The sequence below is a fragment of the Rhinoderma darwinii genome, chromosome 1 (genome assembly GCF_050947455.1).
Source record: "Rhinoderma darwinii isolate aRhiDar2 chromosome 1, aRhiDar2.hap1, whole genome shotgun sequence".
Taxonomy (NCBI): Eukaryota; Metazoa; Chordata; class Amphibia; order Anura; family Rhinodermatidae; genus Rhinoderma; species Rhinoderma darwinii.
In genome coordinates, this window is record NC_134687.1 from 147,381,315 (window position 1) to 147,453,403 (window position 72,089).

Genomic DNA, 72,089 nt, shown 5'->3' on the forward strand with positions numbered 1-72,089 from the left:
TGCCAGATTTGCAGGAAGTCCCCATATGCAGAGTCAGCCGCGGGTACCAGAGATGAAGTCGACACTGGGAGAGGGACTCTAGGATGTTGACTGTATACAATGTGAAATGGAGTGGAAGTGGTGGACTCACTTGTGTAGTTGTTGTATGAGAACTCGGCCCATGGAAGAAGCTGTACCCAGTTATCGTGCTGTGAAGAGATGAAGTGGCGGAGATAATTCTCCATGATCTGGTTGATCCTCTCAACTTGCCCATTGGACTGAGGGTGATAGGCTGAGGAAAAGTCCAAACTCACATCCAGGAGTTTACAGAGGGCTCTCCAGAACTTTGAAGTAAACTGAACCCCCCGGTCGGACACAATGTGTAGAGGCAAGCCATGCAAACGAAAGATGTGTAGAATGAAGAGATTCGCCAGTCAAGGAGCAGAAGGTAGGCCGGTCAGCGGGATAAAATGTGCCATCTTAGAGAACCGGTCCACCACCACCCAGACGGTGTTGCATCCTGCTGAGGGGGGAAGGTCTGTGACAAAGTTCATCTCAATGTGCTGCCAGGGAGCATTGGGTACAGGCAGAGGTTGAAGCAGGCCGACAGGCTTGGAGTGAGTAACTTTGTTAGAAGCACACACCGTGCAAGAAGAGACAAAGTCCAGAACATCATTAGGTAGCGTTGGCCACCAGAAGTGATGAGCAATCAGGTCTCGGGTTTTACGGACACCAGCGTGCCCAGCCAGTTTAGAACTGTGTCCCCAGCGGAGAATTCTTCTCCTGTCTGCCAGCCGAACAAAAGTCCTCCCAGGAGGGATGTCTCTAACCTGCAGAGGATTAGCAGAGACAATGCAGGACAGGTCTATGATAGTCCGAAGGGACTCCACCGTGTCTTCCGTCTCAAACGATCTGGACAGGGCATCAGCCCTCACATTCTTGTCCGCGGGACGGTAGTGGAGCGCAAACTGAAAACGAGTGAAGAACAGCGACCACCTGGCTTGATGGGGATTCAGTCGTTGTGCAGACTGAAGGTAGGTAAGGTTTTTGTGTTTGGTGAAGATCAGGATGGGGAGAGCAGCGCCTCCCAGAAGATGTCTCCACTCCTCCAGAGCAAATTTGATGGCTAGCAGCTCTCGATCTCCAATAGAGTAATTGCGCTCAGCAGAAGAAAAAAGTCTTGAGTAGTAGCCACATACCACTGCCTTTCCTTTGGAGATCCTCTGGAACAGAAGTGCACCTGCACCAACAGAGGAGGCGTCCACCTCCATTGACAACTGCCGAGATACATCAGGATGATGGAGGATCGAAGCTGAAGTGAAGGCATTCTTGAGGCTAATAAATGCGGACTCTGCGTCTGGAGTCCAAACCTTGGCGTTCACACCCTTCTTGGTAAGGGGAGAGATGGGAGCCGTCAGAGAAGAGAAGTTAGGAATACACTGTCGGTAAAAATTGACGAATCCCATGAACCGCTGTATGGCCCTTAAGCCTTAAGGACGTGGCCACTCCAGGACAGCCTACAGTTTCTCAGGATCCATCTTGAGGCCTTGATCCGACATTATGTAGCCCAGGAAGGGCAGAGAACTCCTCTCAAAGATGCACTTCTCCAGCTTGGAGTATAAATGATTCTCCCTTAATCGTAGTAGAACATGACGGACATGCCTCCGATGAGTCGTCGGATCTGGGGAGAAAATCAAAATATCATCGAGATAAACAACAACACAGACATAGAGGAGATCTCGGAAGATATCATTAACGAACTCCTGAAACACTGCGGGAGTGTTACACAGTCCGAAGGGCATCACTAGGTATTCGTAGTGCCCGTCACGGGTGTTAAAAGCAGTCTTCTATTCATCACTCCGGCGAATCTGGACTAGATTGTAAGCCCCCCGCAGGTCTAGCTTAGAAAAAGTTTTGGCTCCTCGTATGCGATCAAACAGCTCGGATATAAGTGGCAACGGGTATTTGTTCTTCACCGTGATCTGGTTGAGACCACGGTAGTCAATGCATTGTCGATGGGATCCGTCCTTCTTTTTAACGAAGAAGAATCCAGCCCCGGCCGGGGAGGAAGACTTTCGTATGAAACCCCTTTCTAGATTCTCCTTGATATAGGCCGACATGGATAGAGGCTCAGGCAAGGAGAGAGGATATACTCGACCACGGGGAAGAGAGGCATTAGGAACCAGTTCAATGAGTCAGTCATAAGTCCGATGTGGAGGCAGCGTCTCAGCCTCCCTTTTGCTGAAAACATCTGCATACTGAGCAAACTGGGGGGGGGGGGCAGTCCCGCCAATAACTGAGGCAGAGGAGGCTTGACAGGATGGATCTGCAACAGACAACGACCATGGCGCTCGGAGCCCCATTGGAGAACCTCTCCAAAATTCCAGTCCAGGACTGGGGCATGTAGTCGAAGCCAAGGCAGGCCCAGTAGAACAGGATTGATGGCCTTGGGCAAAACAAGGAAATAAATTAGTTCAGAATGAAGGACTCCAACCTGGAGCTTTAACGGCTTGGTTTTAGAAATGATGGGATCAGGCAATGGCAGTCCATTCACCAAGGCAACAGCCAAAGATGTCTCTAGGGGGACTGTGGGCAACTGAAGATGATCCACAAGCTCTTTCTGGATGAAGTTTGCAGCAGAACCAGAATCAAGGTAGGCAGAAACTTGATGCATCCTCTCGCCGGATACTAGGGTCACAGGAATAGTAAGCTTGGAACTGAATGCTTTATTAAGTACTGTTCCATCTAGGGTTGTCTCTCCAATCAGTCCTAGGCAATGGGGTCTTTCTGGCCTCTGGGGACACAGACACACAATATGGCCTCTGATGCCGCAATACAGACAAAGTCCAGAAGTGCATCTGCGTTGTTTCTCCTGGGTAGACAATTTGACAAAGTTATTCTGCATTGGATCCTCTGGTGGGACGACTGAGGAAGATTGCTGAAAAGTAGAATCCAGCTTAGGAAGTTCTCTCTCCCAGAGAACCTCTTGGGAACGCTCCCGAATCCTCATGTCAACCCAGGAGGCGAGTAGGATAAGATCGTCCAGGGTAGATGGCAGATCGCGAGCAGCCAGTTCGTCCTTGATCCCTGAAGACAGTCCCTGCCAGAATGTGGCTACCAAAGCCTCGTTGTTCCAGGTCAATTCAGCAGCCAGGATAAGGAACTGAATGGCATACTCGCCCACGGAGAGGTCTCCCTGATGTAGGGTCAGCCAGGATGCTGCAGCTGAATAAATTCTCCCAGGTCCCTCAAAGATTGAGCGGAAGGTCTGTAAGAAGCACTGCAAGTCCCGGGTCTCTGGTCCCTGATGTTCCCACAGAGGATTAGCCCATGCCAGGGCTTTGCCAGTAAGGAGAGAGATGATGAAGGCAATCCTGACGTCATCCGAAGAGAAGGACCTGGCATGTAGTCTGAAATGGATCAGGCACTGATTCAAAAATCCCCTGTAGGACCTCGGATCTCCGTCATAGCATGGAGGTAGCGGCAAGAAACACAGGGGATTGGTACCGGTACAGGCAAGAAGTGTAGCAGGAGGAACCGCAGGAATGGGTGCGGTGACGACTATGGCGGGAGCAAGCAGCCGATGGGCTATGGCGTTCACCGACAGGAGGAGCTGGTCTTGTCATGACTGGAGATCCTCCATCTCGGCCAGCATGGCTTGTGTCGTCAAAGTCTCAGGTTGACCAGCGGGGTCCATGGCCTGAGCGTACTGTCACGAAGCAGGTTAGTGGACCCACTAGGCCATACTGCCGTAGCGGGGAGGCAGCTGGCCAAACAACAGGAAACCCCAGAATTACAATCTCCCGCACAAGGGTACCTGGATAGTCCAGACGGTGGCCGCAGCTCCGGCACTGATGGAGTTGATTGCAGCAGATAACGCCAAATGTGGCGGATGACACAGGTGCCGCAGGTTGCGCCAGACGTGGCGGATTCCTCCGGATGTGGCAGATGACACAGGACGTGGCGGATACCTCAGGACGGTGCAGATGACACAGGACGTGGTGGACTCCTCCGGACGTGGCAGATGACACAGGACGTGGCAGATTGCTACGAACGTGGCACGACTTGATACTAAAGGCACAGCACGGGAAACAGGAACAGGTAACCTGGCACGGGTAACAACTAGAACGGGAAACACTAAGGGACCATTTGCAAGACAGACTGGGAAAACTAACAATGCTCAGGCAAGGATCAGAAGGCCTTGGGCCTTCTTGTAGACCAGGAAATCATGGCAGCTGATGATGATGACGATTTCCTACGGGACACAACAGAACGGAGCGGAAGTGAGCGCTGGCGTCTCCTAGGAAGGAGATGGGGACCAGCTCTCACGGATCCATGGCTGCGGGCGTCGTGAGGTGAGTAAACCTGACAGCCCGCGGCCATGGATTCACTAGAGAATCTCTGAATATTACGAAGAGGGGGACAGAAATAACTGACTAAGCTCTTTGAGAACTCTTGGGTGTAACTCATCTGGTCCCGGGGCCTTGTTAACATTTATTTTATTTAACATAGCTTGGACCATATCTACATTCAGCCAATTCAGTATATTAATTGATGTATTAACAGCACTGTCACTGACTACATTAGCTGTTCTTTCTTCTGTTTTATATACAGAGATAAAAAAAACATTTAGTAACTCTACCTTCTCTTGCTCCCCTGTGACTAAGTCCCCATTACCACTATTTTGGGGTCCTACATGTTCAGACCTTAGCTTTTTTGCATTTACATATTGAATATTTTTTGGGGATTTGTTTTACTATCCTTGGCCACATGCCTTTCATTTTGTATTTTTGCTGATTTTATTACTTTTTGCAGATTTTATTAAGCTCTTTATAATTTACAAAGGCTACAGCTGTACCCTCAGATTTGTATTTTGCAAATGCCCTTTTTTTTCTCATATATTGCCCTTTTTACAGAAGGTGTAAGCCATGTGGGGTTTAATTTTAGTCGTTTATAATTGTTACCTACAGGAATACATTTTGCACTACAATTATACAAAGTCGATTTTAAGTTCTCCCATTTATCATTTGTACCATTATTTGACATTAGTTCTTCCCAGTCTATATCCTGAAATGCAACCCTCATCCTGGGGAAATTGGCCTTCTTAAAATTAAGTGTTTTTGCCCTCTCAGCCTGTGTTTGTTTTTTACAGTATAGGTAAAATGTAACTATATTGTGATCACTGTTACCGTGGTTATCACGAACATTGACATTCCCAACAAGCTCTGCATTATTAGATATGACCCGATGCAACAGAGCTTCACCTCTAGTCGGGTCTTCCACAAACTGTCCCATAAAATTTTCCTGCAACAGGTTGAGAAAATGTCTCCCCTTCGCAGTTGAAGCTGAACCATGACACCAATTAATATCCCCGTAATTAAAATCTCCCATTATCACTACTGTGCAGCCCGCTCCATCTGTTTATATAGCTGACCTTCCATCACCTCAGTTATATTGGGGTGGTCTATAGATTACACTAAAAGTAATTTTTTCAGTGTTTACCTCCCTTTGTAATTCCACAAATAAGGTTTTAACCTCCTCACACTCTTCACCCACTATTGTCTCTTTCACACTCACCTTCATATCACTTTTTACATACAGACATACACCAACACCTTTCCTATTTGTCCTGTCTTTTAGAAATAGTGTAAAACCCTGTAGATTTACAGCCCAGTCATGTGAATAGTCTAGCCATGTTTCAGCAACACCTACTACATGTGTATATGCTCCTCCAGTACCAAGGCCTCTAGCTCCCCCATTTTCTTGCTAGACTTCTGGCATTTGTGAACATACGCTTTAATTTGCATTTCAAATTGCCAAGTTTGGTATAAAAAGTTTGAATATTAGACATTATTTGGTATTTTTATTTTCATTGCTGTTTTATAACAAAATGATCTCCTTATCCTGTTGTCTAGTCCTCTCCTCACAGTCTATTTCTCCACCCACCAATATAGTCTGACCCCTCTCTAACCTAACTACCCCTTTATTTTCTACATTGACCTCCCTCCGCAGCCCTAGTTTAAATAGTTTCCCTTAGCACAGGGGACCCCCTTCCATTTAGGTGCAAATCATCTGCAGAATACAGTTTGATCCCCAATTAAATTTTAGCCCAGTGCTCTAGGAAACCAAAGCCTTCTCCTCTACACCAAGACTTAAGCCATGCATTTAAATCCCTGAGCTCCCGCTGTCTTTCCTGTGATGTGCATGGCACAGGCAGTATTCCTGAGAATACAACCTTGGACGACCTTCCATTCAGCTTGCAGCCTAGTTCTTTAAAATTATTCTTAAGGCTTCTCCACCTACCATGTATTCTGTTGTTTGTACCCACATGGACCACGACAGCTGGATCATCACCAGCCCCTCCCAGTAATTTATCCACCCGTTCCACCACATGTCAAACCCTGGCACCAGGGAGACAGCAAACCATTTGGTTTAGGCGGTCTTGGCGACAAATTATTCTATCCATCTTCCTGATTATAGAATCCCCTACAACTACTACTTGTCTTGCTTTACTTGCATTACCATCCCGCCGACCACTAGCTGGACTGTTCTCCCGGCTGTTAGGGAGATCAGTATCCACTAGGTCTGCTATTTCTGAGACTGACACCCTCGCATCATCACCCAACTTGGCAATTTTGCTTGGAATAACAGAAACTGGATTGGCCTTCCTCTTCTTTGACCCCTTTTTACTGCCCTTACTACATTAACCCAGCTACTTGCCTGGTCCTGCTGACCCATGTCTTCACCCTCCAGGGCTACCCCACTAACTGCTTGCTCAGTGAGCAGCATGATCCACTCCAGAATGTCTATCTTCCTCAGTGTTGCATTTTGCTCCTCCAGATATCTAATGCGAGCTTCCAGGTGGACAACATGCTCACATCTGCCACAGAGGTATTTACCCTGGAACTCCTGCTCCAGTCGTGCATACATATGGCAAGCTGGGCACTGAAGAAAACCTCTAAGCTTGCTATCCATTATCCCAGTTACAAAAAAACAGTGAGCAATTGAAGACGTAAAAGTAAAGAAGTGTACTTACTGGGATTTTAACTCCTCTTTTCAACTCCGGTTTAATGACTTCCCTCTTAATCCAAGCCCTCTTAATCCAGCAAGCCTTAGGGCGGGTTCACACGTGGCGGAATTTCACTTAAATTCCGCTGCGGACACTCCGCAGCGTTCATCCGCAGCGGTGCCGTTTGTCCATTGACTTACACTTTAATTTAGCAGTGTTCGTTTAGACGAGGCGTAAAATTCCGCTGCGGAGCATAGGCTGCGGAGCGGAATTTGGTGTCCGCAGCATGCTCTGTCTGTTGCGGAGCAGTGGCGGACTCATGGCGGAATTTCTCCATTGACTTCAATGGAGAGTCAAAATTCCGCAATGAAGTCCGCAGATCTTATGTGTGCTGCGGAGCGTATTGTTTTTACTACCATGACATTTCTTCATTCTGGCTGGACCTATGTATTTCTAGGTCTACAGCCAGACTGAGGAAGTCAATGGGGCTCCCGTAATTACGGGAGCGTTGCTAGGAGACGTCTGTAAATAGTCACTGTCCAGGGTGCTGAAAGAGTTAAGCGATCGGCAGTAACTGTTTCTGCACCCGGGACAGTGACTACCGATCTCAATATACATGTATCTGTAAAAAAACATATAAGTTCATACTTACCGAGAACTCCCTGCGTCTGTCTCCAGTCCGGCCTCCCAGGATGACGTTTCAGTGTAAGTGACGGCTGCAGCCAATCACAGGCCAAGCACAGGCTGCAGCGGTCACATGGACTGGCGCGTCATCCAGGGAGGTCGGGCTGGATGCCGAAAGAGGGACGCGTCACCAAGACAACGGCCGGTAAGTATGAAAATCGTTTACTTGCACTAGGGAAAGTGCTGTCCCTTCTCTCTATCCTGCACTGATAGGGAGAAGGGAAGCACTTTTCCCGCAGTCCGCAGCAGCTAGTCCGCATCAATGTACTGCACATTTTGTGCAGATCCGCAGCAGAATCTGCAACGCAGATTCTGTGCGGCATTGATGCGGACAGTTGCGGACGAAATCCGCCACGTGTGGTCATGCCCTAAAAGAGAGCAAAGTTGCTCTTGGTTTCAACGATAGAAATTATGTGAGCGTTTTTTGTTGTTGTAATTTTACATATATTTATATATTTTATACCACTTATATTATGTATATTTGTTTGTTATTTGGATACAATGGTGAGAATCTTCGGCACACAAAAAAATATCGTGCCTACGCCATGAAGTTGCCAGGCCAGATGAAGCCTGCTTCACGCAAAATGGCCGTCGCCTTGTGTGCAGTCCTACATTCTCACCCTGTGATACCCACGGGGATTGCAATAAAGTATTACTTTTTTCAACCGACTGATTGGGTGACTACCACCTTTTTTACTCTGCAAATGAATAACCGAAAAATGGCTGCAGCAGGAATGGGTTAATCACTAGATTTGTCAAATGCTTTATTACAAACACCTCTTCCTAAAGTGTGTTTATTTCACATTGGTATCACATTGGAATTGTTTCTAAATTGAATAGCATCTGTTTCACGTTTAATTCATATGTTCAGATGTTCATCTATATTTTCTTATTGCATTGTTTAGCTCTAATTCATTTATTATTTATTGTATACATCTGTTAAAAAAAAATGTCCTGAGCAAATTGAAGATAAAGTCTTTGAAGACATAATAAGTTTTTTATTGAAAGAAAAGTTTATTACAAAAATGTATATGAAAGAATGAAGTTGACATACAGATGTAGTCATCCATATCTTGACTTATAACGCATCAAATACACAGTGACAAGATCCTTTATCTTGACTTTTTTCAATGACTTTCAATGGCTTTTGTTGTGTGATATCATGCTGCAGCAAGTTATCAGAGTCAAGATACAGATGGCTACATCCGTACTTTCTTTCAATGTATATCTGTAGACCATATAAATGGAAATAAATATGGTTTTCTTTGGTCTATATCCTTATTTTGTTTTGTTTTTTGTAAATCAGAATTATTCAGATAGAGTCAGCAGAAGTGCAAGATAAGTAATGAGAATGCTGAATCTCTCAATTCAGTTTTTCTTAATAATTACACTTGCTTTTCATTAATGTACTGTATTGATGATTTTCACTCTACTTTCCATGGCATTATTAGACTATGTTATGTTAATTACTTTGAGGTAACTCAAATATATATTCTAATTCTAATTCTAGTCCGGCTAGGAGACTTGAACATTCCATCATTTGATTGCTAGTACAATACACAGCAACACTTTTGTATTGCGGTGTATGGTACTTTAAGGCTACATGCACACATTGCGTATTTTGCAGCGGAAAATACTCACCAAAACCACAGCAATACGCAGGAAATTCGCAGTTGAAAACCGCACCTAATCGTGCATTTTTCTATACATTTCTCGGTGCGGTTTTTATATTTTGTTGCGTTTTTTGGCACATTTTCCTGCTGTGGATTTTGGTGCGATTTTCCACAGCACTAGGCAGATACAATTCTCAAGCGGAAACGCAAGATAAATTGACATGGTGCAGATTCTAAAAAACGCACCGCAGGTCAATTTCCATCCCGAAAAATACTGCAGCGTGTACATGAGATTTCCTGGAATCTCATTGACTATACTGGTACTGTATTACGCTGCACATTTGCCGCATGCAAATCCGTGCGTCAAAACCGCATGTAACACGCATCGTGTGCATTGAGCCTTAATATAAACCGCAATACAAAAAATGATGCCAGTAGGCAGCGGGTAAAGATATATTATAGTATCAACAGATTACCAAGAGTCATAACTTTTATTGACATACTTTAAAACCTAAAAGGCAGCAATAGTTCTGTGATAGTACTTATAAAGCTAAAAAAAAATACTTACACACAATAAGTATTATTAAATTTTGTATGGCAAATTTTAGCACCAAATAAAGAGTACTGCTGTTGGCATAGTTTTTGCACCAACTTATGCTAATTTGTTTTTGGGGTGGGGGGAGGATATTTATGTTTTTTCTAAAGATGTATTATTTTTCAACAGCCACATTTTATTTTGGGGAAGATCTATTAATGATGTCCTCATCCTATGGGAGAGGGACAAGTTTACATTTGAGGATTTTGTTACTATTCTAAATACTAATTCTTTAAAAATGAAGATCATCTATGAAATTAATGAAAAATAAATTAATTTTATTGACTTAAAGATCACTTTGACTTGTATACTATCCTACATCTATATACCACAAAACAACTACTACATGGTTTTCTACTCTGGGAAAGTTGGCATCCACCTGCCCTTAAAAGAGGGATCCCAGTAGGCCAGTATTTGAGAGGCAAGAGAAATTGTTTGGACAATTCCAGCTTTGAAAAAGAATGCAATACTCTATACTGTAGATTTCTGTCTAGAGGATACCCTAAAAAAAGCTCTACACAAGGCGTATGTCAGGGCCAGGGCGACTGACTGCATAAGTCTTCTAATGCCAAAACCCAAACAAGGTTCATCCAAGGTGATTAGATACATTAGTTCCTATGACAATCATATGTCAGTGTTAACAGCATTTTGCGTAGATATTGGCCAATTTTACAAGCTAATCTGTATTTAAACCCTTCCCGTTGTGGCCACTTTTGACCTTCCTGACAGAGCCTCATTTTTCAAATCTGACATGTTTCACTTTATGTGGTAATAATTTCAGAATGCTTTTACCTATCCCAGCGATTCTAAGATTGTTTTCTCGGGACACATTGAACTTTATGTTACTGGCAAAATTTGCTCGATACATTCAGTATTTAATTGGAAAAAAACACAAAATGTAGCGAAAAATTTCAAAAATTATCATTTTTAGAAATGTAAATGTGCTTGTAAGACAGGCAGTTATACCACACAAAACTATTGCTAATTAACATTCCCCATATGTTTACTTCAGATTGGCATCGTTTTTGAACATCCTTTTATTTTTCTAGGATGTTACAAGGCTTAGAACTTTAGCAGCAATTTTTCACATTTTCAAGAAAATGTTAAAAGCCTGTTTTTACAGGGGCCAGTTCAGTTGTGAAGTGGCTTTGAGGGCCTTATATATTAGAAATCCCGCATAAATCACCCCATTTAAAAAAAGTCACCCCTCAAAGTATTCAAAACAGCATTTAAAACGTTTCTTCACCCTTTAGCCGTTTCACAGGTATTAAAGCAAAGTAGATGTGAAATGTACAAATTAGATTTTTTTTTTGCAGAAATTAATTTTTAATAATAAGGGCTTGTCCACACACAACGGAATTGCTGCAGAAAATGTCTGCAGCAATTCTGTTGAAAGTAGCAGACTTTCCGCTGCGGCAAAAGCGCAGCATTTCCTGCGGTTTTTACTGCAGAAAATAATAAGTATTTTGGTGCGTTTTTCATAATGCAAGGAGATGGTGACATCTCCTCTGAAAAATGCAGTACTTCAGTCCTCTTTCCACAGCAGGAATTGACATGCTGCGTACCAAAAATAACGCACCAAAAGTAAACTTCGGCTTATGCAGCGTGTGGCTGAGATTTGTTAAATCTCATCCACTATGCTGCTACTGTATTCTGCTGTGTTTTTTCCGTCTGCAATTCCGGACTTAAAAAATGCAGTAATTCCGCAGTCCAGATTCTGCAGTTTTAAGAAATATGCCACATGTGGCCCTAGCATGCTAATGGGCTGAAGAAACAGCTTCAGGAACAAAGGAGCACCTAGAGGACTTTGGGGCTTCCTTTTTATTAGAATATATTTCAGGCACCATGCCTGGTTTGAAGAGCTATTTTGTTGCCAAAACAGTGGAAATCCCCCAAAGGTGACCCCATTTGGGAAACTACACCCCTCAAGGAATTTATCTAGGGGTATAGTGTGCATTTTGGCACCACAGGGTTTTTGCAGAAATAATTGGAATTAGGATGTGATAATGAAAATCTAAATTTTTTCAAAGAACATGTGGGAGCATTCAGAAGAAAAGGAGTGGTATTTGACTTTTGGAGCGTAGATTTTGCTGGAATCGTTTACGGACGCCATGTCGCATTCGCAAAACCCCTAATGTACCAAAAAAAGTGACCCCATTTTAGAATCTACACCCCAAAAGGCATTTATCAAGGGGTGTCGTGAGAATTTAAACCCCCTAGGTGTTTTTCTGAAATTAATACGCAGTGGATGATGCAAAGTGAAAATTGTAATTTTTCCACTGATATGCCATTTCACCGCTCAATGTGTTCTGCCCAGCTTGTGCCACTGGAGAATCTTACCCCATAAAATGTTAAGCGGGTTCTCTCGGGTATGGTAATGCCTTACATGTGGAAGTAAACTGCTGTTTGGGCACACTGTAGGGCTAAGAAGGGAAGGAGCACCCTTTGGAGCATGTATTTAGCTTAGTAGTATTTTTGTTTGAGTATTACTGGTATTTCAGTTTATAATGTGGGGGCATATGTCATCTGTGCGGAGTACATCAGGGCATCATAAGAGGGTATAATAATGGGGTAAATAATACAATTGTCCATAGATGTGTGTTACGCTGTGAAGCAGTTCATTATGCACAGGTTAGTGTCGCACTTATAAATGCTCCAGCGGGTCCTCATCGGCTTCCGCACAAGGCAGACACGGAGGCAATTATTTGGCCTCTGGTTGTTATATCAACCCAGGGATTGCGTCACTGCGGTGTCGGTCAGCTAAAAAAAACCCAGATGCTGCGCTCTCTATTGAGCGCAGCATCTGAAGGGTTAATTGGTCTGGTTTTGGCCGTTAGCAGAGTGTGTCGGCTGTAATATACAGCTGATACCCGGCGGTGATGGTGCGGGCTCCGCTTCTGAGCTCACACTATCACCGCAACGTAATGGTACTGCGGTTTGCGGGAACCTCTTCCAGACAGTGCCGTATGTATGGCAGATGTCGGGAAGGGGTTAAAACAGGTGTTAACTGAATTTCCATCTATCACTTATCTTATCTTAAGCTTCCTTTTGAAATATTTACAAAAGTCTTCCTACCTTTTGCTGGTCTGCCTTAGGCCGGGTTCCCACATAGCGCAAACACTGCGGAATTTCCACAACGGAATTCTGTGCAGTATCTACAGTGGCAGCAAAGTGGATGAGATTTAGAAAAACTCATGTCCACACTGTGGAAAATAAACGCAGCATAAACGCTAATAAATTGACCTGCGCTGCGGAATTTTTAATCAGCAGCATGTCAATTTATGCTGCGTTTTCGTTGTCTTTCCGTTGTGAGTTTTCCCCATTGAATTCAATGGAGATGCAAAACCTGCAACAATCGCAACTCAGGAAAAAAAAATTCATACTTACCCAGAACTCCCTGCTTCTTCCTTCGGTCCGGCCTCCTTGGATGATGTTCAGAATGTGGTGCGGTTTTGCGCACAGAATCTGCTGTGGGTTCCAGGTCGGATACGCTGCGTAGTTTTTACGCAGCGTATCCGACCTGTGGGAACCCGGTCTTAAAGAGACTCATTATGTGAGACTGTTATTTTCTGGCCTACAGTAATGCAATTTATATGAATAGACACCTTATCATTGGAGAATATATATCCTCATGTATTGAGGAAGTAATTGGGTTAATGATGATTAACATTGCTCTAGCTATTATTTCTTTGTAGAAATAAATATATATATTTTTGGGCATCTGGGGAATCTTAAAAATTGTTTAATTTTAACCTTAAATTGGAAATTTAAATCCTACTACGACAATGAAAAAAATACATAGCAGACGACATTGTATAATCTGTAAACGTTATACCTTTTGTCATCCTTTACTTTATATATTTAACTTCATAAAGATAAACAGCCAAAATATTGCAGTGATTGGCATGTTAAATAGTTACACGGACAACTTTACTGTTACCAAGATAAACACATCTACTCAAGACATTGTCAAAAGCAGTATATTTTAACTAAATATATCATTGCATAAATGTCACACAGCATTCTCCTATTTTTCAAAACACCTTTCTTTCTATTCAAGCATTTTGCTGTGGTTTAAAAGCATTTTTTTTAATATCTAAAACTCATACATCTTTAAAGGCCTTCTGTTCTGTACATCTGTTGGAAAAGAGAGCATATGTTTTAGTTTCTATATTTTTGTAGATTTAAAAAAAATTAAAAAAAAGATAGCATAAGGCATAAGAAGAATGTAGCTTTAGGTTCTTAATAATATTCATAGTTGATTTCTTATTTGCAGATTTCATTCCTTCTTTTACCTGAAGGCTTTTAAAAGAGCAACAAATAAAGAAAAGGCCATTTTTAATATCAACTGTGCAAACACATTGTTTTTTTTCAGTTTACATAAAAATCTTCAAATGCATAAAATATTTCCCAAATGGGTCCTAAGATAAAATTTGTAAGGAATTATAGTCCCTGCCTGTTATAAAAGTAATCAATTTGCATAATCTACTAAACTTGGCAAAACATCTCTGACAAAAAGTATTTTATTTTTACAAATACAGATAAGCTAATGCATAAGGCTGATTTATATATTCTGTAACTGAAATGTTTTTTAATTCAAAACAAAACAAATTCATTGACAGTTAAAAATTAATCAAACAACCAAGCCAATAGGCTAGGTTCACACATCGCGGTCAAAATGCAAACCGCGGCAAAACTTTGCCATTTTGCTGCAATTATATGTAATTTGCTGCAACATTTCAGCTGCAAGGAATGCATTTTGACTGCAACGTGAGCACCCAGCCTTAGTAGCTCCAAAGTTCTAATATTGTATATAAGATCAGTTAGTGTCTGCTAAAAATGGATTATCCCGGTCCAAAAAATTGGTAGTGCGGGGAACCAGTATGATTGCCGTCCTGTGACTCTTACGTTACATACTTTCAAAGTATTTGAGCAGTTGGTGTTGTCTTATTTGGCTACAGCAGTGGGTCAGTATCTCGACCCTCTGAAATTTCCATATCGCCCACATGTGGGGGTTGAGGATGCAGTCACCTATCTGTCGCAGAGGGTATATTCGCATTTGGAGTGGCAGGGAGATGCTGTTAGGATCACATTCTTCTACTTCTCCAGTGCATTTAATACCATTCAACCAGGTTTGTTGACAAGTTGATGACTTGAGGGGTTAATTACCGGATGGTGAAGTGTGTGGTTGATTATTTGTCTTTCAGTGTGTTTGACTAGGGTCATTTATGTCAGGGTCGCTGCTGAGTAATGTAGGTGCTCCTCAAGGTACGGTCTTGGCACTGTTCCTTTTTGCGATATGCACCACTGACTTTAAGTACAACTCTACTACTTGTCACTTGCAAAGTACTCGGATAAATCCATGGTGGTTGGGTGTATTGTTAATGGTGATGATCTTGAGTATAGGGAGCTGGTGGAAAAGTTTTGTACCTGGTCTAAGGAGAATTGTTTAGTACTAACAGTTGCTAAAACTTGCGAGATGGTAATTGACTACAGTAAGAGGAGGCAGGAAATTAATCGGGTGACTAATGGGCAGGAGGTTTCAATAGTGGACAACTATAAATACTTGAGAGTATATCTTGACAATAATCTGGATTGGAAGTTGAATAGTGATATGTTGTATGAAAAGTGTTCAAGTCGTCTTTACTTTTTGCACCAAGGTCATTTTGTTTTTTCAAACTGTTTTTATTGTTTTTCAAAAAAGGTGATATAAACAGTATAAATACTTTTCAAAGTCACAAAAATGCATAAAGTACATTTACCATAATGACAATCAAATGGTAGGTTTAGTTGCATTCAGTGTAAACAAAATTCTAGGGATCTCCAGAAGATAAACATCCAATGTAAACATTTTGCTATACACAAACAAATGTGAATTTGAGATCGTCTATTTATTTCAAAGTATATTACAATTACGCTGGTCTCCAGAGATTTGGAATCTTATGAAAAAGAAATGTCAAAACTTTTATGCTACTCTTAAGACCCGATGGTGAACATAGAAAGATAAACTATGTAGAGGGAGGGGATAGGATAAGGATGGAAAACTGATGGATAGGGGGAGGGAGGGAGGGGAGGAGCACATACCCAAAAACAAGAATGGAATGTAAGAAATGTCCAGACACATATTACAAGTATATTTATCAAGTAAGAGAGAATCCTCTATAAATTCCCCAGTCTTTCCAGATGGCCTTAAATTTGATTTGTCATTTAGTATCCCAGTATGCTAGTTCCTCAAAGCGGTAAATACCATCAACCTTCAACTTCCATTCAGAAATCGAGGGGGATGGCATGTTTTCCAAAATGTTGACAAGAGCAACGGGGCTGATAATTACTTATGTCTAGTTAATCTAAGGTTTCCATCATTATTGCCTTGGGGGAATAAGTGTAAAAGGATGATTTCTTTATTAAACTGTAGTATAGATTTACAGAATATGTTAACAACAGTCAATACTTCTTTCCAAACTGGAGTGACAATAGAGCAGGATCACCACATATATCAATATATGTACCCCTATCTCCATCACATTTCCAACAGGTAACTGGGTAAGTTGGATCAATTCGGTTAATTTACTCAGGCGTCATATACCATCTTGTAAGAACTTTAAAGGCATTCTCTTGAACTCCAACACATCTTGAATCTAACTTAGGAGCCAGAAACATGGCATTTATTTGTGTATCTGTGAGCTCTATGCCAAGGTCAGTCTCCCAAGCTTTTATACATGGTAAAAGGCGGGATTCCACATAGGAATCAGATAATAAATGTTTATACGTAGAAGAGATAATTTTAGTAGGAGGATGTTGAGCCAAGATTAAAGATTCAAACCAGGAAGAGAACCTATTGACGTCAGGATGTTTGATGATGACACTTAGTTGTGATCTAATTTTGTTATAGAGTAGGAAACTCAAATTAGGCCAGTCTAGAAGAATACACATTTCTTGAAGTGAGGGAATGGAGCCATATTCTAATAACGTGGTATAAGGTTTCTTATTCTGCTTAATTGATACCGGCGCTGCGAAATAGATGATGTAATAGATAAATCCCTAATTTGAAAAGTTAGGGAAGGGAAGGGGGAGAGAGGACGTGAGAGATTTAATGATTTCCAAGTTAGAAAGGTGGCTTTTAATAAGGACTTATTTGGTATACCCGGGAGAGAAAGGTCAATACCTTTTTAAATTAAGTATCAGTACCAATTAAATGGTAGTGGGGAAAAAGATTCCTCTATCTGAATCCATAGTTTATGAGATGGATTTCTCATCTAGTCCAGAACTCTACCCAGCTGAACCGTTTTATAAAGAACGGTTCGGTAAACCTATGCCACTCATTCGATCATGTCTTGAGAGCGTCTTAAGGGCAATTCTTTGTTTTTTGAATCTCCAAATGAAAGAAGAAAAAAATCCTTCTAACAGAGATAAAAAATGAATTCAGAATACTGATAGGCAGAATCTGGAATAGATACATCACTTTTGGCAAAATAATATATTTAAGTCGATTTTTTTCACCCTATAAATGAGGTGAAAGGAACATTCCAACGTTCTATGATTTTTGGTATATCATGTAGTAAAGCAACATAATTCAATGTATATAAAGATGAGAGGTCTGCGGCTATGTTAATCCCTAGGTGATGTATTTTGTCATGTGACCAATCATAAGGGGAATTCACTAGTAGAGTTGCTTTATCTAATGGAGAGAGGGCAATGTTTAAAACCTGAGATTTAGATTAATTTATTTTAAAGTTCGAGGTAGTGCCAAACTCATCAAATAGCGATTTCAAATAAGGCAATGCCTGAATTGGGTTAGTGATTATTAACATAATGTCACCTGCAAAAGCCGCTATTTTGTGGTGTTGAGCCCCACATAAAATCCCTCTAGCCTGGTCGGATTGGCGAATTTGCTGTAATAGCATCTCTATAGTTATTACAAAGAGTAGCGGAGATAGGGGACAGGAATGTCTACTGTCGTTTGTAATATTCAGTGTTTGCAAGAAAGAACCATTGATGGCAATTTTAGCAGAGGGTTTATAATACATAGCGAATATCATGTTAACAAATTGTAAAGGGAGGTTATATTTGAATAATACGGATTTCATGAAAGACCATGAGATTCGATGAAATGCCTTTTCGGCATCTGTACCAATTAGAATCACATTAAGTTTATTCGCCGGAGCAAAATATATGGGGTTCAGTACCTTTTTGGTATTGTCCTTTTCCTCTCTATTAGCGACATATCCCACCTGATCAGGATGAATAAGTGTGTTGAGTAAGGGTCTTAACTGGTTGCCGACACAGGACGAGAATGCTCGTCCTGAGCGGCGAGTACTTCGCGCATTAGGACGAGCATTCTCGTCCTGTGTGACAGCCGTCTGTGCGCGCGATCGAGAGTGGGACAACGGCTGTAATACACAGCCATGGCCCCGCTCTGACAGCGGAGAGGAGAGAAACATCTTCTCTCCACCGTTAACCATTTGAACGCCGCGATGAAAGCTGATCGCGGCGTTCAAGGAGGGGGGACTGCACTTTGATCACGTCACAGAAAATAACTGTGAAGCGATCAAAGCCCACAACTCATATGGCCAGACAGCCCAGGGTCCATTGAAGGACCCCAGGGCTGTCTGAACATATTTCCTGTTGTTAGGGCATACTGAGGTATGCCCTAACAACTTACTGCGTACAATCAGTACACAGGCTAATCTACTGGGATATAGATCTATGCCAGTACATTACAGTTACAAAATCAAAATCAAAATGATAAATCCCTTTATGGGATTAAAAAAAAAAAGTTAAATGAATTCTAAAAAAAAATAGTGATAAATAAATAAATAAAAAGTAAAAAAAATACTCAGAAACACATTTTTTTATAATAAATAAACTTTTTAAAGTCCCAAAACATAAAATAATATAGACATATTTTGTATCGCCACGACCGTAACAACCTGTACAACAAATGTATAACATTAGTTATGATGATCGGTGTATGGTGTAAAAAAATTTTTTAAAACTGCTTTTTTCTGCATTTTCGCCAAAATAAACATTTATAGAAATTAAACGATAATATATTTGTACCAAAAAATGCTACCTATATAAAGTAATACTTGTCCCGCAAAAAACAAAGTCTCATACAACTATGTCGTACAAAAAATAAAAGAGTTATGAGCGTCGGGACGCAAAGAGGGAAATCTAAAAAAATTGTTCTGTCCTGAAGGCCAAAATCGGCCGTGTCCTTAAGGGGTTAAACATAAAGCCAATATTTTTGCAAATAATTTTAAGTCAGACTTCAGTAATGATATAGGTCTATAATTATTGCATATGTTATGGAATCACTAGTTGAGCAATTCCCAGAGTGAAAGTTCATGGAATTGCTACGTGAGCGATTCCTCAAAGGCAGCTGGAAACTGTCGAGAACAAGCATGCAATTAAATCCGCTACCTCAAATCCATCACAACTCTGATCAGCAGAGTCAGCGGGTATGTTCACACAGAGGTTTTTGCAGGCAGAAAATTCTGCCTGGAAAAATCAGCTCCAGTTTTTTTGAAGTGGTTTTGCACCACACACGTTTTTTGATGCATTTTTTTTTAGGCTTTTTTTTTAGCTATCCCTTCAATAGAAAGATGGAATAACCTCGAGCGTTGTTTGCGGAAAAAATTTGTTTATTTCCATCTCCCATTGATTTCAATGGGGTTTTTGATGCGGAAAAAGCCTCAAGATAGGGCATGTCACTTCTTTTTCCCGCAAGCAATTTTTTTTGTTCGCGGTAAAAAAAACGCCTCCACCTCTTATTGATGTCAATGGGAGTCAATTTCGGCAGGTTGAAAAACATGGCAAAAGACTCAGTGTGAACAGGGTCTAAGGCTACACCATGGTCTTCACCAGAGCCCACCGCAAGGCAGGTTGGAATTGGCTGCATAGAACTTAGGTTGCTTTTACAGAGTACGTTGTTGGACAAGAGGTGCAATGCAGGCAATACCAGAACAGATAAAAAGACAGCCAGAGGGAAAACAGAAAGCCCAAATAACAAAGCTAGAGGATATCAGGAATTGCCGAGGTCAAAACCAGCCGGGAGCAGAAGGTCCAAATCTGTAAGCAAAGGGTAAATCCAGAGACAAGTCGAGGCTCAGTTCCAAAAGTCCAAATAGTCAAAGGAACAGGGTATAATCAAAAGCTTGATAAAACACATGCAAACAAGGAGAATCACAAGCAAAAAAAGACATAACTAACCCAGATTTAAATACTCCACCCTTCAATCTTATAGGAAGAAAGACAGAGAAATGAAATAGGCTCTGCAACTAAAAACCATCAGAAGCGAGACTAGTAGTCATGGCAATCTTAAAGGGACAGACATTTTCTAACAGCATAAAGTGAGATATTTTCCTTCTTTATGTATGATGGCTATATGTGTTTGTAGGGTTTGAGGGGCAAAGGGGGTGCCATTTAGGGCTGAGTTGAATAACCGGGAAAGATAAGGGATTAAAGTGTCTTTAAAAGTAAGGTAATAATATGGAGTGAATCCATCTGGGCCAGGACTTGTGTTCTTCGGCATACTTTTTAAAGTGGCAAGAATTTCAGCATGAGTAATTTGATTGCAGAATTTTTTAGCTTATGTGTCTGAAATAGTCGGTAAGGAGATTGAATTGAGAAAGTAGACTGTAAGCAACTCTTTAAGATGTGTATTTTCTGAATTCTCTGATAAATTGAGATTATATAAGGCTTGATAGAAACTATGAAATCCCCCTGCTATAGATTCAGTAGTGTGACACGTCAAGCCATTTTGGAGTAATAAGTTTGCCAATAAAGTTTTTAACCTTTTTTTCTTAATCTGGGAAATCATAAATTTAGTTGAGCGTAATGTTTGAACTGTGAGGATAGATAAACCTTAGCTGATTGTAAATTAAGTAAATTTTAATCTCAGATCTTAGTGTAGAAAGTTCCTCTAAATGTTGAGTGTTCTTCATATTAGTTTCTAATGACCTGATACAATTCAACAAGTTTATCAGCGTTTGGTCTATAATGAAGGCCTTGTGAGCTTCCCCAAAAAATTGTTACGTCAACATCATTCTGGTCGTGAAATTCAAAAAATTCAACTAATTTCTTATTTAATGTTTTGACATGTCATGAATTTTTAAGTAATAATTTTAAATTCCCTCCTAGGAATGCTTGATAGATTTAGAGAGAATCCAATCGGCGAGTGATCAGAAAAAATATGCAACCTAATAAGGGGTTGTTCACTATATTTCAGAAAGACTTGGGAAATAAAAAAAATAATCAAGTCTCTGAAAGGAAACATGAGGTTCAAAGCGGTGAGTATAATCTTTTAATCGTGGATTGAAAGTTCTGCAAATGTCAAAAAGACCTGCAGCATGAAGATATCTCTTCAGATTGTCTAAGGCTTTGTAAGAAAGTGCTGATTTACCCATAGATTAACCTAATGGTGGGACCATAATGACATTAAAATCAGCTCCCAGGATCTCAATCCCTTCTGCAAAACTGTAAAATTTTGTAACAAGTTTTCTCAACCATTTTGTTTGATTCAGATTAGGGGCATATACATTCCCAAATGTAAGCTTTTGCGTGCCTAGCACACATTTAAGGAATAAAAATCTACCCTCAGTATCAGTTTTTATAACTACACAAGAGAATGGAAGATGTTTAGAAATCCCTATGCTGACTCCCTTGGATGCTCCAGTATGAAACCATCTGGAAAAGTAATTATGGGTCATGTTAGGAAAAGCATTGCCTCTAAAGTGTGTTTCTTGTAGTAGGCAAACATCTATATGTTCTTTTTTGAGATAAGCCAATATTTGACCCCTCTTCGCAGGGGAGTTTCTACCTCTCACATTATAGGATGAGACCTTAATGGTTGCCATTAGAGATGAGCGAACCGGGACAACCAAACCCGGTTTCGGTCCGAACATCAGGAAAAGTTCGGTTCGCAGCGAATCCGAACTTCACCGGGTTCGGCCGAACACGTTTTGACCGAACCCGGTCAAAAATATTATGCAAATTGGCAGCCACTTGTCTCTATCAATCACTGATAGAGAAAAGAGGCTGCTGATTAAAAATAAAATAAAAAGCATTTCATACATACCCGGTCCTTGTCTTGGTGACGAGTCCCTCTTCTTCCTCCAGTCCGACCTTCTTTTCTGACGCGGCAGCCTGTGATTGGCTGCAGAGGCCGCTGCAGCCTGTGATTGGCTGCAGAGGCCGCGGCAGCCTGTGATTGGCTGCAGCGGTGAGATGGGCTGTAACGTCATCCAGGAATGTCGGGCCGGATGTCGAGAGGGACGCGTCACCAAGGCAACGGCCAGGAGACCGAACTGGAGGAAGCAGAAAGTTCTCAGTAAGTATGAACATCTTTTTTTTTTTTTACAGGTTACTCTATATTCTGATCGGAATTTTGGCGATCAGTTAACTCTTTCAGCACCCTGGACAGTGACTATTTGCTGACGTCGGGTAGCAACGCTGCTGTAATGACGGGCGCACACATGTAGCCACCCGTCATTACGGGGCCTCATGCACACGACCGTAAAAACACCCGTTATTACGGGTCGTAATTACAACCCGAAATAGCGGGCCAATATACTTCTGTTAGCCATGGGTACCTTCCCGTTTTCTCACGGGAAGGTGCTCGTGCCGTTAAAAAGCTAGAACATGTTCTATTTTTTTATTTTACGGGCCGTGCTCCTATACTTTATAATGGGAGCACGGCTCGGAAAAACGACCGGCTGCCCGTGGCCGGCCGTGCCCGGCCGTGGTCATCTCCTGAAATACTCTGTGCTGCCTTAAACTCTGTGGACAGGTCAGGATCCTGTTTCTTTTAAATGCTGCTGGGGAACCCGCTCGATCCACTATATAAGGCTGTGCTACAGTGCAGCATTTAAAAGAAACAGGATCCTGACCTGTCCACAGAGTTTAAGGCAGCACAGAGTATTTCAGGATATGAGCGTGCGGATCTTGTGCGGGGTGGTGACTTGCCAATCATGTGAAGGTGTTATTGAGGACAGGAGTGGAGGAGAGGTAACAGACTGAGCTACGTAATGGTAAGAGCAGAGTTCACAGCAGCACAGAATATTTCAGGAGAGGAGCGTGCAGATTCAGTGCTGCTGTGAACTCTGCTCTTACCATTACGTAGCTCTCAGTCTGTTACCTCTCCTCCACTCCTCAATAACACCTTCACATGATTGGCAAGTCACCACGTAATGGTAAGAGCAGAGTTCACAGCAGCACAGAGTATTTCAGGAGATGAGCATGCGGATCTTGTGCGGGGTGGTGACTTGCCAATCATGTGAAGGTGTTATTGAGGACAGGAGTGGAGGAGAGGTAACAGACTAAGCTACGTAATGGTAAGAGCAGAGTTCACAGCAGCACAGAATCTGCACGCTCCTCTCCTGAAATACTCTGTGCTGCTGTGAACTCTGCTATTACCATTACGTAGCTCTCAGTCTGTTACTTCTCCTCCACTCCTGTCCTCAAGAACACCTTCACATGATTGGCAAGTCACCACCCTGCACAAGATCCGCATGCTCATCTCCTGAAATACTCTGTGCTGCCTTAAACTCTGTGGACAGGTCAGGATCCTGTTTCTTTTAAATGCTGCACTGTAGCGCAGACTTATATAGTGGATCGATCGGGTTCCCCAGCAGCATTTAAAAGAAACAGGATCCTGACCTGTCCACAGAGTTTAAGGCAGCACAGAGTATTTCAGGAGAGGAGCGTGTGATTGGCTGCAGAGGCTGCGTCAGCCTGTGATTGGCTGCAGAGGCCGCGGCAGTCTGTGTTGGCTGCAGAGGCCGCGGCAGCCTGTGATTGGCTGCAGAGGCGGTCACGTGACGTGCGTGACTGCCACTACAGCCTGTGATTGGCTGCAGCGAGCGGCGACATGGATGAAACGTCATCGCTGGAGGCCAGACAGGAGGAATGTAAGTTTGAACGTATTTTTTATTTTTTTGTATTACATTAAAATTTTATTTTCCGCACGCCAAGCATGGTACTGTCAAGGCTGCTGAAAGAGTTAGTGCAGCCCATTAACTCTTTCAGCACCCTGGACAGTAACATGCTCGGCGCAAGGAAATTACAGGTTCGGTCAGAACTAGTTCGGTCCGAATCAAACTTTTTCGTGAAATTCGGCGAACTAGCCGAACCGAACTTTTCATAAGTTCGCTCATCTCTAGTTGCCATTATCAATAGTTAGTTGTGAAGCGTCCAAACTCCCAATTTTCTGAGTAAAAACTCAAGTCATATTCTCGGTACTAGGGGTGAGGAAGGGTAATTTAACTTTAGGAAGAACAGAAACAAATAGTAAACAAAAAACAACAAGCTGGTGAATGTAATATATACCCCAGAGATATCTATTCATCAAACAAGTCATAGTACAGGACATAAGTCATATGACTCCTATACTAAATATACATTCGGCCTATCCAGGCCGTAATAATACAGTGAACATGAAAATTTACTTTTGGCAATATTATAACATCAAAAATATAGGTTAAGCAGTTTACGAGGTTAAACCAAAGGATATGTATGAAGTGAATCCAAAGAAAAACATTTTTTTACGGGGTTTCAGCAATCAAACATTTCGGCGTAAGTTTTCCTGAGCGCTTCTTAGATTTTGTAGGATTCCCAGACATCACCATAGACCATGGAGTAGGTGGGGGGATTGACGGTAGAAAGGACATTTCCCGCACCATGGACCAATCCGGAATCTACAGATGTTGAATCTCCAATTGTTTCAGTAGACCATCTAGATCTGTATGATGGCGGATGGCATGTCTCCTCTCTTCCGCCGTTGTCGACCAATCCAAAAATGAAGAGCCAGCAATACAGATTTTTTTTTCAGGGACGCAGAGAGTCTGTAAGTGGTTTCAGTATGCAACGTTTATTTAGGGTAATAGGTGCAAGATCTTGGAATATAGTGAGTCTGATTTTCCCAGTAAATAAAGCCTTTATCTCTTGCTTTACACAATATATCATCTTTGGTTTTGTAATGCAGAATGCGGCAGACAACATCCCTGGGTGGTTCGTTAGGTTTGGGACAAGCTTTTAGTGATCTGTGTGGTTTTTCTACGATGATCGGATCTTGATGGGCCTCTCCAAGTAACTCCAGGGCAATCTGTTTAGCAGTGGAGGGGAGGGATATCTCTTCAGAGATGTCCCGCAGACGTATATTGTTACAACGTCCCCTAATATCTTGGTCTTCTACGTAATCAAAGAGCGAGTTTAAATGTTTTTGACATGTCTTGATATTCTCCGTAGTCACCGTTGCATGTTCACTCATGGAGTCTTGCACTGATTCTAGCGCTTCAATTTCCGATAAGTTTTGTGTCTTGTTTGATATCTTGGAGGTACCTGGCTATGTGGTCCAAGGCTTTGTTAAGGGCTTGTTGCAAGAATAAACGAGAGATAGGCAGAATAGCACAATCATCAGTAGTATCACTGTGCTCCCCCTCGGAGACTTCTCTCACTCAATTTCGCCCTTTGTGATTTAAAGTTAGAGATGTTGTCCCTAGGGATGCTGCCACCGTACTTAACCATTTTGAATGTTCACATAAGCTTGCATTATATAGGAGTCATAAAAGTAACGACTGTTGTTATATCATGTGTTTTGTAGAGTCATATGTGTGCTCAAACAGTCGATGACAATTTTTGTCTTTTATAAGGACATATAATAATTTTAACTCCTGGTAAATCCCTGGCTCTGCTGTCCGTTTGTCTGTAAGTCCAATCAAACAATTTAAAATGCCCGAGAGAGCACAGGTAGGTAACCGGAGAACTGTAATATATGAGGTTGAGCTTTCAGCAAAAAAAAGTCTGCCAAACTGTAAAAGTCACCTTACTGCCAGGTAGGTGTATAAAATGTTTCTTCTGACAGCATGATATGTCAGCGGGAGTCGGTCCAACAATCGAGTCCCGGGCCTCAGGTATATGCTAAGCCTCAGCATTCTGATGCTGGCACAAATATGGCTTAAGGGGCAAGGGGGGGTCTTATAATAAAGTCACAATCTCACCTTCTCTCTGAAGTGTCACTCCTCTCCCAGGTGAAACAGCTGTCCAGGCTGCGGTATTATGTAGTCAGGGGCCCGGTTGGAATCTTCTCAGGGCTCCAGTGCAGCAACAAGCATAAAAGTCTGCCACTATACAGGGCCGAGAATAAGAGGGTAGTAGCGGTTCAATTTTATGTGAAATCCAGCTTGATTAATGGCCATAAATGAGTCCGCAAACTGGGCGGCCCCAAAATCGAAGGCCGTGGCTTCACACGCAGTGCTAGGCCGCAACTTACAAAATGCTCCAATGAGCTAAATCAAGGTGCCAGAGTGTAGCTCTAAAGGTATTAGTGCCTTATATTGAGGGATCAAGTGCTCTATGGCCTCAGGTGAGCCGGATTCCTGAAGATTGAGAGGGAGAGATCCGGAGTTCTGAAAAGCATTTCTTCCTAGGTCCACGGCCGGCCACGCCCCACACACCAAATAAAGATCTTTTAATGTTTGTACAAAGATGTTACAGATCCAAAAGCAAAATGGCGGTCCTTCTGAGCCTGACAGAGTGCCAAAACAGCAGTTTATGACCACATATGGGATATTGCCGTACTAGGGAGAAATTGCTTTACAAATGTTGGGCGGCATTTTCTCCTTTATCCCTTGTGACTATGAAAAAAGTCAAATTTTTATTGGAAAAAATGTTGATATTCATTTTTACGGCCTAATTTCAATAAATTCTGTAAAAGACCAGTGGGGTCTAAATGCTCACTATACCACTAGATAGATTCCTTAAGGTGTGTAGTTTTCCAAATGGGGTCACTTTTTGGGGGCTCCTATTGTCTTGGCCCCGCAGGGGTTTTTGAAATGTGACATGGCACCCAAAAACCATTCCAGCTAAATTTGAGCTCCTAATGGTGCTCCTTCCGTTTTGAGGTCTGCAGTTTGTCCAAACAGCAGTTTATGACCACTTATGGGGTATTGCCATAATCGGGAGAAATTGCTTATCAAATGTTTGGGTGCTTTTTCTCTTTAATTCCATGTAAAAATTTTAAATGTTCATGTTTCATCTGAAAAAAATGAGCTTTTTAATTTCATGGCCTAATTCCACTAAATTCGGCAAAAAACCTGTGGGGTTAAAATGCTCACTATACCCCTCAATAATTTCCTTGAGGGGTGTAGTTTCCAAAATGGTGTCACTTTTGTGGGGTTTACACTGATTTGGTCCCTCAGGGGCTTTGCAAATGTGACATGGCGTTGCAAACCATTCCAGCTAAATTTGAACTCCAAAAGCCAAATGGTGCTCCTTCCGTTCTAAGCCCTGCCGTTGGTCAAATAGCAGTTTATAGCCACATATGGGGCATTGCTGTGCTCAGAAGAGGTTGCTTTACAAATTTTGTGATACTTTTTTCCCTTTATTTAAAGTGAAAATGGAAAAATCTGAGCTAAAACTACATTTTATTTTTAAAAAAAATCTCACATTTTCATTTTCACGGCCTAATTCCACTAAAGTCAGAGAAAAACCTATGGGGTCAAAATGCTTACTATACCCCTCGATAAATTTCTTGACCGGCGTAGTGTTCCAAATGGGATCACTTTTGGGGGTTTTCCACTGTTTTCGGTCCCACAGGGGCTTTGCAAATGTGACATGGCTCCTGAAAACCATAGCAGCAAAACTTGAGCTCCAAAAGCCAAACGACGCTCATTCTCTTCTGAGCTCTGCTGTGTGTCCAAACAGCAGTTTATTACCACATATTGGGTATTTCCTTAATCGGGAGAAATTGCTTTTCAAATGTTGGGGTGTTTTTTGTCCTTCATGCCTTGTAAAATTTCTAAGTTTTATTGAAAAAAAAATTTGATTTTCATTTTCACGTCCTCATTCCACAAAATTCAGAAAAAAAAAAACTCTGGGGTCAAAATGCCCACACTTGATAAATTCCTTGAAGGGTGTAGTTTGCCAAATGGTGTATTTTTGGGAGTGTCTCCACTGTTTTGGCCCCACAAGACTTCTTCAAACCGGACATGGTGCCTAAAATATTCTAATAAAAAGAAGGCCACAAAATCAACTAGGTGATTCTTTGCTTCTGAGGCCTTTTTTTCAGTCCATTAGCACACTAGGGCCACATGTGGGATATTTCTAAAAACTGAAGAATCTGGGCAATATCTATTGAGTGTGTTTCTCTGGTAAAACCCTCTGTGTTACAGAAAAAACGGGCTTAAATATGAATTTCTGCAAAAAAAAAAATATATATATATGGACAGTGATGCCAGGAGGAGAGAAGAAGTCCCAGGCAGAGAGCTAGAAGCGACTCTGCTCCAGGACTCCGTCTCTGGGGAAGCCCCTGACATCACTATCCATATATGTCAAGAGCAGAACAGTATCCCAGGTAGAGTTCTAGTATCGCTCTGCCCGGGACTTTGGCTCTGGTATTGCCCCTGACAGTGATGTCAGAGGCTTACCCACATCTTGAGTACCGGAGCAGAGCCTTTGCTAGTGCTCTGCCCGAGACTTCAGCTCTGCTCCAGACCTCACTATCCATATATGGACAGTGATGTTAGGAGCAGAGCAGGAGTCCCAGGCAGAGTGCTACTAGCGCTCTGCCGGGACTATGGCTGTGGGGGTTGCTCCTGACATCACTATCCATATATGGAGAGTGACATCACAGGCTCCTCCTGAAGTGGAATCCCCGGCCAGAGTGTCGACAATGCTCTGGTTGGGGATTCCACTCCAAGCGAGAGCCCCAAAGGCGCTACCTACAGGGAGGAGGGCTACGTGGCCCTACCCCTGACTGACTGTTCAGAGTTTTTGTAGTAACAACTCCCTTGCCACTACTGCCTAAGTGCTGCGACTTACCCCCTCCGCCCCGTTACCTGGGTATAGTTATTGCAGTTCTCCCTCTGTAGATAGAGAAAGAAATTAGCTTTTTTGATTCACTTTATTTTTACCCATTCCAGGGCAAAACTATTTCCCTGGTCATTGACTATATCTTGTATTTGATGTGTTTTTTTTCTTTTATTATGCTAATTAGATCTGTTTTCTTCCCCCTTTTTGTCTTTTTGTTGTGTCTCTTCCCACTTCTGATGTCATTCCTGCATTATTAGCTACTGTGACCTCATATCTCCTAGAGATACAGCTAGGCGATGTGTGTCTGGATAGCCTATTGCCTGGGAAAACTTGTGGACGTCTACCTCTACATAACTGTGAGTTATATATACTTGCACTTACACCACTAGCTACGTGCCTTCCTTACTTATATTGCCATGGTTAGGTGTATTACGCTTAATGTGAAAGGACTCAACTCAAATGTGAAGCAACATCTTGTTCTTAAAGAGGATGTTGCTTTTTTACAAGAGACGCATTTGGATTCCACAGGCTCCTTGCGCTTTGCACAGAGAGCATGCCCCATCGCCTATTCTGCCTCTTCCAGTAGTAATAAAGCAGGAGTAGCTATTTTGATATCTCGTACATGTCCACTTAAAATTCACACCTCCCACATTGACCTACAGGGTAGATATATTATCCTAGATGGTTCTATGTCGGGCCCGCCTTTAGTCGTTTGCAATGTTTATGCCCCAACACATCCCAGATTGCTTTTTCACACCAGGTCCTTTCCAAATTACATAACCTCTCTCGGGGGCGTGGTTAATTGGGGGAGATTTCAATATCCCGTTTTCAACATTAATGAACAGAGTATCCCTGTCATGTAGCTCCCATTCACCCACTCTGCCCTTTATGACTTATGGCGTGCTCACCATCCGGGAGACCAATCTCACACACCCATGACACCCACACTCGTCTAGATGTCTACTCCACTCAGCAACCATTGACCCCATATCTTGGTCAGACCATGCACCAGTCACAGTAGGGTTGGCGGATAGTAGACTTCCGACCAGATCATGTCACTGGAGTCGCTGGTTAAGGCACCTACTCTTATGTACAATATATATACACATTTACAAGAATTCTTCACATGTAATTAAGGGTCAGTCTCTTCTGTCTCCACTCTCTGGGAGGCCTATGAGGTTGTCCTGAGGGGACACTGCATGGCTTTAGGCTCCAGATTAAAGAAGGACTCTTCAGCTAAGCAAAATGCACTCTACAAATGTTTAACTAGCCTGGAAAAATCAATGGAGGACAGCCCGGCTGTGTCGACCCTGCAGAGACTGAGAGACGCTCGAGCTCAGCTCAAGGATATTGCTATGAAGGGAATCAAAAAATCGCTCCTTCATACTAAACAACGCTATTATGACAAGGCCATAAGGCCCATAGCCTCCTAGCATGCCTATTGGGGGACCAAAATACTACCTAGGCTCTGCAGGCTCTTACGGAAAGATTAGGCCTCCTTCAAGATCACCCCGATACTATAGCTGAACTTTTTCATGATTATTATAAGGCCTTATATAACTTGCCCACTACTCTACTCACGGACCCCGATCGCCGTCAAACAGCACTAAGGGACTACTTATCCTCCTAAAACCTCCTAAAACTCACTGCAGAAGCGCTTTCCTCTTTTGAATGCCATGATCTACTCTGAGGAGCTTTTGGAAATCTTGAAGGACCTACCCGGTGGTAAGGCAACGGTCCCAGATGGCTTCACATATATTTACTATAAGACTTTCGAGGAGATCCTGGTTCCAAAGATGGTCTCCCTGTTTAATTCCTTTTTACAGGGCTCCCCTATCCGCCCAGGCCTTCCTACACTCGCATATTACCCTAATCCCTAAACCTGGTAAAGACCATGCAGACTGCACTCATTATAGATCTATAGCTCGTTTGAACTCCGACCTTAAAATATTCACCTGCCTCATAGCTAGTAGGCTTAATGTGTATCTTCCCTCTCTAATACTTAAGAACCAAGTGGGTTTTGTCCCCCTTAGACAAGGAGATGACAACAACAGAAAGATCCTTGAGCTCATTGATGTGCTGAATAGACAGGAAGAATCAGCGGTCCTCCTCAGCCTCAATGCCAAGAAGGCGTTTGATCGCCTAGGGTGGCCATTCATGTTTGAAGCCATGAGTGCCTATGGCATCTCAGGCTCTTTCCTCTCAGCTCTGCTTGGTCTTTACTATTCCCCATCGGCGATTATAAAACTTCCTCACTCCACTTCCCCCTGTTCCCTATATGGAATGGTATGCGTCAGATATGTCCACTATCCCCCCAACTATTTGTGAACTCCCAGCAGCCAATATACGCCAGAATTTAGGTGTCAAGGGAGTTTTTGTACAGGATAGGGAGTTTAAGGTCTCCCTTTTTTTTTCGGACATATTTTGTCCTTCTGACCCTTACAACCCCTCCCATTTCTTTACTAAACCTTATGCAATGTTAAAAACTTTTGTGTTAAAAAAGACAAAAGTATAGTAAGTATGATACCTTTATTGGCTTACCATAAAATTTCCATATGCAAGCTTTCAGAGCGCAGAGGCCGCTTCGTCAGGCAATTTACAAATAAATGACTGAGAAAAAAAAACATAACATTTAAGATGTTACACAAAGACAATTACTAAACCTTAAAACTATTCTTCATAAATATGGGAAATTATCGGGATACAAAACCAGCATAGCTAAGACAAAAGCACTTCCCATTCATGTTCCCCTGCACACTCTCCAATTGCTTAAACAGAACTTAAAATACAATTGGAAAGATGTATCATTGACGTATTTAGGTGTCCAGCTTACCTACTTATATGCCTCTATCTACAGGGCTAGCTTTTCTCCTCTTTTTGCTGATTTACGTAAACATATAGCCAGGTGGAACCCTCTTCCGATGTCCTTTTTGGGGTGCATTGCAGCGATAAAAATGACTTTGTTGCCTAAATTGTTGTATTATTTTGAAACACTCTGGCAGACACCGGATCCCCAAGTCAGTTGTCTTAACCAGTAAATCTGCTGGGGGCCTATCCGTACCTGATATTGCAAAGTATTATTGGTGCGATCCATCTCCTCCGCTTCCATTCCAGGGAGATCTACCTCGCACATTGTCTGCCTTTGGACGGTAGCAGATATCTTCCACCTGGCTGATATGGCTGATATGGTTACACTTGACTTACATCAATTTTCCTACTTCCAGAAGCACCACAATATCCCATCTTCTGCATTTTTTCATTATCTGCAAATTAGACATTATATGTTACATACTGTGAAAGGGCTCTTATATATATCTATAATATATATATATATATATATATATATATATATATATATATATACACACACACACACACACACGTGTGTAAAAAGCATGGTGTAATAGCGGGTTTCACCTACTTGTGTTGCCCACTATTACTACCGCCTTTATATTCAGGGTCACTAGGGTTATGCCTAGTTCCCCTACCTTTTCTTTATACTAACGTTAATCTACTTGCTTTGCTGCTACGTAAGGTTATACGACTGAGTAACTACAATTGTATAGTAAATAAAGGGTAATATTTATTACTAACAATAATCACACTTACATATACAATACACCAAACACAGAACACAGTAACTGATCACAGTATAGTATCAGTATACCCCAATACATATAACATGTTAATATATAATGAGTATACTTACACTATACGTAGTACAGTATAAACACGGTATCACAATCCTAATTATACTGCCACCCACTTACCTAAACATACATAGACGTTACGTTACAACACAATACACATGTACATGCTCACTGTTTCTGTCCCACTCCCACCTAGCAATAACTATCCCTGTACACTAAGGGTTAATCAGGTAACAGGGACAGCAAGGGTTAACTTAGGAACTCAGGAGGAGAAAGGGTTAACAAGGGGAATGGGTTGCTGTATACCAGGGGATATGCAGATAATTCAGGGACAGCAAGTTACTCAGGGCAGCAAGGGTAAACCGGGACTCAGGGGCACCAAGGGTTAACAGGGAGTCAGGGCTACAAGGGTTAACAGGGTATGGGAATGTGCAGGTGAGGTGCTGGAGAGAAAGGGTTACTTAGGGTGTATAGGAGAGAAGATACTTAGCGCTTCATGTGGTCCAGGTTAGTGTGGTCTCTCAGGAAGGGCCATGAGGCAAGAGCAGACCAGGAGGGAAGAGGAGACCCTTAGTGGAGCCGGGGAGCAGGAACAAGAGACCAAACTTTGGGACTATTTGTCCTTTTAAACCCCCCCGTGCACATCTGTGTGACATCACATGCTCTGGCTACCTCATGGAATAACATTACCTGATGAGGGGGATGGAAGCAGTTGGAACTTCCTGCTTCCTGGATTCTTCTGTGAAAACACTCCCCTTTACACATACCTTCGGGACCACTCGGGTTACTAAGCCCACAAGTTTTGAAAAATTATGCTGTCACACAATGACGACCAGGGGTCTCATCTCTGCCATCTACACTATATTTCTCTCCCCGGATAACTCTGCTCTGCCTACTCATAAATATATGACTAAATGGGAAACTATATTAAGCAGACCTATCGCGCCTGCACTATGGCAGATAATATAGTCCAAGTCAGGTAAAACATCTATTTCCACAACATATAGAGAGAACCAATACAAGATTCTTATGTTTTGGTACCGTACCCCTGCCCTCCTGCATAGTTTTAATCCGAACATCCCCACTGTGTACTGGAGAAGGCGGAGTCATGAGGGCACCCTGATTCACATTTTCTGGTATTGCCCCCTCGTAAAACAGTTCTGGTCGGATGTTAGGGGTTTAGTGACTACAATAATACAGCAAGACGTACCCCTGGATCCCCTGCATTAGTTGCTTAATGTCCGTCCCCAGTCAATAAGGAAACATCTAGCCCGCCTGTTTTAGCATTTCCTTACGGCTGCTAAAACCCTGATTGGAAATGGAAACAGCCCTCATCCCCATCGGACATTGATCTGTTGACTAGAATTAGGGAAATTCGTACAATGGAATATATAACTGCTTTGCTTGACAACTCATTGGACCATTTTAGACTAATTTGGGACCTGTGGGACTCATATTGAATCACTCGGTCCTCCTGAGAAGCCATCGGCCACTCATGACTAAGGACCTACTCCCAATCCTCCCCTTACTTCCCCCTCTCCTTCTCATTTTGCCCTGTCTTGTCTCCCATATGGGACTTGCATCAATAATATTTGCCTTTCATTTGGATGTCTATACTGTTCTTGTACTTATTAATGCAATTTGAACTTACAATCTTTTGTTCTGTATACATTCTGAAAAATCTTTAATAAAAATACAGTTGAAACCAATCTGTCGCTCGGGCCTGGAAGATCGCACAGACTATACTTCAGGGCATTATCACCTCTACATACTCACCTAGAACTCCATTATGCTCTAGCCTGTGTTTATCTCACCTGGAGTTTCTGCCGGGCTCGGTGCTGTGGGTGGGGGCTGGGATTTCGATTTTGGGTCAGCTTTATTCCACTGATATTGGCTTTGTTTCCTTCTCTGAACCTGAGGATCGCTATGGGATGCCTTAAGTTGTGCCATGCGTGTGTGGCCCAATTTGGCTCTCTAGCTCCTAAGCTGGCTTTCTCTAAGTTGGAGGGTCTACTGGGTACCATGGACCTTCCTAGTTCTCTTACACAAACGTAAGCCCTACTCCAATCTTCTGGGCATAGACCCTTTGATAAGGCCTTCTCTGGGTGGCCTTAAGATTTTCCTGATCTGGCGGAGGAGGAATGGAGGGAAGTGTAACTTTCCTTTTTTTTATTCTATAGTGAATGCAAGAGACTTTTTAATACAATCCAGTTCACACCTGATATATTATACACCTATCAGACTTCAGATTGGAGCACCTACCTCTGACTCCTGCTTTCATTGCCAGTCTGCTATGGGCACGTACCTCCACTGTGTGTGGTTATGCCCCTAGGTCTCGCCATTTTGGTTGAAGGTTGTTGAGTTCCTACATGATAATTTTGGTTTCCCTCAACTCCTCACCCCCCAGATTTGTCTCTTAGGTGTCATGAATCAGGATTTATCTACCTTACCACATCATATGATGTTTACATTTCAGTGGCATGTTATCTATATGTGTCCTTGCTGTATCTCCACGCTATCCTTTTATTGCTTGTATCATTGATTTTATCTTTTGATGGCCAATATGTTGTTATGTGTATTTCAATAAAGTTTGTTTCATATTTTCATGGTACATATTGTGTGCTGTGTGTCATTCATCCAGTTGTGGATATACCATATGTCCTCACATTTCGTGATAGGTATTGAGTTTTGGTCTTGTGTTTTGTGTGGACACATAATCTTTTGGCGTAAGCCTATGGTCTATACTTGAATAGGTATTTATTATGAATCAGGATTTGCAGGGTTTTTATGAAAATATATTTTTTTGTTTTATCTTATGCCTGTAAAGTCATTATTATGGCTTGGAAGGCAAAAGACTGTCCAAGTCTAGTTCACTGGCTTCAACTTATTTATCAATATATACCTCTCTACCAAAGGCTGTATCTTAATAGGAAATGCCCAAAAAAATTTGAGAAGGTCTGGACACGTTGGTTGGAGGCTTTTGAGACTGTGGTGTGATTTACCCTAATGGTTGTTATTGAAGTTGAAAGGCGGTGGAGTCAGGTGCCGCACTTGTTTCATTGTGGTGTGAATGTCTAAATGTGGTTGTTGGGTTGCGATGGATGACACCTTCTTTGCCCTAATTATTAATAACATATGTTATCTCTGGTATAACGCCTTCACAAATATCTGCCTGTAATGTACTCTGCCTTGCATTGGTGTTCCATTCATTGCTATATTGTACAATGTCCTTGTTGTTTTGTTACAAAAAGCATAAATAAAACCTTTTAAAAAAAGAGTACCTATCGTTTAATTTTTTTCCATGAGTCAATAGTACAAGCTTAGAAAAAAGCTCCTTTCTCCACTTATCAGGCTTCTCTGCCTCCCTCCCTGCTTCCTGCCCTGATCACTCACTCTAAATTTACTAATAAATTCCGCACACATGAGGCACAGAGGAAGCTGATTTTCAGCTTCACTTAGAGATCAGGTATCAATTGCAGTCAATAAATGTCTATGTAGAGGAGAAGGGGAGGAGGGGGCTGCTGCTGCAGAGAGAGAGAGAGAAAGAGAGAGAGAGAGGGAGAGGAAGAGAGGGAGAGAGAGAGACACACATGCACACATGCTGGTGCTGCTGCTACTACTGTCTCGGCCCGTTGCTGGATACAAAGCAACAATACTTCTGTATAATGTCCTCCATACTACTTAGTGTAGGAGAGAAATAGGGGAACAGGAGCTCTGTTGTGTGCTCTGTGCTTTGTACAAAAGACATCATAGCATATAGTCTCCATTCTGGTTCAGGGACAACTTACAATTAGACATGGAGCGTCTAGAGGGGAAACTGGTGAAAAATGCAGAATACAAGTAATGTAATGGTCAGAAATAGTGTTACGCCTCATGTACACACGTGATGGCTTCTTCTGAAAAGTCGTCTGAAATGATAGTTTGTTTTGAAGCATTTTTTCTCAGATACTGCAAGATACTCAAAAATTATGAATGGGGAAGAGGGGGAGGTAGACCTCCAGCTCACCGTTTAGTTGTGTCTGGGTACAGACAGCGCCTGGATTCCCGCGCGGCCAGCGGTAAACAACAGGAAAAAATAACGAACCAAGATCCAGTGCTGGGTGTGGGTTAAAAAGGAACTCCTGTTCCAATTTTATTGATGTGACAAAGGTTAAAATTGGTTGAACTATGTAGAGTAGTTCTGTGGCAGAGTACAGGAATGAATGTTAGGTGAAGGATTGCAGTAAGCCCTGTTCAAATATGCCTACGCGTTTCAGAAACGCATGCATGCCATGAATAAGGACACAGACGTGTCAGAAACGCGTAGGCATATTTGAAAAGGGCTTACTGCAAATCTTCACCGAACATTCATTCCTGTACTCTGCCACAGAACTACTCTATATAGTTCAACCAATTTTAACCTTTGTCACATCAATAAAATTGGAACAGGAGTTCCTTTTTAACCCACACCCAGCGCTGGATCTTGGTTTGTTCTTTTTTACTGCAAGATACTGTTACAAAATGCAGCGCTTCAACATTTTATGGAAATTGAAAACCTCTACAAATGTTTACTGTATTTACTTGGTTGTGACTTTAACCCTTTTACTGCCAAGAAAGTTTCTCAGTCATCCTGGCAGGAAAGCACTTCAGTAGCTGTGAAGTGAGAGCTGAATATGCTCTCAGCTCTCACTTCCACCTGTGCTTCTAATGGTGATAACTTAAGCTGGATCATAGCAAGCTTGTTTATAATCTTAGCTTTCAAACAAGCCCTTGATCGCAGCTCTAGCTACGATCCAACCTGAGTTAGAGCAAGTTGAAGCGGAAACTGCATCTATTTGAATCTTCTATTTCAGCCTTTGTGGAGGAGAGATGGTGTGGCAAAAGGACCTGCTGGCAGTACGCAGGGAAAGGGCTGACAGTACACAGGGAAAGGGGGAGGCTAAGCAATCATCCTCCTTTCACTGTATTGCTGTAGATGACCCCAGGGGGAGGGGCAACATGAATTTTTCTTCTTGTTTTTACCCCCTTATCAATGAGAGAACATACTTTCTCTCTGTCACATATGGGGGTCTTTTTTTCAGAAAAATAAGGAGAAGATGACCACTAGATAATCTAATGACCCCTCTGCAACTTATTAGATCATTACTGACAACACTATCTGGACGTTCATAGAGATAACGATTATCACTAGAGAGCAATGTCTAGTACATAAAAGACTGTTTCCAAATAATTCCACATAAAAATTCAGTATTAGTTAACACATTAGATTAAGTTTATGGAATAGCAATTATTGATTAGGGTTAGGCTGTGAATACACTTTGTGGTCAATTTGTGCTTTTTGTCTCAATTTTCGCAGAATGGCAGCAAAATGGAGCAGTTTTGCTGTATTGTTTTAAAATCGCACCAACAAATGTGTGTATAAATTATTACATTATGTTACAGAAATTATTTATAAAAAAAACGCATTATAACATACATGTGCGCCCTAAACTCACATACAAGCAATGGTTTATACACAAAAACAATGTAAAATAAATAATAATAGACCAACATGTGAAAAGATTACATATGTCTACATAATTAGGAGCTTGGGACGGGTAAAGAACTCCATAATTCTTGCTGAATGCTAAAAGTTGACAGAGATATCGTCAAGCATCCCTGAGCAGGCAGAGTTTGCCTTACCTACTGTAAAGCTGACAGGTCTTGGGGCACCCTTGACCAGGGCTCAGTGGCATAACTTCCGCTGTAGAAGCTGCTATGGGGCCCGTGGCGTGAGGGGGCCGTGCCCACCCAAGGCTGGAGGCTCCGCTAGCAGCCACTATGGCTGCTACAGCGCGACGCCACTGAACACTACGGCAGAGCAGGGAGGTATCTCCCCGCTCTGCTATTAAAGGGGTTGTTCCTACAAAAGACATGTAGGAACAACCTGCGTGAGTGATCGCTGGGACCCCCAGCGATAAGGAGAACGGGGACCGGAAGTCCCCCGATGTTCTCCATGAGAAACCTCGGACTTCCGGGGTCTGTGTCGGCAGCCCTGTAGAAATGAATTGTGCACCGGTCGCGCTTGTGAGCATGCGTGACCAGCCCTCTTTATTTTTATTGAGCTGCGCAAAACCCGTTCTCCTTATTGCTGCCAGTGATCACACATGTATCCCTTATCCTGTGGATAGGGGATACATGTCTTTTATAGAACAAACTATAGGCCGTTTTTTTGTGAGGGGTTTGGTGCTGTATGGTGCTATCTACAGGGGGGGGCTGTATGGCGTTATCTACAGGGGGGGGCTGTATGGCGTTATCTACAGGGGGCTGTATGGCGTTATCTACAGGGGGCTGTATGGCGTTATCTACAGGGGGGCTGTATGGCATTATCTACAGGGGGCTGTATGGCGTTATCTACAGTATGGCGTTATCTACAGGGGGGTGTTTAACATTATCTACAAGGGGGGGGCGCTGTATGATGCTATATACAGGGGGCTGAATGGTGCTATATACAGGGGGCTGTATGGCGTTATCTACAGGGGGGCTGTAGGATGCTATTTGCAGGGGGCTGTATGGTGCTATATACAGGGGGGCTGTACAGTGCTATATACCGGGGGCTGTATGGCGCTATCTACAGGAGGGCTGTATGGCGCTATATACAGGGAGGGGGCTGTATGAAACTATCTACAGGGGGCTGTATGGTGCTATATACAGGGAGGGCGCTGTAAGACGTTATCTACAGGGGGGCTGTATGGTGCCTTATACAGGGAGGGGGCTGTATGGCGCTATACACAGGGGGGCTGTATGGTGCTATACACCGCATTCCAAATTATTATGCAAATGTTATTTTTCGCTGATTTTCCTAAATAGTCGATGCAAATGACAGTCAGTATAATCTTCAAGCCATCAACCGTTGGAGTATAATGCAAATTTTATTGAACAAATCTCCTAATGATAACAGATTTTTTTTTTAAGTAAAAAACTCAAAATGCACTTTTTCAAATTATTATGCACAACAGAGATCAAAACATTTTAAAGGTTGTAAAGAGAACTAAAATTGTGATTTGTTCAATTTGCAGCATCAGGAAGTCATATTTACAGAAATCAAAAGCTCTTTTAATAAAAAAAAAACTTAGCAGGCCAAGTTACATGTTAACATAAGACCCCTTCTTTGATATCACCTTCACAATTCTTGCATCCATTGAATTTGTGAGTATTTGGACAGTTTCTGCTTGCATATCTTTGCAGGATGTCAGAATAGCCTCCCAGAGCTTCTGTTTTGATGTGAACTGTTGCCCACCCTTATAGATATTTTGCTTGAGGATGCTCCAAAGGTTCTCAATAGGGTTGAGGTCAGGGGAACATGGGGGCCACACCATGAGTTTCTCTCCATTTATGCCCATAGCAGCAAATGCCAAAGACATATTATTTTCAGCATGAGATGGTGCATTGTCATGTATGAAGATAATTTTGCTACGAAAGGCACGGTTCTTCTTTTTGTACCACGGAAGAATGTGGTCAGTCATAAACTCTACATACTTTGCAGAGGTCATTTTCACACCGTCAGGGACCCTAAAGGGGCCTACCAGCTCTCTCCCCATGATTCCAGTCCAAAACATGACTCCGTCACCTCCTTGCTGACGTCGCAGCCTTGTTGGGACATGGTGGCCATTCACCAACCATCCAATACTCCATCCATCTGGACCATCCAGGGTTGCCCGGCACTCATCAGTAAACAACACGGTTTGAAAATTAGTCTTCATGTATTTATGAGCCCACTGCAACCGTTTCTGCTTGTGAGCATTGTTTTGGGGTGGCCAAATAATAGCTTTATGCACACTTGCAAACCTCTGGAGGATCCTACACCTTGAGGTTCGCGGGACTCCAGAGGCACCAGCAGCTTCAAATACCTGTTTGCTGCTTTGCAATGGCATTTTAGCAGCTGCTCTCCTAATCCTATTAATTTGTCTGGCAGAAACCTTCCTCATTATGTCTTTATCTGAACGAACCCGTCTGTGCTCTGAATCAGCCACAAATCTTTTCACAGTACGATAATCACGCTTAAGTTTTCTTGAAATATCCAATATTTTCATACCTTGTCCAAGGTATTGCACTAGTTCACGCTTTTCGGCAGCAGAGAGATCCTTTTTCTTTCCAATATTGCTTGAAACCTGTGGCCTGCTTAATAATGTGGAATGTCCTTCTTAAGTAGTTTTCCTTTGATTGGGCACACCTGGCAAACAAATTATCACAGGTGTCTGAGATTGATTACAATGATCCAAAGAGCCCTAAGACACAATACCATCCATGAGTTTAATTGAAAAACTAATAATTTAATGTTTATGACACTTAAATTCAATGTGCATAATAATTTGGAACACGGTGTAGTATGGCGCTATCTACAGGGGGCGCTGTGTGGCGGAATCTATAGGGAGGCACTATCTACAAGTGGGGGTTGTGTGACACCCAGGGGAGCCCCAGTGAAAAGTTTGCTTTGGGACCCAGTCTTTCCTAGTTACGCCCCTGCCAGGGTTCAAAGAATCTTAGAGTTCCTGGGAAACACTAGAAGAACAATGGGCAGATTTATCAATACTGTTTTAAAGCGATCCTACAGTTAAAAGTAAAAATCTTACTATACTGTACATTACAAATATATAGTTAACATACCTGGTGCCCTCCTTCTCAACGACTCTGACGCTGTTCCAGTGTTTCGGTCCCCATTGTAATCCACCCTAAATGGCCACTGCGGTCTCAAACTTTCCTACGCAGAGCCTTCTTGGGTAGTCTGAGACACCAATGGCCCATGGCTTCCAACGGGCCAGCACTAATGATGTCATTGGTGCTGTGACTCATTGTTGCTGATTCATCTGAGGGCATTGGAGGGGGCCGTGTCTCAGACTTCCTAAGAATGCTCTGCATGACTGAAGCAACTATTTTGGAAAAATTACAATTGTGAACTGGAACGGTGAAACAGCTGCAGGATTGTGGAGGGCACTATACATTTGCCATCTATAATCAATTTTTTTCTTGGTGGGTTGCTTAAAATGTAGCTTACAACTAGACCATGCAGGCAGAAAATATGGCAAATTTACTATAGTGCCTCACATAGTATGACAAATCTGGTGCATCTTGCTAGACATTTTTTGCTAACTTTACGCCACCTCTTGGTTAGTTTACTTTAGACAATTTTTTGGCGCCCAAATTTGTCATGCTCCTAATTCCGCTTTTCCTCTAAGCTATGCTCACTTGTCTGGTTAGGCGCAAAGTGGGTAAAACACTTAAAAAAATGTGGTGCATGACAATTTGAGCCAGGAATACTGGTGCACTGTGAATAGTAAATCTACCTTAATGTGTCAATGATCAATAATTAATAGCTTTGCATTAAAATGTATAGAATTTTCTTTATGTATTTACATATTTGTATTAGGATTTTTTTTAACCCTTTTAAATATAGATATACATAAATTGTGTCAGGATCAAAAAGTGATTAAAGACTAACTGGCAACAGTACAAAATAGCCAACCCTGTGCAATAGTAAATCTACCCCAATGTGTCAATGTGTGATCAACAATGAACAGCTTTGAAGGAAAATTTATATAATTTGTTTTATGCATTTATGTATTTGTATTAAGATTTTTTTTTAACCCTTCTAAATATAGGTGTATATTAGTTTTTTCAGGCTCAAAAAGTGATTCAAAATTAAATGAACTTGGGGCACCAAGTGTATGGCAACAGTACAAAATACCTGACCCTGTGCCACACACCTGCAATATTTTTTACACTCGACCTTTGTTCCCTATGGCTTTATTTTCTGTCTATCCTCTTTACCTATGTATATACTATTGGTTGCAACTGACCACAGCTATTGTAATACAAGAGATTGACTACTGGGGACAATAAGGTCTTTAGCACATGCAGTAGGGAGGATTCGACTGGAAAATACACAGAGGCATGTTGCAACATATTTTAATGTAATAATGTTACAGAAAAAAGAAGAAAGAAAAAGTTGTGTAAGAGAAATGTGGCACAATGACCACCAATAGGTCATGCTGCCATTTAAAAAACAAAACAGCATGCAAAACAAGCTGGTTTTCAACTGCACTCTTTATCAAACTTTAGCAATCCTGAGTTCAAATCTGTACTGTAGGCCAGAGCTGCATTTACAATTCTACAAATGTCAGAGCTCAAATCTCCCAGCCAGTGGCGGATTATAATATAGGCGTTTCGGGCGGCCGCCCGGGGCCCAAGCTTTTAGGGGGCCCATCGCAACCCGAAACGCACATCATTTTAAATCGCTTAAGGTCGGACTCACTAATGGCCGTTCACAAGAAGCGCCGCTAATGGCCGTTGAGAGGGAGGGGCGGGCGGACTGCAGCAGAGGGCAGCGCAGTGCTGATGAGGAGGAGGGGGATGGATATCAATTGCTGGATAGGACTAGCAGACGTGCGTCTGCTAGCCGTGGTAGAACACGCCCCTCTGACGCTTCACGTACCGCCAGTGAGGAACAGACGAGAAGGGCGGTGGTCGAGCAACGAGGAGGTTAGTGTTCATGTTCGTCTCCATCTTAATTTACATCTAAGTGACTCCAGAGGACTCCATGAAGGGGGGAATAACCCCCCATCCCATCCCCCATAGAGCTCTCAGGATTTCAGTATTTATTATACAGCAGGGGGGGTTTGAGCGGTGTAACTCACTGCAGAGGACTCTATGGGGGGACAATAATTTCCCTCCATAGACACTCAGCAGTGAGTTACACGCTCAAATCTCCCTGCTGTATAATAAATACTGAAATACTGAGGGCTCTATGGGGGATGGGATGGGGGGTTATTCCCCCCTTCATGGAGTCCTCTGGAGTCACTTAGATGGTTAGAACCCCCCTCCCCCATTCAGTATAATCCCCCCTTCCCATAGAGCCCTCACTAGTTACTAATATATTACAAGGGTAAGTCAAATTGTCTGACTTCTGGGGGCTGTATAGGGGGGGTCTGAGCGACGGGCTCTATGGGGGGGGCTACCCCCCCCACAGAGATGTCAGAATCAGACACTCAGACCTCCCTATAGAGCCCCCAGAAGTCAGACAAACTCACCTCCCCTTGCAATATAATCCCCCAATACAGCCCTCAGTTTTCCCATAAGAAAAATGTATGACATATCCACCATCCGTAAGTCCCATAAAACTGAATGATGGTTACGGAAGCAGTGTCTCTCGCCGACTCCCTCTGATCACTAAAACTAAGCGTCTGAAGCACTCGTGTGAGCGCTGAGCCACTTGGTTTCTGTTTCTGGAAAGCTGAGCAGCTTATGTACGGGCTCATAGAAAGTCAATGAGCCCGTACACCGCTACTTTGGCTTTCCGGAAAAAGCCAAACAGAAATGAAGTGGCTCTTTGCTCACATGAGCGCTTCTGCCGCTTAGTCTCCGCACCCGGACCCCCACCCATCAAAAGTTCTGACATGTCACTATGACATGTTAGAAGTTTGTTAAAAATTGACTTACCCTTTAGGCCTCATTTACACGAGCGTGTGCATTTTGCTCACGCAAAAACTGTGGCGTTTTCCGTGCGCAAAAGGCACTTAACGGCTCCATGTGTCATCAGTGTATGATGCGCGGCTGCGAGATTTTCGCGCAGCCGCCATCATTATGACTAGAGATGAGCGAACTTATGAAAAGTTCGGTTCGGCTAGTTCGCCGAATTTCACGAAAAAGTTTGTTTCGGACCGAACCTGTAATTTCCGTGAGCCGAGCATGGTACTGTCCAGGGTGCTGATAGAGTTAATGGGCTGCACTAACTCTTTCAACAACCTTGACAGTACATGCTCGGCGCACGGAAAATAAAATTTTAATGTAATAAAAAAAAATAAAAAATACGTTCATACTTACATTCCTCCTGTCCGGCCTCCAGCGGTGACGTGTCATCCATGTCGCCGCTGCAGCCAATCACAGGCTGTAGTGGCGGTCACGCACGTCAGGATGACGTCAGAAGGCCGGCCTCCAGGGATGACGCTTCATCCCACGTGACGGCCTCTGCAGCCAATCACAGGCTGCAGCGGCCTCTGCAACCAATCACAGGCTGCAGCGGCCTCTGCAGCCAATCACAGGCTCCTCTCCTGAAATACTCTGTGCTGCCTTAAACTCTGTGGACAGGTCAGGATCCTGTTTCTTTTAAATGCTGCTGGGGAACCCGCTCGATCCATTATATAAGGCTGCGCTACAGTGCAGCATTTAAAAAAAACCAGGATCCTGACCTGTCCACAGAGTTTAAGGCAGCACAGAGTATTTCAGGAGATGAGCGTGCAGATTCAGTGCTGCTGTAAACTCTGCTCTTACCATTACGTAGCTCAGTCTGTTACCACTCCTCCACTCCTGTCCTCAATAACACCTTCAAATGATTGGCAAGTCACCACGTAATGGTAAGAGCAGAGTTCACAGCAGCACAGAGTATTTCAGGAGAGGAGCGTGCAGATTCTGTGCTGCTGTGAACTCTGTGTGAGGGGGGCCAAAGTTGTATCAACAGCCCAGGGCCCATGGTACACTTAATCCGCCACTGCTCCCAGCATTCCTTGATAGCTTAATATCTGCACAGAGCTAACAATGATAATATGCATTTTGGGATATGTATTCTTTATACCAGGCACTGTACAGTAATCGGACATAGGAAAGACTTAATTTTTCATGGTATTATAAGAAAATCATACCAAGTCTTAGGGCTTATTCACATGAACGCGTGTCAAATTGGCCATGAAAAATGGCCGTTTGTCATGGCCGATTTGCACCCGTGCGGGACTCGAGTTCACAGATCCCTCATAGGCTTTAGTTAAAAGAACAACCGTGTGAATTGCGCCATAGAAGTGCATTGATTTTAATACAGCCGAGTGACAGCCGTTAAAAAAATTGATTATCGTTATTTTATTTCTTTGTATCTTGTTTATATTGTACCCCTGACCCTCATCTCTTCTTTTCTGTATCCTCTACCCCTTTCCCCCTCCTCATTATATTTCCCCAAAAAAAACCACAAATAAAGTATTTACAAAAAACAAAAAAAACAACGATTATCCCTTTCGTGTGGTAGGGATCTGTCTGATGACAAGCTTGTTCACTGTATCCAATAACAAATTGTAAATATAGCTCAGTACTATAATGCAAACAATAACTCTGGGCCAGTACAAGATTAATAATGAATTTTATTTTCAAAATTATTCAACCTTTTTATGTGCTGTAGATATATATAAACCTAAAACTAATGTTCAAAGGCGGGCGTACTGTAAGCGTTAAAACATAAAACATTACCGTAATTGTAAAAACATTTTAGTATTACCTACCTCTGCAGGATATATATATAACTCTATTCTGCAAACTTTTATATCTATTTTGTTTAGAAATCACTAGGTTTCTTTACTGGATGGTCCTTTTTGAGCTACTGTACAATGTGCTATACAATACATTGCCTCTCCAGGCTAAAGAGCTTTATTTTTCAGTAATTCCATTCAAATAATATGTATTTGCATCCTCTGATTTATATAGAGACATCATAAAGAGGAATCACATGCAAAAACTGGAAAAACATAGAAACTCTCTGCTAATTTTATACAGATATTTGAACTCAAGATTCCCGTATTGTAAAGCTGCAGTGCTAACCACCAATTTCAAGATTACACAAAAAAAGTCATAGGGGAATAGTTTCAGGTACTGGAAGCTATTATGTAAGATTAAGCTAGGCAGGATGGATTTGGTGAGGTATCTTAACCCCTTCCCGACATCCGCCGTACATATACGGCGCTGTCGGAAAGGGGTTCACGCAAACCGCAGTACAATTACGTTGCGGTGATAGTGTGGGCCCAGAAGCGGAGCCCGCACCATCACCGTGGGGTGACAGCTGTATTACACAGCTGGCACCTTCTTGTAACGACCAGGACCGGAGCTATTCTCCCATCCGGCCGATTAACCCCTCAGATGAGATGCTGCGTTCAATAGATAGCACAGCATCTGAGGGGTTTTTACTTGACCGGCAAAACAGCGACGCAATATAATAATATTAAATAATGACCTCCGTGTCTGCCTTGTACGGAAACGACGAGGACCCGCGAGTCTTCATAGGCTTGCTGTCAGTGAATAACTGGCAGCTCTAATACGCTGTACTACGTATGTAGTGCAGTGTATTAGAATAGCAATCGGGGTATCAGGCCTTCAAGTCCCTTAGTGGGACAAGTAAAAAAGTTAATAAAGTTAATAAAGAAGCCAAACTGCCTTTTTTCCCATAATAAGTATTTTATTATTGGAAAAAACTAAAAAAAATATATATATGTATACATAATTGGTATCGCCGCATCCTTTACTATAAAACTATTATGTAATTTATCCCGCATGGTGAACACCGTAACAAAAAAAGAAAAGAAAATAAAAACAATGTAAGAATCCCTGTTTTTAGGTCACATCTCCTCCCAAAAAATGGTATAAAAGTGATTGAAAAGTCACATTTACTCCAAAATACTACCAATAAATATGACAACCCGTCCAGCAAAAAAACAAACACAGCTTTTTCCTCTACGCAAAAATAGTTAGGGGTCTTAGAATATGGCGACACAGAAAAGAAATGTTTTTTTTTTTTAAAAAGTGATTTTATTGTGCAAAATCTGCAATACATTAAAAAAACATATAAATTTGGTATCACTGTGATTGTATTGACACGCAGAATAATGGTAGCATGTAATTTATGATGCACGGTGAATGCCGAAAAACCCCCCAATAAAAAACGATTCCTGAATTGCTTGTTTTTGGTAATTTCCTCTTCCAAAAAATGAAATAAAAGGTGATCAAAAACTTGTATGTGTCCAAAAATTATACCAATAAAATCTACATCTTGTCTCACACAAAACGAGCCCGCACACAGCTGCATCAATCGAAAAATAGTTTCAGGGCCCTAGCATTTAGGAACTAGAGAGAGAAGGGATATAGCACATCTGCTGGAAGCGAGGGCGCCCGTATTATACCAGCACAAAACTTTCCAAGCAAAATATCCCAAACTACAAAGGAGAAAAAGTCCCCAAATGTGCAGAGTGTTACAGAAGGGGGATAAGAAAGAATACCATTTATCAGTGCGACACTGGCCTGCGCATAACAAATTGCTTCACAGCGTACCACACATATGTGGATAATTTTATTATTTACCTCATTATTATACCCTCTTATTATGCCCTGATGTACTCCGCACAGATTACATATGCCCCCCACACTGTAAACTGAAATAGCAGTAAAATCCCAAACATAAATACTACAGCAGAATTCATGCTCCAAATGGCGCTTCATCCTTTCTCAGCCAAACAGCAGTTTACGTCCACAAGTAAGGCATTACCATACTGGGCAGAACCCGCTTAACAATATATAGGGTAAGATTCTCCAGGGGCACAAGCTGGGCACAACATATTGTGTGGTGAAATGGCAGATCAGTGGAAAAATTGCAATTTTCACTTTGCATCATCCACTGCGTATTAATTTCTGAAGAACACCTGTGGGTCTAAATTCTCACTACACCCCTTGATAAATGCTTTTAGAGGTGTAGTTTCTAAAATGTGGTCACTTTTTTTTTGGGTACATCAGGGGTTATGCGAATGCCACATGGCGTCCACAAACCATTGCACAAAATCTACGCTCCAAAAGTCAAATACCATTCCTTTTCTTATGAACCTTCTCAGATGTCTACGCAGCGGTTTATAACCACATACGGGGTATAACCATACTCGGGAGGAATTGCTTTACAAATGTTGGGGTGCTTTTTCTTCTTCATTCCTTTTGAAAATGTAAAATGTTGATCTAAATCTACATCTTATTGGAAAAAATGTGTTTTTAATTTTTATGGCTTAATTCTAATTAATTCAGCAAAAAACCTTTGGGGTCAAAATTCTCACTATACCCCTAGATGATTCCTCAAGGGGTGTATATCCTCAAATGGAGTCACTTTTGGGGTGTTTCCACTAAACTAGTACTACAGGGGCTCAGCAAATGTGACATAGTGCCCAGAAACCATTCCAAAATCCCTTCTGAGCCCTACAGTGTGTCCAAACAGCAGTTTATGACCACATATGGGGTATTATTTTACTTGGGAGAAATTGCTTTACAAATGTTGTGGTGCTTTTTCTCCTTTAGTCCTTGTGAAAATGAAAACAAATTAGCTAAACCTACATTTTCTTTGAAAAAATTTAGATTTTAATTTTCACGGCCTACTTCCAATAATTTCTGCAAAAAACCTGGGTCAAAATGCTCACTATACCCCTAGAAAATTTCCTCAAGGGGTGTAGTTTCCACAATGGGGTCACTTGTGGGGGGTTTCCACTGGTTTGTCCCCTAAGGTGCTTTGAAAATGCCACAAGGCCTCCGCAAACCATTCCTGATAAATTTGAGCTCCAGAAGCCAAATGGCACTCTTTCCCTTTTGAGCACTGCCCTGTGTCCAAACAGCCATTTATCACCACATATGGGGTATTTTTTTTACTCAAGAGAAATTGATTTACAAATGTTCTGGTGCTTTTTCTCCTTTAGTGCTTGTGGAAATGAAAAAAAAAAATTAGCTAAGCCTACATTTTCTTTGAAAAAATGTAGGTTTTCATTTTCACGGCCTACTTCCAATAATTTCTGCAAAAAACCTGTGGAGTCACAATGCTCACTATACTCCAAGATAAATTCCTTGAGGGCTGTACTTTCCCAAATGCTATCACTTTTTGGGGATTTCCACTGTTTTGGCACCACAAGAGCCCTTCAAACCTGACATGGTGCCTAAAATATATTCTAATAAAAAGAAGGCCCCAAAATTCACTATGTGCTTCTTTGATACTGAATTCCTTGAGAGGTGTAGTTTACAAAATGGGGTCACTTCTGGTGAGTTTCCATTGCTTTGATACCTCTGGGGCTCTGCAAATGCGACATGGCACCCGAAAATCAATCCAGCAAAATCTGGACTCCAACAAACACATAGCGCTCCTTTCCTTCTGAGCCCTCCCATGGGCCCAAACGGCAGTTTATCACCACAAATGGGGTTTTGCTGCACTCAGGACAAATTGGGCAACAAAATGGGTATTTTCTCCCTTGTGAAAATAAGAAACTTTGACCCAAAACTACATCTTATTGGAAAAAATTACATCTTTTTTAATTCACATCCCAATTAAAATAAATTCTGTGAAAAAACTGTATGGTCTAAATGGTCACAATACCGATAAATGAAATCCTTGAGGGGTGTAGTTTCCAAAATGGGGTCACTTCTGGTGGGTTTTCATTGCTTTGATACCTCTGGGGCTCTGCAAATGCGACATGGCACCCGAAAACCAATCCAACAAAATCTGGACTCCAAAGAACACATAGCGCTCATTTCCTTCTGAGCCCTCCCATCGGCCCAAATGGCAGTTAATCACCACAAATGGGGTATTTCTGCACTCAGGAGAAATTGGGCAACAAAATGGGGTATTTTGTTCCCTGTGAAAACAAGAAATCGTAATCAAAAATTGGAAAAAAAATTAATTTTTTTCATTTCACAGCCCAATTTAAATACGTGCTGTGAAAAACTGTGGAGTCAAACTGGTAACAAAAACCATAAATGAATTCCTTGAGGGGTGTGTTTTCCAAAATGGTGTCACTTTTGGGGAATTCCCACTGTTTTGGCACCTCAACACCTCTTCAAACCTAGCATGCTGCCTAAAATATATTCTAATAAAAAAAAGGCCCCACAATGCACTAGATGCTTCTCTGCTTCTGGGCCTTGTGTTTTAGTCCACGAGCACACTAGTGCCACATGTGGGACATTTCTAAAGACTGCAGAATCTGTAAAATACATATTTAGTAGTATTTCTCTCGTAAAACCTTCTGTGCTACAGAAAAAATTGAATAAAATTTAAATTCAGCAAAATTCACCTCCACTTTGCTTTAATATCTGTGAAATGCCTAAAAGGTTAAAAAAAACCTTTATAAATGCTGTTTTGAATACTTTGAGGGGTCTAGTTTTTAAAATGGGGTGTTTTATGGGGGTTTCTAATACATAGGCCCCTCAAAGCCACTACAAAACTGAACAGGTACCGTAAAAAAAAGGCTTTTGAAATTTTCTTAAAAATGCAAATCTAAAGTAGACATATGATAAATATTAATTAGTAACTATTTTGTGTGGTATAACCATCTTCCTTACAAGCAGATGCATTTAAATTCAGAAAAATGCAATTTTTTCTAAATTTTCTCTACATTTTGCAATTTTTCACAAATAAACACTGAATATATTGACCAAATTTTACCACTAACATAAAGCCCAATCTCTCATGAGAAAACAATCTCAGAATCGCTTGGATAGGTTTAAGCATTGCGAAGTTATTACCACATAAATTTAAATATGTTAGATTTCAAAAATGGGCTCTGAGCCTTAAGGCCAAAACAAGGCTGCATCCTTAAGGGGTTAAATACTGAATGTATCGAGAAAATTTTGCCAGTAACATAAAATCCGAAGTGTCACAAGAATACAATCTCAGAACCACTTTGACAGGTAAAAGCATTCCGAAGTTATTACCACATAAAGTGAAACTAGTCAGATTTGAAAAATGAGGCTCTGTCAGGAAGGTCAAAAGTGGCCACAGCGGGAAGAGGCTATCAAAGGAAATAGAATGTAAACAATATATCAGTGTGTATCAATATTAATTTAGAATACTCATGTTTGGTAATATTACCTAAAACCTACAAATATCCATTATGTTGTTTAACCCCTTCACGACCAGCCCACGTAGATTAACGGGCTGCCGTGCTGGGCTTTTCTCCTGCAGCCCGTTAATTCACGTGGTGCCAGAACAGAGTGCACAGCGCTCTCCCTGTGCAGTGAATCTCTCAGCACACGCTGCTACTAGCAGCCTAAGTGCTGAGAGAAGACATCAGGACCGGATTGGTGTCGGTCCTGATGACGTGATCACCATGATAAAGCTATCATGGTGTTCACAGCAAAGTTTGTTGCAGCAGCAAAGTTTGTTGCAGCAACAAACTTTCGTGCTGTTTGTTACACTGTTTCTCCTCCCTCCCTGTCAGATCGTTCTGAGACAGTGGGGGAGAAGAAGCTGTGCCGAGCAGCTGCTGTGTGTCTCATATAAAGACACACCGACTGTGAAAAACACACACAAATAACACCTCCACATAGTTTAGTGTAGTAATGTGTGTGTGTGTGTATATATATATATATATATATATATACACAACACACATTATATAAATATATATATATATATCTATATGATTTTATATATATATATATATATATATATATATATATATATAGAGAGAGAGAGACAGATATATATATATATATATATATATATATATGTGTCTGTCTCTCTCTCTATATATTTACATCTATAAAATTATATAGATATATATTTATATACTGTGTGTGTATGTGTGTATATATATATATACACATATACACACACATACACGTCTATATTATATACACGTATATATATATATATATATATATATATACACACCGACACACACGTAATATATATTATATATTATATATAGACATATATTTGAAATTTGTTAATACTAAAAATTGATAATTAGGGATGTTATATATCTATATCATCATATAGATATATACGTACATGTAATATATACGTATACACACATATACTTATATAAATCTCTTCATATATTTTACACGTCTGTAAATTCTAAATACATTGATTCATTGTTAGGCTGTGTTCACACTGAATTTTTTGCAGGAGGAAAATTCCTCCTGCAAAAACTGCTCCGGACGTTTTTTGCACAGTGGTTTGCCAAAAACTCGTCAAAACACTCGTCGAGGTGTTTTTTTTACCCTTCTGACTGATTGAAATGGGGTTTTGGAGGCGGAAACCGCCTCAAGATAGGTCATGTCGCTTCTTTTTACCGCGATGCGTTTTTTTTGCTCACGGTAAAAAAGCTCATCCAACTCCCATTGAAATCAATGGGAGACATTTTCGGGCGGTTTTTGAGTTTCCGCGCCGAAAAACTTGTAAAAAAAACTCTGTGTGAACAGGGCCTTAGGGTTGTTCATAAATTTATTGATCAATGGATTAGTGGACTTTTTCTTTGTTACTTTTATTAAAACTGTTACAAAAAATAAGTAAAAAAAAAAAATAAGTAAAAAATGGCATGCAAGTTATATACCACTTAAGAGGCATTTGCTCTCTTGGATTCTGATAGTGTATGGGGTCACTTTTGGGGGGTTTCTGCTGTTTTGGTCCCTCGAGGGCGTTGCAAATGGGACATGGCACCGAAAACCATTATAGCAAAATTTGAGCTCCAAAACCCAAATGGCTTTCCTTCCCTTCTGAGGGCTGTAATGTGTTCAAATATAAGTTTATGACCACATATGGGGTATTGCCGTAATCAGGATAAATTTATTTACAAATCTTGGGGCGCTTTTTCTCCTTTATTCCTTGAAAAAATTAAAAAATTTCTATGTTTCTTTAGAAGAAATGTAGATTTTCATTTTCACAGACTAACGCCAATAAATTCAGCAAAAAACCTGTGGGGTTAAAATCTTCACTATACAACTAGATAAGTTCCTTGAGGGGTCTAGTTTCCAAAATGGGGTCACTTTTTGGGGGTTTCCACTGTTTAGGCACCACAAGACCTCTTCAAATCAGACATGGAGCCTCAAATATATTGTAATAAAAAGGAGGCTTCAAAATCCACTAGGTGCTCCTTTGCTTCTGACGCCGGTGTTTCAGTCCATTGGGACACTAGGGCCACATATGGGATATTTCTAAAAACTTCAGAATCTGGGCAATAAGTATTGAGTTGCGTTTCTCTGGTAAAACCTTCTGTGTTACAGAATTTTTTCTATTATAAATGAATTTCTGCAAAAAAAATTACATTTGTAAATTTCCCCTCTACTTTGCTTTAGTTCCTGTGAAATGTCTAAAGGGTTAAGAAACTTCCTGAATGCTGTTTTGAATACTTTGAGGGGTGAAGTTTTTAAAATGGGGTGAATTATGGGGAGTTTCTAATATATAAGGCCCTCAAAGCCACTTCAGAAGTGAACTGGTCCCTGAAAAAATAGGTTTTGGAAATTTCTTGAAAATGTGAGAAATTGCTGCTAAAGTTCTAAGCCTTGTAAAGTCCTATAAAAATAAAAGGATGTTCAAAAAACGATGCCAACATAAAGTAGACATATGGGGAATGTTAACTAGTAACTATTGTGTGTGGTATTAATATCTGTTTTGCAAGCAGATACATTCTAATTTAGAAAAATGCAATTTTTTGCAAATTTTCTATAAATTTTGGTGTTTTTCACAAATAAATATTGAATTTATCGACCAAATTTTTTTACAGACGTAAAGTACAATATGTCACGAGAAAACAATCTCAGAATCGCTTGGATAGGTAAAAGTAATCCGGAGTTATTACCACATAAAGTGACACATGTCAGATTTGAAAAAATCGCCTGCGTCCACAAGGCCAAAACAGGCTGTATCCTGAAGGGGTTAATGTCATAAGGATGGCCAATGTTCTGTTCTTTTGACTCAAACCACATTTTATTAGTGCATTTTCTGTTAATAAATAAATTTTGACTGCATTATTAATATGATATATAGCCTGAAAGTGCTAATTTGCATGCATATTTGTATGTATTGTAGTTATGATACAAACTCCTAAAATCTGTACCTGTCTTATAAACAATACACAAGAGATTAATTATTCTAGGAAACTGGGTAGGATCCTGATATATGTAACTTATTTTGAATTAGAAGTACAGTGAAGTATTATGAACTAATATAACAAGATTGAAATAGTGGATATAAATATGCACATTTGGTCTAACTTCAAGAGTTAAGACAAGTGCCATGAGATTTATCTTATCATTAACCTTCCTGTCCACAGTGTCAGCAATCTCTATGGGGCTATCATGTCAACATGATCATTTCCTTGTAAAATGAATAAGACATCATTTCCTGTCAAAACAAATTATAAATAAAGCACAAGGCTCTATTAGTCTTACAAAACAAAAGATCTCCAGCAGGGATGTAATTAAACACAAGAGGTTACATGTTAATGTAGAAAATAGTAAAAACACAATTATTCTCTCCAAAGATTGAATTTTAAGGGCAATAGAGAACTTATTAGTGTTATCCCATATAAAATGAACATTCTAACAGCCTAAGAAAGGTGATAGATTTAAACAAATAATGTTAAATGGGTTTTCTGGTTTTATATATATGAATTTTCTGGTTTTAGCACAAGAGAACCTCTAAGAGTCCAGACAGACAGGAGGTGTATAAGATGTTTTGGCCCAGATGATTCGTGGCACAGATAATGCTTAGTGTGGCATATGACACTGGACGTGGCAGAAGACACGAGTCGTGGCAGATGACACAACACGACTCCAACACTAGACCTCAGCTCAGGAACAAATACAGTTACAGGATACATAATACAGGAAGCAGAATACGGGAACATTGTGCAAAGGATACAACTAAGGGACCATTTGCAATAGGACCATGGGTAGACAACAACGCTGAGGAAAGGAGTTGGAGGGAAGGGGCGTATTATAGTCCAGGGTGATCTGGGGATGATTAGGTCAATTTTTGCATGTGTGCGCACTGGCCCTTAAGGCCGGGGACGGCTGTGCCCGCACCGTATAGGACACTGCCACGTACGGCCGCGTGTGCTGGCGGTTACAGGGAGGGAGACACTAGCAAGAAGTCAGAGATCCGCGGTTGCGGCCTTCAGGTGGTGAGTGAAGGCACCAGTCTGCGAATGCGTCTGTTATAGTACCCCCCCTTACGCCACCTCTTCTTGGGTCAAGAGCGTGAGTAGAATTTTTTAATGAGGTTAGGAGCATTAAGGTTCTCTTCTTGCTTCCAAGACCTCTCCTCAGAACTAAACCTTTTCCAGCCTACCAGATAGAAAGTCCTTCCTCCTACTCTCTTGTAGTACAGAATCTCCTTTATCTTGAAGACGTCAGAAGAACCGCTGGGAGCAACTGCAGAACTAGGAGATTTACTGTAGCAGTTCAGAACTACAGGCTTAAGGGTGGACACATGCAACGATTTAGTAATCCTGAGAGTAGGAGGAAGCCGATGGTTATAGGACACAGGATTTTTATTCGGTGCAAGACTTCGAAAGGAGACGAATGTTTCTTGAGGATAACCAGACTTTGACTCTGGGATAAAAATTGAGGAGGAACCATTCTTTTTATTCGATCAACTGCCTGAAGGATCGCAGACTTGGTTTGCTTCCAGATGTGAAGCAAAGTCCCAAATCAAGAATTGGGTGCCGCTACTTGAGTCATGGCTGGCACAGGAAGAGGAACTCGTGGATGCTGACTGTACACAATGTAGGAAGCAGAAGACGCAGTAGACTCACTTGTATGGTTATTGTAAGAGAATTCTGCCCAAGGCAGAAGTTGTACCCAATTGTCATGTTGCACAGAAACAAAATGATGAAGGTAATTCTCTAATATTTGATTGATCCTCTCCACTTGACTTTTAGACTGTCAGTGATAGGCAGAAGAGAAGTCCAGCTTCACATCTAGCAGATTGCACAGGGCTCTCCAGAATTTGGACGTGAACTGTACACCCCGGTCTGAGACAATACACAGAGGTAGTCTGTGCAGAAAAAAGATGTGCAGAATGAACAGATTTGCCACATGAGGAACGAAATGTGCCATTTTAGAGAAACGGTCCACCACTACCCAGACTGTACCCAGGAAGGGTAAAGAATTCCTCTCGAACACACACTTTTCGAGTTTAGGATATAGGTGATTCCCCCTTAACCGCAACAGGACTTGGCGAACATGCTTCTGATACGTCATCAGATCTGGTGAGTAGATCAGGATGTCATCCAGATACACCACCACACAGACATACAGCAGATCCTCGAAGATGTCATTAACGAATTCCTGGAACACAGCTGGAACGTTACACAGTACAAAGGGCATCACAAGATATTCATATTGACCGTCTCAGGTGTTGAATGCGGTTTTCCACACTTCACCTTTGCGGATACGGATCAAGTTATAAGCTTCGGCCTGGGAAGAAGATTTCCAGGTGAACCCTCTGTCAAGATTCTCCTTGACGTAAGCCGACATGGCCTTGGTCTCTGGCAAGGAGAGAGGATAGACTCATCCACGAGAGGGTGAGACGTCAGGGAGAAGTTCAATAGGACAATTATAGGGACGATGGGGAGGAAGAGCCTCTGCCTCCATCTTGCTAAAGACGACCGCAAAACTGGCATAATGTGTGGGTAGATCAGAGAATGACTGAGGCAGTGGAGGAAAACAGAATGAACCAGTGGCAAGCAGCAGTGAAGACACTTAGATCCCCATTGGTGGACCGGAGCATGTAGACGAAGTTAAGGCAGGCCCACCAGAAAAGGGTTGATAGCTTTTGGCAAGACGAGAAAGGCATTCTGTTCTGAGTGGAGGATTCCGACTTGTAGAGTTACCGGTTCAGTGATGGACAAAATAGGATCGGGTAGTGATAGTCCATTCACAGAGGCAACTGCCAGGACTCTCTCCAATGGAACCGTGGCCAGATGGAGACGATCTTCTAGATCATGTTGAATAAAATTTGCAGCCACTCCAGAGTCCAGATAGGCAGAGACGGTGTGTGATTTCTCAGCAGAGATAATGGTTACTGGAATAGATAATTTGGGAGAGGATTTGGCATTTGGCGTCATTCCACCTGGGGTTGCCTCTCCAACCAACCCTAGCTGCTGGAGTTTCCCGGCTTTTGTGGACATTGACACAAAAAATGTCCTTTGTGGATACAATACAGACCTGAAGAGCAACTGCGTTGTTTTTCCTAATCAGACAATTTGAGACTGTCCACCTGCATTGGCTCTTCAGGTGGAACAACTGGAGAAGACAGCAGGGGTCCCTGGAACGTGGGTGCCAGTCTATAGGGCCGTCTCTCCAGACAAACCTCCTGAGCATGTTCCTGGATCCTCATGTCACCAACAGGATAAGGGCATCCAGGGTGGAAGGAAAATCGCAAGCTGCAAGCACCTTCTTGATGTGTGGAGGCAGTCCTTGCCAGAAAGTTTCCACCAAGGCCCCATTATTCCACGCCAGCTCCGCCACCGGTGTACGGAAGGAGATGGTGCACTCTCCTACAGTGGAATCCCCTTGAGATTGAGGGTCAGCAGTGAGGCAGCAGCAGAAGATGTTCAACCTGGTTCCTCGAACACCATACCAAAAGTCTCTAGGAATAGCGACAGATCAGAAAACTCCGGACCCTATCATTCCAAGATGAGGTTTGCCCATGCCAGGGCTTTGCTGGATAGGAGGGAAATAATGAACGCAAGTTTGGCCTCATCAGAGAGAAAGAGGTGAGCACATAACCTGAAATGGATGGCACACTGATTGATGAACCCTATGCAGGTCTTGGGATCCCCTCATAGCGAGGAGGTAGAGGTAATGAAATTACAGGACCTAGGTAGGCAGGAAGAATAGCAGGTGGTGGAGAAGCAGAAACAGCCAAGGGATGTGCAGGAGGATGATCCAAACTACTTAGGATGGAGTTTACTGCCTGTAATAGTTGATCCCGACATGCCTGGGTCACGCATGTCCATTTGCATAACTTGCATGGCGGTCTTGTGCTGTCCCGCGGGTTCCATGGCCTGAGCGTACTGTCATGGTCCTGGGGTATGTGGATCTACTAGGCCGCTCTGTCGTAGCGGAGGGGCAGCTGGCCAAAACAACAGTCTATGCAAAAGTCTTTAGCACAAGAGTACATCCAAGAGTCCGGACAGACACGAGGTGTAGCAGACGCTTTGGCCCAGATAGCTGGTGGCACAGACAATGCTTGGTGTGGCAGATGACTCTGGATGTGGCAGATGATACTGGATGTGGCAGAAGTCACAACACGACTGCAACACCAGACTTCAGCTCAGGAACAAACACAACTACAGGATTACAGGATACAGGATACGGGAAGCAGAATATGGGAATACTGGGGCCAGGAACCAACTAAGGGACCATTTTAAATACGAACATGATAACAACAACGTTCAGGCAAAAAGTGGAGGGGCAGGGCCCATTTTTATAGTCCATGGTGATCTGGCGATGATTAAGTAACTTTTTGCATGTGTGCGCGCTGACCGTATAAGGCTGGGTGCGTGCGCACCCTAGAGGACAATGCCGAGCAGTGTGGCCGCATGTGCTTGCGTCTCCGGGGAGGGAGACGCTGGCAAGAATCAAGAGGTCTGCGGTCGCGGCCGCCGAGAGGTGAGTGACTGCGGCTGTTACACATATGAAAACGATGATCATTATCACCTTTTCGGTATATTTGGTTACGCATACATCTGACTAAAATCCTACAAAGTCCATGGGCAAGGGTACCTAGAAGAATTGATGATGTTTTGAATATTGATTTGATTTAGATTTCTCTTCTGATCATTCACTTTGTATTTTGTTAATTCATAAAAAAAACTACTAACACTTTTTTTTATGAAAGCATTCTTACTTTGCAGCATTTTTCCACAGTTGCCTAAAACTTCTGCAAATTTTAGAAATCACAGGATCGATAGACATGTTAATGACATGCAAATGCTAAAAAAATGAAAACAAAATCCAAACATCTTGGTTTTTTCAGTATCGAGTATGAGCGCTATGAACAGAAATACACACACTTACACGTCTTGTTCATGCTATCAATGAGGTTATTAATTGTTGCCTGAGAAATGTTATTGTAGCATCCATGGCCGCGGGCCGTCGGGTTTACTCACCTCCCGACACCCGCAGCCATGGATCCGTGAGCGCTGGTCCCCATTTCCTTCCTAAGAGACGCTCACTTCCGCTCCGTTCTGCTGTGTACCGTAGGGTGCGCTCGCACGCTCGTGCCCGGCCTTAAAGGGCACACATAGGAAATCGTCATCATCATCAACTGCCACGATTTCCTGGTCTATAAGAAGGCCCCAGGCCTTCTGATCCTTGCCTGAGCGTTGTTAGTTTTCCCAGTCTGTCTTGCAAATGGTCTCTTAGTGTTTCCCGTTCCAGTTGTTACCCATGCCTTGTTCCCTGTTCCTGTTTCCCATGCTGTGTCTTTAGTATCTGGTCATGCCACGTCCTGTGTCATCTGCCACGTCCAGAGGAATCCGCCACGTCCTGTGTCTTCTGCCACGTCCGGAGGAATCCGCCACGTCCTGTGTCATCTGCCACATCCGGAGGAATCCACCACGTCTGGCGCAACATGCGGCACCTGTGTCATCCGCCACGTGTGCCGTTATCTGCTGCAACCATCTACATCAGTGCCAGAGCTGCGGCTACCGTCTGGACTATCCAGGTACCCTTGTGCGGAACTTTGTATTTCTGGGGTTTCCTGTTGTTTGGCCAGCTGCCTCCCCGCTACGGCGGTACGACCTAGTGGGTCCACTAACCCGCTTTGTAACAGTTTTGCCACACTTAATGCACTTGGGCACGCAAATCATCATGATTGGCTGCTGGCAGCTGCCTTTGCAATTGCTGACCAAGGACGTCTCAGATATTTTCAATGGGAGACAAGTCTGGAGACCATGTTAGCACGTTTAGGCCACGCAGGCTGCACACAGTAGCACAAGCAACATGCGGCCTGGCGTTGATCTGTTGAAAAATTACTTCTGGGACACTTTGGAGAAATGGCCTTATCACTGGTTTCACAAACAAATCAATGTAACGCCGAGCTGTTAGTCTACCAGAAATTTAGACTAGAGGGGTCCGGCTACCATACATTATGCCACTCCACTCCATAATCCGGGAGTAGGACAGGTGTGATGTAAAGTTCCCTTGTGATGGCCTCTTAATGGCGTTGCCCACGTGGTCTCCAGACCAGTCTCTGACTATGATTGTGTCCAAGACAAAAGCGGGACTCATCGCTGAGAAAGATAGACCTCCATTCCAGTCTAGATAGCCATCTTGCTGTGCACCATGATAGCCTTTGAGAGCGGTGGCATGTGTTCAATGGGATACCTGTAGCTGGACATCTGGCTTATAGCCCAATGTCGTGCAAACGCCTTATGATGGTTTGTGTCGACACTGGTTGCCGCCCTAGGCTTAGGATGTGACGTCCAATTTCACTTGCAGTACAGAATTAATCACTACGTGCCATTCTTTCAATCAGATCCATCCGTGCAGAGGTTCACCTCCGGACACTCCTTGCTGTCATTCCCTTTTGTTGTTGTTCTCCCAAACTCCGGGACACGCAACGTTGAACAGTGCTGACATCTTGGCCTAGGCGCGTAGAGATCTGCCAGAGTAATATACCAAGGTCTCTCAGTTCAAGGATTCTGTCCCTATCACTTTGCGACAAGTGATGATAACTGGAAAGACGACAAACAGGGGCCATCGCACAATCACCCCACACCACTTGATCAGATTTTTGAGGTTTCATTGGGTTAAAAAAACTTTTCTTTCAATCTGGCTTTTATGCGCCTCACACATGTCACAGATAGGAGCGAGGTGCTTGAAAATGTGATCATTTGCAGATCTTAGCGACGCCTACACCTTCCTCGATTTGAATAACCTTACGGCTTGTCCTCCTTGGTGTTGCAATTTCCTGCCAAAAAATGGCGCCAGTTACTTAATAAATGAGGGCCTTTGTGTTTCAATTGTTTACCATTTTCAAGAAATTTGCTTGCGGTCAGTGTATGAGAACACTCTTGTTTACATCCAGAGGCAGCTAACCAATACCTAGTACATACCTAGTCCTGCTCTCAGCTGAATGCTGGATTCACACGGAACAGAAATGCTGCAGATTTTCTGCAGTCTATCTGCAGCGTTTAATAATTTCAGCGTATCTGCAGGATTTCATCTGCACGTGCTTATTTTGCTGCGGATTTCACCTCTTCTACATTGAAAAGGCTGAAATCCACACTAAACATCCAGGACAGACTAAGCACACTGTCAATTTTTAAATTCGCAGTATGCTCTGATTTCCATCCGGAAAATTGTTAGCAGCATGTGGATGAAATTTGTTTAAATCTCATCCATATGGCTGGAACTGTAACCAGCTTGGTATTTTCCACACCGAAGCTCTGCATGGAAAATCCTCAGTATTTCCGTCTTATGTGAATCCAGCCAAAAGGAAGGATACGATTGTACACAGTTTAGGCAATACACTGTCAGCTAAATACCCCAGCAGCAGCTGCACAAATCTCTCCGGTAGTTTGCTACAATGTATCAGTCTGGCATCTAAGTTGTTTCGATAACAGACCGTGTGGCCTAATATGGAGGCTATAATGTGGCCATATTACATTCATGTAAAACCAGCCTGGAAACTGCAGTTCATTTTATGTTGATGGTATTCTTAAAAGGAATGTGTTGCCAGAAAAACATGTTTTTTTTAAAAAAATTAAACATTTAGTGTGTGGGTGATTAAACATTGTTCAAATTTTTTTTATTTTTTTCACGAGTCAGGAAATATTATAAATTATTTCTAATTTATAATACTACCCATTTTTGGTCACTAGATGGAGCTGTTCCCAAAATTGCAGCATTGCAACATTGGGTTAAAAGCCCTCGCTCTAGTGAGCTCTCAGCATCCCCCCCTCCTTTATCCTGGCTAGTGCCGGGATAAACGAGGGGTTTGAAAGGTTTAACCTCCTACACTGTGTGTCGCCATTTTTTGAGGTAACCCACAGTGTAGTAGGTTTACATACAGTAGTAAACACACACAAACACTAACATACATTGAAATCTCTTACCTGCTCCTGCCGCCGCGGCTCCCTCCGGCCCGTCCGCTCCGTTTGCTGCCGCTGTTCCATGTGCACAAGTCCGGAAGCCGCGACCGGAAGTAGTAATATTACTGTCCGGCCGCGACTTCCGGTCCACAGGAAAATGGCGCCGGACGGCGCCAATTTCGAATAGGACTGTGTGGGAGCGGCGCATGCGCAGTTCCCACACAGACGCCGTACACGGCAGTCAATGGGACGGGAGCCGTTCGCAGTCCCTATGGGACTGTGGCTGCCGTATTCCATGTCTGTGTGTGTCGTTAATCGACACACACAGAAATGGAACAAAAAATGGCAGCCCCCATAGGGAAGAAAAAGTGTAAAAATAAGAAACAGTAAAACACAAACACACAAATGAATATAAACGTTTTTATTAAAGCACTAACATCTTTAACATATAAAAAAATTATTTGTGATGACACTGTTCCTTTAAGTATTCACGGGAAGTGTGATTTCCTTCTTGTGTTTAGATTGGCTGCTCTTAACCCTAGAGCAAATAGTGAAGACCTTGCAATCTTGAGGTAAACGTTAGGCATTGTACATGGACAAAACAAAAAATGTGGCTAAATGTAAAGTCTTACAACAAATAAAAATGTAGTTAATTTACATTTGTATGTTTCTTGATAATAATGGTTGTGGAAAATTACATTTTATGGTACATGTGCAGGGAGTAATTGAATTTCTATCTGTTGTATATTTAATAAAATACTGTGTCACTTTTTATTAACTGTTTTGATGACATGAAATATTATTAGAGCTTAGAGCTGCATCATTATTGAACAATAAAATAATTGTAAACTTCTCTCATTCATCTTTGAAGCTTACTCTTTCAAATTTAATAAAACAGTTGCCATTCATTCTTCATTTTCTTTTCTGAAACATTTAATTTCAAGCACAAGCGCACCTAGATGATTGAATAGTGAGATTTATATTCACACATATAAAATATTTAAATAAAATCATTTGGTGATCAAGCAAACTCAATTTAATAGAACAGATATTTGTCAGAATGCAAAATTGTGAGACTAGGAGCCCATTTGAAAACAATTTAGAATGAATGTTTTATTTTAAAACATAGACCTAACAAATGTTTAATACATTGTGGAGAACATAGATCATAAATATCATAAGTGTGATCTAAACAACAGTGAATAGTTTGCCCTCGTTTTGAAATGAGACAATTTTTCCTGTGAAGAAATGGAAACTTTATAAACAGTGGAAGGATAAGGCTATTACATTATTTTAGGTGCTCTCAGACTCTCTTTGAATCTGGGATACATAATTACAATTACAGATGTTGCAAAGTAACAATAACTTGCTGCAGCGTGATATTACACAACAAAAACCATTGAAAATCCATTAAGAAGGTCAAGTTAAAGTTTCTTGCCACAGTGTAGCTAACTCGTTAAGAACCAAGTTAAAGACTTCTACATCTGTAGATAGTCCACATCTTTTATTTTTAAAGTGAACCTTCCGGCAGGGATTAAGAATCCATACAATGTAAATAAGAGCATTTCATGTACCAGGTGTTTATTCCTTTAAGAATGCCCATTGGAAGCCAATTTTCTACATGTTCCTTGTAGTGTGACTGTCTAAGGCCCCAGTTCGCTGCATATTACAAGAGTTGATGCAACAGTTGTCAAAGCCACGCCCCTTAGTGCTATGCATCTATTGGTTGAAACTGCAGGAACTCCGCTCCCGGATCATGACAGTGGCTTCATATGTACCTTAAGCTAAAACTGATCACTACCACATCTTTAAACTGTTATGTCTGGAACGTTGAGGTCTAGAATAGCTTGGTGTAACCTTAATTACATTTGTATAAAAAATGGCAACCGATACAACAGAGAAACAATAAACCAGTTGAAATAAACAAAATGCAACATCTTACAGGGGAGTTTGCATATATATATATATATATATATATATATATATATATATATATATAAGAAGATAGCATGTAAGTGACACAAAACAGAAGAGGAAAACCTTCCACGCAGAAAAAGACATAATAACATATATTACTACAGCTGTGGGGGCACATATTCAGTGTGCAGGGAAAGTGATTGGCTTTAGCTTACAGTATATCTAAAGTCATTACCACACTTGGATATTTGCAACCCTTGTATTATGTAGTGAGGCTAACATTGTAATGGGGTAAGGACATTTACACTTGAGTTTCTGATCCATAACCCACCCTCAATAGAGCAGTGGTGTGAAAAAGCCCATCAATTGTTCATTTTAAAGAAGCTTTGTAGTTGGGAGTTGAATACCAGGTAAAGACTTCTTCGTACCTGGGGTGATTGGATTACATATAAATGCTCACGTGGTTCTCCACTTCATAACACTGCTCCACACTCCACACAGTATCTAATCATTTCTTTGACTTCCAAATCTTTAATTTTAATTTAGAACATACTTGTAATGTCAGGATAGGGAGACAGACAGGTGAGCCCTAATCTACCCGCCACTCAGTCCCTGCCTACTTGCACAGCCCGTCCTAGGCAACAGCGACAACTGGGCGACGGTCCCTTCGCTCAATATGTGCACGACAGACAAACAAGACAAGGGAACACAAAAGCAAAGGAATGTGGGGCAGTTGCCCACGGCGACACCGTGAGCATCAGAGTAGTGGATGAGCCGAGTCAAACCAGGAGTGTACGTGGTAACAAATGCAGAGCAGGAGAATAGCCAGTCAAGCCAGGGTCAATATGAAGTAGAGGTCAATGGTAACAGCAGGAACAGCAGAGCCAGGAACCAAGAGAATCACAGGCAAAGGACAAGCAGCAAATGAAGGTATAAGTAGACCAAGGGCGGGAGCCAGGCTGCGATAGGCTCTACCACTCCTCAGCCTACCAGCCTGAGTGGTAGCAGATCGAGCCACTCTAGCAGACCTAGGAACAGATGCAGGCTGATTAACCACGGGCGTCGGCACATCCAAACTTTTTACAGTATATTTTTTAATGATTGTAAACTGATGCACAGTCAAGGCCTGATACTCATGGCATTATTACAACTTTGTACAACTTGTGTGGAGCCATAATACAGCACCCAAAATTTGGGTTATACTATCCATATTTCTGACTCTAATTTCATATACAGGCATAAGGAGTATTTTTTCTTGGATTCTGGCAGAAGAAAACTCATGTTATGTTCTATCGGATGCTGTACTATGGAGATATGCAACCATAATATGGTACAGTACCCTGTGACAGCAAAAGTAATTCTTACGACTATGGGATCCATAGACTGAATAATCATAACCAAACCAAGCAGTTGTTTTCCCAAAAATCCAAAACACATTTGGCCTTGTGTATAAAAATTTTGTTTTGTATGTCAACACATAAGATCACTGTATTAATTTTTTTCTACTTACTTTAGAAAACTTGAACTGTACTCATATGACATTAGTTGTTACGGACAAATGTTCCACTTTTTGTTTGTACTAGATTTTATACATCAAATGGTTAGGATTTACTTTTTGCTATTGTCAGTATATTAGAATATCCTAGATCTAATCATTCATCAAAGTTGTTTAAATGCAACAAGCTTTTTATGTTCTTACATATGTAATCATGCGAAAATGCTTGCTTTTCTTTAAAAAAAAACATAAAAACAAAGATATCATTTTTTTCCCCAGAATTATAAATAAGCCCTGCAAATTTAAAATGAAAAAACAATAAAAAATAAAATTATGGAATGCCACACAATTATAAGATAGTGGTCTTTTATTAATAGAGCAGTATGCTGAAGATGAAGAAATTACATTTTCTAGATGAGGTCAACATAAGAATCAAGTGATTCTTTTTGATTTATGCGAAGCCATGTATTATCGAATTGAGAATTAATAGGGCAATTCTCTTAAGGTATTATATGTTACCAGATGAACAATTGCCTATATTAGTAAAGTAACTTTTTTCTTTAAAAGATGTATATTCTTAAAGAGCAATTTTTTAACATTAGACTCTCTTAACAGTACGTGAGTTTTAAGTTATTAAAAAGGACTGATTTGAAGGACCTTGTAATTTGAAGCAATTACTAAATTTGCATAGAAATGTGAACTTTATAAAATGGCATTCAGTCGGCTCATGTAATAATATATTACATATTTCTCACATACTTTACAGGCTGCTGACAGGAAACCTATAAGAAAAAAAAATATGTATAACTAATAAAGATTCACATTTTTAATCTAGGGAGATAATTATATGAGCTATAAATACACCATATTTGTTGATTTTATGCTTAGGATAATATTAGCATATCATTTGTCTAGATTTGTATGAAGAAAATTACTAAATGACAGTGTACTTGGTCAAAAAGTATATATGTAGAAAGGTGATAGAAAGGGGTTGTACAGGACTAAAAGAAAGGGTGTGCTTTTATCCAGAAACTCTGCCACTCTTGTTTATGGGCTGTGTCTGATTGTGCAGCTACGATCCATTTACTTGGGTCTGGCCCTTCTGACCCTTCTTATCCTGGACACCACTTTTAAGTAGATACTGCACTTAATCTTTATAAATATTGCTCTCTATCTATCTATCTATCTATCTATCTATCTATCTATCTATCTATCTATCTATCCATCCATCCATCCATCCATCCATCCATCCATCCATCCATCCATCCATCCATCCATCCATCTATCATCTATCTATCTATCTATCTATCTATCTATCTATCTATCTATCTATCTATCTATCTATCTATCTATCTATCTATCTATCTATCTATCTATCTATCTATCTATCTATCATCTATCTATTTCCAAACGAATAGGAGGCACAACACAGGTTCCAATTCAGTGAAAAAAGGTTTATTCAGTTGCCTTTTCACGTTGGCACTTCAGAAGAACTTTCCCTGCATCGTGTGTGGATCTACTGGATCTACTGAATCTCGTGCTGTTGCTAACAGCCTCTGGCTTCAGGGCAACGATCGGAGACCACAAGCAGTGTTCTCCGATCATATTTAACCTCTCAGATGCGGTGCTCAATAGCGGGGTGCCGATGGGTTCTATGGAAGCCTGGGGCCTAACAAAGGCCCCCAGGTCTGCCTTTAGTGATTGCCTGTATGTGGTACTTCAGAGCGCACAAGACCAGGGTAGGTGCACAAATAGGTTCCCAACTCAATCACGTAGCAAAAGAAGTATTCGGCACACAAATTCGTGATTTTAGCAAATCTTTAAATTTTATTTTATCATTAGTCGATGCCAGAGGTTTAGTTCGATCTTTCGGTCATAATTTAGACCTTCATCAGGCACTATAAGAGTAAAATACATTGCAAAACAGTTAATTAGCATCATGTAGATTAATACATATCGTATACATCCTATATAACATAAATAGAAGTAAAAGAAAAACGAAAAATAAAAATTATATATAAAAAATAAATGGGAACGGTGTCTATGGCATGTATTCAGGCATTGCGCACAGACTTAGTACATGTAAAATAATGTCATAAACATATTAGTAAGCTTCACGTTTACAAAATACAGCATATGTTTAATAATATAGCATATATTGTATGTACATAGAAGACAGACATCCTAATACAGGAAACATTATCAGGACACTTCAGGTAGGATATAGTAATTCGATATAGCATTGGGAAGGACAGGCTATAGTAGAAGACAACATGCAAGAAGGGTTAATCTGCAACTTTCTGATAAGGAGCTGAACCCGTGCATATCAAACATAGATAAAGGAGATTTAGACAGTATTATAGAGTATAGTTTTGGAGTATCTAGTAGTTAGTAGTGTGTACTTGTAGCCTCGTCGTGTGCTTAGTCTCAGGCTTGTTAACTGCATGTTACTGTTTGTGTATTGCTAGGGATACCAAATCTCAGATGTCAAAAGTCGTTCCTACGTCCAGGCCATCTCTAATGTAATCATGTTACGCTTTATAACGATGCAAAGTAGTTCTGAGTTGGTTAACTTGTTCCGCCTGGTGTCTGGAGTATCCAGTCGTTGGCGCTGCTTGTTTTAGTAGCGGCTAACCACTGTATTTGGCGCAGACGAGCCTGGCTGGAGGTGGCCATTTTATGTGGAGTAGGTCGGGCGATGGGCGGTGTTACGATTGACCTCGTCATGAGGTATGTATATTTGATTGGCTGTTCGTATGTAGTGAGGGTTGTGGGTGTATAGGTCTGTGAAGTGGTGTGATGGCAACTTCCAAGTCATACAGAAGCCGGCTACAGCATCACCCGTCGAGAGTTTCGTGCAGGGAATCAAGGTATATAATAAGGATAATATAGAATAACAGGACATGTTAGTTAGTATTCACTCGTGGATTATAGGAACCACGGTATGTTATAGGGTAAATGCTTGCTCATGTATGACAGGTACAACGGAATAATCCATGGAGACGTATATTCATCTATGTAGTGTATATGGATGGCGTTAGTCATCAGTAAGTATTTTGATCATAGTGATATTAATGTCTGTATTGGTATATTAATGTACCACCTATATAGCAACATTATGCACCATAATTGTGTTGTGAAACTCTATGTGATAATCTTTTGGAGCTAAGGGGTTGATGTAATGGTAAAATGCTGGTATATGTTTATGAAAAATGATAATACGAAATTAGAACAGAATAAATGTTTCAAAGGGTTACACTATTTAATAAAACCCACCATCGCTAAGGACACCGTGGTCTCAATTCTGTTAGGATGCAAGCAGTGTGTCCCCATAATGAAGTTCAGAGTGTCTGGCGAAGGATAATAAGAAAAACGGTTAGTATGCATTATATAGGAGCATTCTTCTATATAAATTGTACAACTTTTTGGTATGTATTCAATTGAGGACCCCTATTGTTATAAAAAGCTACCAATCTCATATTCCCTATTCAGGCCTCGGCGTTCCAATGTCTGTAACCTGTGGATCCAGTAAGCTTCCCTACGCTTAAGATGTTTTATCCTATCTCCACCTCTTCTCGGAACTGGTATGTACTCTAATAGCTGGAACTGTAATTGTGAGATGTTGTGTTTTTTTTAAATGAAGTGGGCTGGGATCGGTAAAAGTGCTTTATTACAGCGTATATTGCTTTTATGTTGTCCAATTCTGTCTCGTACCCGTTGTGTTGTCTCTCCAACGTAAGCTAGTCCGCATGGACATTTTATCATATATACAACATAATTGGTGTTGCAGGTGAAAAATTCTTTCACAGGTATTCGTTAGCCAGTTCGTGTATGTTGTATTGTGTCTCCCCTAATTATATGAGAACATTGCAGGCATAACCAACATGGGAAAGTCCCCTTCTTGTGTGTATAAAGGAACGTTTGCCTGGGTAGTCTCTTTGCTGAACCCACATCTGCTTTTACCAATTTGTCTTTCAGGTTTTGTGGTCTTTTTGTACATGGAAGGAATGGGGCTTGAAATTCTGGCATGTTTGGATGGGCTTCCTTAACCTCTTAACGCCGAAGGACGGATATATCTGTCCTCAGCAGCTGCTAGTTCGCGCAGGAGGACGGATATATCCGTCCTGTGATGGCGCGGGTACTGTCACTGTACCCACGCGATCAGCAGCAGGAGCACGGCTGTTATACACAGCCTGGCTCCTGCTGCAACTGCCAGAATCGAAGCGAGCTCCGATTCCGGCAGTTTAACCCATTAAATGCCGCTGTCAATAGTGACAGCGGCATTTAATGTGTTTGACAGAGGGAGGGAGCTCCCTCTGTCACCCGATCGGCGCCCCCGCAAACAAATCGCGGGTCGCCGTCGGGTTTCCATGACAGCCGGGTGTCTAACAAAGACCCCCAGGTCTGTCTTCCGCAACTGCCTGTTAGGCGATGCCGGAGGCATGACCTAACAGGTTGCCTGTCAGTTTTACACTGACAGGCAATAATGCTTTGGTATACTAAGTATACCAAAGCATTATATATGCGATCGGCACATCGTATAGTGAAGTCCCCTGGTGGGACTAAAAAAAAATATGTCAATCAGTTAAATAAAGTTTGTGAAAAAAATAAAATAAAATGTAAAATCAAATAAAACTACTTTTTTTGCCCAAAAAGTGGTTTTATTTAGTAAAAGTGTCAAAACAAATCACACATACAAATATATGGTATCCCCGCGATCATAACAACTTGACCAATAAAATTAACAGATTAAACCGCCGGATGAACGGCGTCCAAAGAAAACGCAAAGAACAACGTCAAAATTCTCTCTTTTCTCCCATTCCCCCCATAAAAAATTAAATAAAAATTAATCTATAAGTCCTATGTACCCCAAAATAGTACTAATGAAAACTACACATTGGCCCGCAAAAATCAAGTCCACATACGGCCATATTGACGGAAAAATAAAAACGTTACGGCTCTTGGAATGCGGTGATGCAAAAACAAGTAATTTTTTTCTAAAAGGCTTTTTATTGTGCAAACGTAGAAAAAACATATAAAACCTCTACATATTTGGTATCCCCGTAATCGTGCCGACCCATAGAATAAAGTTAACATGTTATTTACGCTGCATAGTAAACGGCGTAAATTTATAACGTGAAAATCAATGCTGGAATAGCTGCTTATTTTCAATACTCTCCTAAAATAAAGTTAATAAAAGTTAATCAATATATTATAAGCATCTAAAAATTGTACAATTGCAAAATACAACTCGTCCCACAAAAAACAAGCCCTTATACGGCTATGTCGACGGAATAAAAAAAAAATTATGACTCTTGGAATGCGACCGTGAAAAAACAAAAAATAATCCTTGGTCATTAACGTGCAAAATGGCCCGGTCATTAAGGGGTTAAGGAGCGGCCAGTGTTTACGAATGATGTGGTGGATTTTATATGAGCAGGGATGGTATGTGTGGATGAATGGTATGCGTTTTGGTTTCTCAACTGTCCTGTTGGTGGTAGCATTACGTTGTGCTTCCAATAATGTTTGCATGGCGTAACCCCTATTTCTGAATTTTTGGGTCATGTTGGTGGTTCTTAAACCCTTCTCGCTCCTGGACGTACTATTAGTTCATGGTAACTGTATCGTTCACGCTCCATGACCTAATAGTATGTCACTGGAGTAACGGCCATTTCGGCCGTCTTCCCGACACATACAAGAGCTGTGACAGCTGCTGTCTCGTAGAGCAGTTGCCGCAGCTCCTACAGCGGGGGCCGATCGCTGTGTCCCCGCTGATTAACCCCTTAAAAGCTGTCAGTGAGTAGCTGACAGCTCTAATACACTGCACTACACATGTAGTGCAGTGTATTAGAATAGAGACAAAGTAAAAAAGTTCAAATAAAGTAAAAAAAAGTTGTGTAAAAATAAGAAAATAAAAGTTTTAAAAGTAATAAAAGTAAAATTCCCTTTTTCCCCTTATCAGTCCTTTATTATTAATAAAAATAGATAAATAAACAAAACAAAACTATACATAATTGTAATCGCCACGTCTGTAACGGCCTGAACTACAAAATGATTTCGTTATTTATTCAGCGCTGTGAACGCCATAAAAGAAAATAACAATAAACCATACCAGAATTACAATTTTATTGACACTTCATCTCACAAAAAATGGTATAAAAAGAGATAAAAAAGCATGTACCTAAAAATGGTGCTGATCGAAACTACAGTTGGTTATGCAAAAAACAAGTCCACACACGGCTTTCTTGATGGAAAAATAAAAAAGTTCTGGCTCTTAGAATATGGCAACACAAAAAGAAAATGATTTTTTACAAAAAGTATTTTATTGAGCAAACACCATAAGGCATAAAAAAAACTATAAACATATGGTATCGCCATAATCGTATCGCCCCGCAGAATAAAGTGAATATGTCATTTATAGCGCACGGTGGACGCTGTAAAAAAAATACAATAAAAAACAATAGTAGAATTGCTGTTTTTTAGTCACCACGCCACTTAAAAATAGAATAAAATCTGATCAAAAAGTCACATCCACCCCATGAAAACTGCAATGAATTCCTCAAGAGGTCTAGTTTCCAAAACAGGGTCACTTTTTTTCACTGTTTTGGCACCACAAGACCTCTTCAAACCGGACATGGTGCCTAATAAAAAGGAGGCCTCAAAATCCTCTAGGTGCTCCTTTGCTTCGGAGGCCGGTGCTTCAGTCCTTTACGACACTAGGG